Source organism: Haemaphysalis longicornis, unplaced genomic scaffold, assembly GCF_048455015.1.
Source record: "Haemaphysalis longicornis isolate Haplotype H1 unplaced genomic scaffold, Haemaphysalis longicornis Haplotype H1 scaffold_1, whole genome shotgun sequence".
Lineage (NCBI taxonomy): Eukaryota > Metazoa > Arthropoda > Arachnida > Ixodida > Ixodidae > Haemaphysalis > Haemaphysalis longicornis.
The window spans coordinates 373,756,971-373,829,059 of record NW_027526203.1 but is presented as its reverse complement, the minus strand read 5'-3'; the positions used below and the strand labels follow the sequence as shown (position 1 = coordinate 373,829,059).

At 49.3% G+C, this 72,089-nt stretch overlaps 1 protein-coding gene across 1 annotated transcript; it reads right to left on the bottom strand.

Moving 5' to 3' along the window:
- Nucleotides 1-43,198: 43,198 nt before the first annotated feature.
- Nucleotides 43,199-46,034, bottom strand: LOC144160600 (uncharacterized). Its single transcript, XM_077691844.1, has 2 exons — nt 46,010-46,034; nt 43,199-45,435 (listed from the first exon to the last, which is right to left on the bottom strand). Exons 1-2 carry the CDS (start codon nt 46,032-46,034, stop codon nt 43,199-43,201), a joined length of 2,262 nt encoding a protein of 753 aa, XP_077547970.1.
- Nucleotides 46,035-72,089: the final 26,055 nt, after the last annotated feature.

The window sequence follows — 72,089 nt, the reverse complement described above, 5'->3', positions numbered from 1 at the left end:
TTCGACGTTATCGTTGGCTGGGCATTCACGGTATTTATTTATTTATTTATTTATTTATTTATTTATTTATTTATTTATTTATTTATTTATTTATTTATTTATTTATTTATTTATTTATTTATTTTACCTCAAAGGCCCCAGTCGGGGTATCACATGAGGTATCCCACACATTTGGAGCTTGCCTGTCTCGTGCCTGTATTGTAAGAGGCGTGTTCGCACCAGGCCAAGGGTCAGCCGATTCGGGACTGTGCCCGAAAGCAGTCAGTGCTTATGGCAACACCACGCCAACGAGAACTCGCCAGCCCGTCAGTGTCAGTCTGGACGCGTTCTGCGAACTCACTCGTAGAGCAGTGAACGTTACAGCACAAAAATGGCGAATTCAGTATAAAAACATTGCCAAAAAACAAATGAACCAACTTTTAAAAAATGTGCACTGTCGGGGATTCGAAATTCGATTTGCAAAACAATTGACCTAGAGCTCCAGACTACTCGGCCACGAGCCATCACTGCCGGGAGCGGAAATATAAAGATCGCGCTGTTTACCTTTTTATTTAGTTTTAGCGTTCCAAGCAGCTTCGATAACTATTTCTTGAATAACGCTCATTCAGTGAGCGCCCCCCAAATTCCCGCGAATATCTCACCTCTAGCGACTGCATTCCTCAGGCAGAAAAGCAATTCGCAAATGTGTGTTCGTTATGCTGGCCGGTGTGTTAGTTCACAGACAGTCAGACAAAGAACTTTTTTCAGGCCCTGAGGAACTGCCTTGGATCGCCCCTTTCAGGGGGAGTCCGTGACAGTCGCGGGCCGCTCCCACGCAGCGACCGGAAGGCCGTGACCCTCCGCCCTCTCGCAGGCCCTCTGGACAGCCCGAAGCTGAACCGAAAGGTCGCTGTTATTTAGGGCTTCCTCCCAGTTCTCTTTTTTGGTGAACTCTGCATCGCGTAACGCAGCACATTGCCAGAGCATATGTGCTAGTGAGCAGTGCGCCTCCCCGCAGTCCGGACAATGCGGTTCTATGTTGGGCGAGAAGTGGCTAATCCTTCCCCTCGAAGGGAAAGATCCCGTTCGGAGCATCCTGAATTCCGACGATTGCGGTCGAGTGAGGTTAGGGTGAGGAAGCGGAAAAGTCCTCCGAGAGAGTTGATAATGAGTCGTGACCTCGTGGAAGGTGAGGAGCGAGTGCCTGTACCTCCCGGCGACCCTGCCTGCGAATTCGCCGGTACCGTCGCGGTGAGCGAAACCTCGCGCACGGTCATGGGCAAACTCATTAGCATTGGGAACATCGGGATGTACGTTGGCCCCCATGTGGGCTGGGAACCATTTTATGGTGTGAAATCCGGCAGCGCCCACGCTGCCGAGGATGGCCGCTGCCTCTCGCGAGATCGAGCCCGAGGTGAAAGCCGCAGCTGCGGACCGCGAATCTGTGAAGATATTTGGACGCAATGGGTCTTTCATTGCTATGGCAATGACGATTTGCTCAGCCACCATTGCCGATACCTTTCTAACTGAGGCCGAACATAGGAGTTTGCCACTATGGTCGACCGAGGCCACTGCAAAGCATTCAGAGCGCTCGTACTGGGCTGCATCGACAAAGGTCGTGAGTTCCGGACTCTCTGCAACCGAGGTCTATAAGGAGCGGGCCCGAGCTAAGCGGCGCCCTTCATTGTATTGCGGATGGACATTTTTTGGAAGCGGATGTACTGTATTCACGCCGCGCAAAAAGTGCTTTCCGCACTATGGTTGTAGGCTGCACGATAAAAGTGTCGGTTAATTTTAATTCCTTAGTACCTATATTAACTTCGCTGACTCTTCTCCCGTTTTCAATTTACCTTAGATTGTTTTACTAGCGTGCCAGTTAGCGACGCGTCGCATTTTTGCGCTTGTGTCGAGCGACCTGAACTTAGAGCTCGATACAGTCTACAAACTAAACCCCTGAAGGCACATCCTTTCAGGCACAAACGTGTCGTGGCTTCGTTTCAACTGAGCGAACGAATTGCGACGACCCGCCGGCGGCCGGCCGACTAAACGCTGGGCCGACTGATTCTCTCGGAGGGTCGGCGAGCAGTGCAGTAGCGCTGTCAAGCCAGCCATCTTGTTTTGACGTCATATGAAACGTCATAGGTAGTCGGCAAGGAGGATGCAGAGAGCAGGAAAGTATTTTATAATAGATTTTTCTTCCGGATAAAGTCGCGTAAACGCAGCAAGAGTGGTCGAAACATGGCCTAGAGGCTCCAGAGTACAATTTGCGCTAGTAATCCCGCAATGTTTAGAAAACACTTCGGTGTCCCTTTAAGGTAGCTTACACTCATTCAATCACTATTTTTAATACATATTTACTCAAAGACCATGAGACATAGACCTAGCGCTCTTTGGTCTCAGTAGCCCTTGCACGTCTAAAACACATGTACTACTGGAGTGACGGCATTACGATGGTTAGTGCGACGATAGCGTACTACGCAGGGGGTCTCTGCAGAACATCACAGCTAAGGCTGTAGATTCGCGTTATATAGTTAAATGATTGGTAACAAGGGGGGAACTGTGCAATACCGACAGAAAACATATTTGGATTAATTCACTGAAGTGCTTCATTAAAAGCGCCACATCGTTTTCCCTCTGCAGCGTTCCCAGTTATTGTTGCGATTCGCCTGGCCAATAAACGTATGAAATTTACAAAACGCAAGCAAAGCCTTCCGTAGGGAAAAAGTCTAACATAAAAAATTCATAATTGCTAAGGAATAAGGGGCGTGCCTAGAGCTCTTGTCATGACGTAAGTACAAGAGACTAGGTACCCCTTTGTCTACTACAGACAGTCAATCATCGAATTTACGTAAACGTGTTCATATCACTTAACATCGACCGTGTTCCTTGGCAACTGAGTGGGCGAAAAAAACCGCCTGCTCATGTCTCTCTGTAGAGAAGGGTAAGGTGACCGCTCCTTCTTTAACATTGTACACGATTCGTTACTTCTTTTTCCCCGTCAGGCTTCATTTGGGAATCGGTAAAGTTTTCATCTTTCTGTAGCCTCACACAATGACATCGCCGCTCGAGGTCCGGGAAAGCGCGAGGACAAAGTGGCACTAAATTTTCCCTCTCAACAGAGGCAGTTACCGAACGTAGGCAGGGCGAGATTAGTTCCAAGAAATAACGAACGCCTGTTCGAACGTTATGCTACGGCTCATTTGACAACTAAATCTGTTCCATACGATCGGAAAGAAGAATAGAGGCTGCGACTTATGGGTGTGTTCCGAACAAACGGAATAAGAGCCTTCAAACTGACTTCAAACGTCCTTCGAGGCTACATGACCAACGAGTAGCCTACTTCACTGTACAGGCATGCCTAAGCAGACAAGTTTAGATTTATTTTCCCTTGCGTACGTAATAGAGGCGCTGTGAGTATAACAGCGATCACTGGTTGCTGGATTCAGCAAAAGGAAAAAAATACATACTTAAATGGTGATGCAGCTTTCCAGACAGAGGACAATGAACGGGCGGAGATATATGCTAAAGAAAACGAATTGCTATCCTTGGCAGCTACGCTGTTTCGATGGGAGAGAGAAAGAAAAGACAGGAAACGTAGAAAATATTCAGAACTGGTAGTCGCGGCAGTCCGGATGCCGGAAGGAGAGCCTCTGAGTAAACAGGCGGCATGCGTGCCTCACGAGCGGATTGTTTGTCGTGGGAAGGACGTACGCCAGAAAGAAAGGCGACGCCAGCGCGGAGCTTTGCGCACGTCTTAATTTTTACTTCAAGTTATGACACCGGGATGTACGGTCCTCGGAGAATCGACCGAGGCGTGCAGACGCGTACCACTTACGAGACGGCCACGCCGCCTTTTCTCGCGCGAAAATGAAAACCGGCTCGTGGGACGAAAAAGCGTCTTTGGGGAAAACTGGTTTCGTGACCCCCATACTACGCTACATGTGTTCGGTAACGTATTTATGACGGGTCGCTGGGCACGCGCGTGCGTGGATACCCACCGCCAGCATTCTGTATGCAGATGGAACTAAGATAAGGATGGCCGGTGTGAAACACGCGCCGGGCGAATTTCGCCGTTCCTCGTTCAAAGTGCGGCCAGTGAAAGCTGACCGCCGAGCTATATTCGTCTGGTAACGCATTCACGAGCAACCCACGCGGTCTGAAGATAACCGCTTTTCGAATGTTCAATGCATGAGGGCACGCAGTAAAAGGCCGAGGCGAAAGACAGTGAGTAGGGAGATGCAGTAGTCGCGGTAAAATCGACTTAAACTTCCAGTCAAAGACACTATTTGCGTACAATAACTTGTGGGGATAAAGCGCGGGTTCAAATTGAGCCGCCAAGGTGCAAGGCTGGGCTGGTTACTGTATAGCCTGCTGTTTAAAATCTAGCACAAGAGTGAAGGAGCATGAAACACGGTCCTTGCGGCTATTCTCCACTTCGGGCATTTTCCGCGAAATTGCCGGATGTGTAACGCCGTAAAACAGACACTTGTGCGGGGCTTTCACGCCCGCTACGAGCCGTTTAGGGAAGACATGTTGAAATACGGTGAATTCCAAACAAGCCTACCATCGCCCCCCGTGGTAATACTGTGAGTGAGTGAGTGAGTGAGTGAGTGAGTGAGTGAGTGAGTGAGTGAGTGAGTGAGTGAGTGAGTGAGTGAGTGAGTGAGTGAGTGAGTGAGTGAGTGAGTGAGTGAGTGAGTGAGTGAGTGATCGAGTGAGTTAGTGGGTGAGTGAGTGAGTGACGGATTGAGTCCGTGAGTAAGTGATTTATTGAAATATAAAGGGAAAAAGAAGTGGACTGGGCATATTTTGAACTCATTTGGGAGTTCACCAGCATACAACCCAGTCCGGGGGAAGGGCAGAGGGGGAATGAAAGGGGATAGGTGAGAACAAATGGGGACAGAGAAAGGGGGAGAAAGAGTGCTAATCCTTACACTTCAGTTGTATTGTTGAACTGGTGAATGATCCACTAACTACATGCTGCTTCCGGAAAGTTTCCTGACCCCTTTGATAGCGTGCCGATATTTTATAAACCACTAATTCTTATGATCTCCTAAAACAATACCTACAGTAAATAACAGAGGGAGACGTATAATTAGAAGTTTCTGTGTCTCGACAAAACAACTAAAAAAAGACAAAGACTGAGGGACACACAACAATGACTGCGCTGAACTATCAACAGGTTTTATTTCGAAAGAGATACAAGTGCGTTAACGATAGGCTGCTGGAGCACGTGAACAATGTAAAAAATGCGCGAGGAGGGGAAAGATGCGGAAGGCTTCCTGGCAAGCCATTGTTTCAATTGCAAGGACTGCTCGCCAGAATTACAATACACTTTCCTCATTAGAAAGTGGAAATCAAAGCTCTCACGTGAAATTGCAGAATCAGAACGAATTTTAGCGCTTGGTGAGGCATGCGTCAGCATGGCCTCTATCCCCTTGTCAGAGAAAGAACTTAATTTTATACGCACCGGCAGAGAAACCTTAGGTTGGACGGGTTCATATATTGTGTATCTTTCGAAATAAAACCATTTGATAGTGCAGTGCAGTCCTTGTCGTGTGTCTTTCTGTCTTTGTCTTTTTTTTTTTTGCGCTGTTTTGCCTGGATTGTGCACCAACACGCCCAGTGTAGCACGTTAATAAAGTTTCTGTGTGGTTCGTAAAACTGGGTTTCCACCTCTGGTTGGGCTATGACTGCGCACTGATCCGCACAATCGGGGAGTCATTCACTTGTGGATTATCAGCTCCGCCTCGTACACGGGGGCACAAAAGGAAGAATTTGACATAGTTAGCCCAGTACTGCAAGCGCACACGATGGCGGGGAAAGTTTCAACTATTTTAAGGCACGGGACGATCGGAACGTCCTCCTGACAAAGACCGCTGAAAATAGAACGCAAGCGTTGAGTATGAAGGGAGGTCGTTTGTCATGTTGATATTGCTGGACTGCTCGGCGTCTACATTTATCGGCAAGTGGAATCTAAATAAGAGCGAACTCCAGCCCTCTCGGCAGGAGCAACTAAAGGAAGACAGAAGACCTTTAACTACATCTACTGCAGAAGAAACCCATGCCATGAACGAGAAGCACGAAAGTCAGCCTTTCGCAGAGTAGGGCCGTGAGCGCACAGCAGTATCCAACCGAAAACGGATAGAGATCACGCCATAGAACCTCAGCCGAGCTCTGCCCTAGCAGCGCAAAATGAACTGGTCGAGCGCTTGGAAACGCGACTGACACGATGTCCGGCAGTGCACCGAGCGCTTTCTTTTTAATTTTTTACAGCAACAAACAGAGTAACTTAGCGGGCCATGTGAGAATTTCCTGATGGATTACATCGGCTGTGTTTGTTTTTGCCCTAACGGGGCTAAGCAACTACAGCAAGAGAGTAAAATATGTTCCAAAACAATAACAACATAGGGGAACCACCGTGCCCATAGCACGCATATTTTCACAGAACAGCTGTTATTTCACGGCTGCAAACTACTAGGCGAAGTGCCCATGCCTGACCTCAAAACAACCGAAATATGTGCGAGTTGCTATAAAGCTGGCATATTCCGGGTACCGAAACGGTGACGGACAAGGAAAGGCAGGCGACGGAAGCAATGCTGCACTCCGATCTCATTTTCATTGAGGCATGCCGGCTTTTTAAGCAAACATGTAGGAGGGTGCACACGCCCCTCAACTTGCGATGGAGAAACAGGCCCACGACAGAGCTCAAAAAAGTGTCTGCAAAAGGAAACAAAACAAAATTAACGTTTCCCGGGGAAGAGAAATCCACACCAACGCACCACCAAAAGCTGGCTGGCTGACCCTCCCATAGTTACTCATGCAGAAAGCTTCCGCACATTCTGTTGCGCACCTTCGTTTGCGACGGAACAAAATGACGGGCTGGCCGAACTTGGGTTATAGCCGTACTCGTGACAATGTCCGGAAATAGTGCTCTTGTCGACGTGCTATCGGGCTCTCTAAGCCACGTATTAACAGGCATGTTTCCCGCTGTCCAATATGTTTTCACAGTTGCCACAAGAGAACCGCGTCCGTTACACAACTTCTCGCTTACAATCAACGCATTGATTCACAGGTGTCACCAGGCGAGATCTTGCACCCTTTATTCTTTTATTCTCACATACCGTAACGGTATACCAGCCCTTCTTATTCGCCTTCAAACACGGAAGCAGGGCAACTTTTCATTTTAACGCGAGAGCATTGCTAGGCTCATTGAGCAATTTTCCTCCGCGGAAAAGGTGCCATCAACGGAAACGGAAACAATCACAGCGGCAGCGAGCACCTGCCTGCAGCTGGAATCAGGCACGGCGACAACTGCAGCGTGGAAAATAGGAGTCATGTCCGTGCGCTCGCCGACAATGGTAGCACAGCGAAGATGAAATAGGGGAAGCGCGGATTGATTAATTGTCGGGTTTAACGCGCCGAAGCTACTACACCTGGGCTATGAGACGCACCGTACTGGAGGACTCAGGATTACTTCAGACCACCTAGGGATCTTTAACGTGCGTCGAAACATTAGCACACTGGCGTTTTTCGCTTTCCGCCTCCATCGGCGAAGCAGCCGCCACAGCGGGTGTCGAATCCGCGACCTCGCGCTCAGCAGCACAACGCCTTATCCTTGAGACGCGGGGCGGGTAAAAAGCGGCAACGTTATACGAGCAAGCGCTCCGTCTGTGAACTGGGGTTCGTTCTCCCGGTTTCTGCGCTCGCGGCGATGAGTCATTGTTTTCGGGTGGCCGTGTATATAGAAGAATTGCTGCTAGTCTCGCTTTCTTAGTTGACTTTTAGCGTTTCGAGAATATGGATGGCGAACGTAGCATCTCCGTTCTAAAGCGTCCCCTCGACGACGAAGTAACGCTTTCGCGTCTCGCATCTTCAAACCTAGTCGTAGATGTCCTCTGTTTCTTTTTGACTCCCTAAAATAAGAGCCTACGGGCAGACCGCTTCCCCTTCACCTGCACTAATGCACACTCTCGTTAAGTCATCCGCTATTTCTTTTTAAAGCGAAAGCTTTCTTAGTGCGACCGATGGCGTCCTGTAAAGCAAAACAAAAAAAAAACTAATGCATTTCCCCATGGAGGGGTCGGTAGACCGAAAAGCTCTGATAAGATCTCTGGACACAAGCGCGTGCGGGAAAACAGGCTTCTATTGTGTCAAAACAGTTACTTGAAAATTGCGAAAAAGGAACGGTTCTAGGCAAGAGAATACACGCATCGGTCATAAAGAAGTAGTACAAGAGTATACCTTCATTTCATAAACCACGTATCGGTATACATTTCGATGGTTCGTGAGGCATTTACTTAGTGTGCAAAAAAAATTACGCCCACCTCCCCTCGCGGGAACCCTGGTGTGATGCGACGCTGAGGGGGTTCAAGCGCAAGCGGAGAGCAACCGTCCACCGAAAGGCCGCCGGAGAGCGGCACACCGGTTATATTCTAGGCACTATATATGCGCAGCGCGCCTGAAGGAGAGGAAACCGCGGAGAGAGAGAGTACTGCACATGCGCAGCACCGCGCGCAGCACCGCCCACCGGCGGAGTGAGAGCGCGCTGGGCCGCACACGCTCTCACCTGGGCACGCGCCGGCGCCAGTGCGTCTGCCGCGGCTATGACGCAACACAATCCAACACAATCCCCTTTAATCCAATCCAATCCGATCCAAATTCAATCCAATCCAATCCAAACCAAGCCAAGCCAAGCCGAGCCAAGCCAATCGAATCCAATCGAATCCAATCCAATGCCCCTCGCGAGAGAGTGTTCGCTATCGGAGAGGAGAGCGGGAGAGTGGGTGCGGACAACGGACGCACGCGGACAACATCGGACGCACGCAGGAAGGACAGGGCCGCCGACAAGAGATGCTCTCAGCGTCGCATCTAAAAAATCGTCGCGTGGGTTCGTTCTTCGTTTGCGATTTGGGTCTTTGAAGGTTTGACGATTGATTGCACGCACTTTCAGCGAAGGTTGGACGCACATTTAGCGAAGGTTTTGTCGCACTTTTGACGCAGTTTTGACGCCAGAAAGCTTTCGCGCTTCTCTTAACTTTCTTTAGGGTGGGATGGTAATTTTTTTCGGAATGTTAACTGGATGTATCCGGAACTTTAGCAATTGCTCAATGTCACGGGAAAGATATGATCAAAAGTTACAGGTGACATCTAGGTTTAGGTCTGAAGATGTAGTACGGGCTAGCTTTACTTCTGCGTAGAGGGAGCGTTTTGGAGCGGAATTGCTCAATTTACCATTTATGCATTGCAAGCACTGAAGTTCAGAGATGGGAGCTAAACTATCCGTAACGGCTTTCAGTCACCACGGCGCAGGAAAGGAAGAGGTCATCTTCGCTTGTGTGGCTGAAGATGTGGGTATGAAAAGTTCCGGCTGCGGGTTGTTGATGTCTTTGAGCGAGAAGGAGAGAGTGCAGTGTTTAAAAGGGTTTAATCTCTAATGTCTTGGCCTTACTGCATGCTTTGGCCTTTTACAAGACAGTGAGAAAGACCTTCATTGCGCCAGATTAGGGAAAGTTCGGGAAAGTTGGGTAAAGAGATGGTAGACACCAAGGGCTGAACCCGAACTCCATCGCCCCAGGATCAGCTAACGCTGATGTTAGGTGACAAACTGTTCAGGGCAGCCTGCCATGTGGCGGGATAAGTTGCATATGAAATGTTTCAGTTCTTAATCCTTAGCAGATCCTCGGATTTGAGCATTTCGGGGGAAGAAAATGGGTGTTTCTGCGTATTGAGTAGTTTTAAATTCGTGTAGAACGCTTTATACCAAACATCTTTGCTAATCTATAATAGGAGGACATATGTGTTGGTTTGTATCCTGCGCAGAGTTTGCTGTCCTTCGGTGTTGAGATGCCCCAGTAGCACGTGGAGCGATGGTGTTCCTAGGCGGAGGATGAGGACACATTCTGCTATTTTCGAGGAGGGGAGTGGGGTAGTAATGATCAACGGGGATCATGGCATGCAAGATCGCGTGGATCCCGGTCGCCTGCGTCCTTCCCTTCGAGACCCTTGCCATTGGGCACGGGTGTTATTGTGATGGCAACTTTCATCGTTGGGGATTGGAGAATCTTTCTCAGGCGTTTAGGTACACGGCTAGCAGCCAAGGTAATTTTTAGCGTACTTTTGAGCATGTGTAGTGATGCTTAGGCATCTATTACAAAGTTCCGCTATGCGGATCGCCAAGGGGATGGCTCCGATTTCCGCTATTTCGTTCCTAAGTGTAGGAGGGTATTGAAGTCGCAGCGATTTCCAAGGCAGTCTACTAGGGTAATTGTTGCACCCTGAAGTTGGCGTATGCAAAGTTTTTATTGTTTTGAACTTTCCTCGAAAGACTTCGATCCTGGCTTGTGACATGTCCTTGCCTACGTTTGGATCTATGTTTTTTATTGTCTACCAGCCAAAGGCTCTTTCGTGGCGTGCGGGACAAGAAACTCTCAACGCCGCTGCGGAGGAAAGGGCGGTTTTGACTCACGGAGCACAGTGTAGATGGCGCAGCGAATTTACCCAGCGTTCCCCACGCGCTCACCCCGGCGGACGCATCGGCGCAACCCGGCTTTATCGTCTGCTTTGGCGATGGTTGTTTTGGTCCTGTTTAGGTGCATCTTCGCGTCCATTGCGCGCTTCCTTCGCACGGCTTGATTAAATTGTTCGACAGCACCTTCTGGGTAACCCGGACACGACGGAATTAAGTGGTCGTACGGCAAAGATACGTTAAAGATTGGTTTGCAGGGCACGGAAACAGAATGTAGAGACCACATACAGAAAGGTGGCCGCTAAACAAACGCTACCTTTTGTGCACTGCTTGCCACGAATGGGAGTCCGTTTTCTAAATTCGTGAATACCAACTCGGTTATGTTTTCACAGGTATTACAAAAGGTGAAAGGAGCAACTGGTTCTGATAAATAGCGATTATAAGAGTTCCTTCAGCTTTCTCCTAATTCTCAAACTTACTAAACCGGATTGCTTAAATAGGTATAAATGGCCGCTCTAGCCCGGCCCTGGCCGCTCTAGCCCGGCCCTGGCCGACGCTTTGCGTTCGGGACGCCGCCCCTGCGAATTCCAAGTAACGGCAGGAAGAATCTCTGGTTTGATTCTTTGTAGAGCCACGTGCGTGAATTCAAGTGGCATCGCATGGACAATTCTTGTAGGTGTCGTTTACAGCTTTTCTTTCCAGCTTCTTGACAGCGTGGATTGGAGCCAATTTTTTTTGGTACGGGGAAGGCTTTTATGAAACTTTGCTGGATCGGTAATATATCCATCATGACGTCCAGCCGTTTGTTGTATGCAGGTGTGCCTATATTTCATAAGATGACCTGTCCCAATTTTTTTTTTTTTTGAGACGCTCCTTTTGCGCTAGGAGAGTGGCCTCTGATTTCTTCGAAGGTGTTTCTAATGCGCAATTTAAACGTCCTCGCATTGTTCGTAAAAATGGGGAGGTTGAGGGCTGCTTTATATGCTTCACTGATAATGGTGTTTATTTGGCCTTCTTCAGAGCGGGAAAGCTGCCGGTACGGCAGGCTGTACGATATTCGGGTCATGATGAGTGCCTGCACAGGTTTTGCTGTTTCTGCTTCTTTCGTTCCTGCTCTAATCCTGTACAGGCGTTTTACAATGCTGGCCAAATGGTCAAACACTTTCAGTATTTTGGCGATAGGACGATCGGCTATGCGCCTTCTCTGTAAAGCCGTGCCGAGGCTTTTTCCGTGGCTTATCTCTGCGATCACATGTTGACCTATACTTAGGTTTTTTTTTTAGGCCATTCATAGTTTGCCGGACAGAGCTTGCGGCGGTGACAGGCCAAGGAAAATTGGAAAAGTTATTTTAAAATTCGTGTAATGAGATACCATGTACTCCGTTTTACTTCTAATTCGGACACATTTTAGTTCGTCTGTGGTTATAATCTAGACTGTCCTTGGTTTTTAAATGCAGAGCATTTCAGTAACTCACGATGTCACCCGCGTTGTCCCGTCGTAGTCCGCACAGTCGTTGTCCGCACCCCTCCCCCTACACTATATAAAAGAAAATACTATCCGGCGCCCGGTTTCGATCCCTCGACCCTGCGGGCGGAACGCAATGTACATGGTGCTCTACCCACTGCGCCACAAAGCCGACACAGAATGGGACGCTACGAACGCGCCTTATATCGTTGACTCATTCAAATTACTGCTGACGACCGCTCTCTCGTCAGCAGTTGCTACAAGTGCAACAACATTAACGTAACGCAAACTACTTAACGTCGTGCGCCCCCGCAAATGCTCTGCATTTGATCGTGCCCCTCGCGAGGGGGATGTTTCATTGCGTCGCCATGCGAACAGTTTGCCACGCTTTAGTTTCAGTTCTTTCTTTGCTGGGGTGCCGACGAGCGGCGCCACCTCCTCGCACTTCTTTTTTGAGAGATTGGCGTAATGTTTTCCCAATTTTTTAGCTCGGTGACACAATGCTGGCGCCGGAATCACAGCCGCTTTGGTGGTGTCATTAGTTGCGGGCATGGCGGGCGACCGTGTCTGCCGAGTATGCGACTGCTGATGGCGCGAAAGAACTTCATTACGCATGCGCGGCGCCTGCTTAAATCACGTACTTTTTCTTTTTCTCGGTCGTGATGTCATTGTCCTCTTTTCCACAATCTAATTGCCGCTGTTCCTTACTCCCTATTCCGGCGAGCCCTCGTATCTAGCTGCCTCAATTGTAGTTTCCTGTTAGCACCGATGACGTATTTCCGCAGGCACTTGATGAGCACGACTGATAGCGAACGGCTAGAAGCCACGGCAAAATCGAAAAGCCTAATAACGCTATCGCGTTAAAGACACGTTCGCGACGGTACTATGTGCGTGTGAGCGTGCGTTCGTGTTAGGTACCACCAATGTAAAGGGCGTCACACACTGTCGGCAGTAACTAAAGACCCGTAGTAGCCTGCAATCATGCCATCACACGACAACATGCCCACTACCTCCAGCGTGCAATTATAAGTTCATAAAAAAATTAGAATGCTTTGGTTAAACGTGCTTGCGACGAAAAGTTGTCCGCACTTCAGTGACAAGGAAGCGCCAAGCATGTCTAATAAGGTCTCGGCGTGAAACCTGCAAAGGAGTCTTATTAATTTTTTCCTGATCAGAACTTAATTTTTATGTTACCACAGGGTTTTACGCCGGAGCGCGCTACGATCACTAATGAATTTCCTTTTCCTTCGAGGTTGTCAAAGCCACCTTAAAGGAAGGAAATGTTTTCTAACGTATACAAGCATACACACAGTGCCTAAAACGCATAAAAAGCTGGCGTATTCTTACTCCTGCCAATCAAACTTTTTTACAAGGTTTCGTCGCAGAGGTGCTGGTTATTAGCCTCGATAATTTCGCGAGTTAGGGCACACCATCAACCCCATTTTACTTTTCCTGACAGCGCCTTCTTTTCCATGCTCTTGTTGGTTCCTACGCACAAGTTTATGCAGACCTCCTGTTCGGCCCTCACGAAAATATTCCTGACCTATTTTCGGATCAACCAAACAGCGTGCTGTTTCGTTCTTGTTTAAATAAACAAGACAGCCATAAGAAAATTGGGCGTTCTACGTATAGGTATCCCGGCAGGCAGATTAGTTGTAATTTAGACGACACTTTGCATACTTGGTCATGCTCCGAAACAAGGACTTAAGAACTTAGAAAATATGGCTTAGTGGAATCTACAAACAAAAAAATTTAATGCCCTTCCATTCTGTGAAAACGGATGACCTGCGAAGCTGCATGCCCTCCACGGAGTGCACGAACAAAACACGTTTGTTTTTTTGTATTTTACCACTGAGCATACTTCCTAGCCAATTATGTGAATGAAATTCGGAAAGACCGGAGCTTTATCCTAGCGGACAAGCATAGAGCTGTCTCTTTCCCTCCCGCGTCGTAGGCATCTTACTGTTCGTGTAACATGCCAACCCAATCCACTCTAGCGCAGAGGACACCGTACCGGTCGCATTGGACTGTTTGACGGCTACGTTTAAACCTCACGCCAACACAATGGACATGTCATCAGTGTGGGCATGGAGCCTATAGCTGTGCGTTCCCGTTCCCCCTCCGTCAACTCCCAACCCCTGCACGCATAAAAGGGCAACCGGGAATGAGCGGGTGCTTAGAAGTGAAAGACACTGTCGAACATGTCGCTCTGAAAGCTTTTTAGTTGAACAAGTGATATTGGCCCACGCCGGCGTTCCAAGCGGGACAGTTGCTGTTCATTCGGGAGGGATTAGTGGCTACACGACCAGCTAGAACTTGAGGCGGCGACGATGGCGGCCGCGGCTTTCCGTTGTTTTCGCGCCCATTCATGCTCTTCTCGGGCTGATGCTTCTTCCTTTTTCGGTCTTCTTAATCCAAGCGAGCAACATGCGGCAGTCCCATAGCGAGTTAACCCCTCGAAGTCCTCGACCAATATTCTAGCGGACACACACGTGGGTGTTCCTTTCGCTGCCCAGTCGTAGGCACCTTATTGTCTGTGCAACCCACCAACCCAGACCCAAACCATTCGACTGCGGAGGTGACAGCTGGCTAGGCGCATTGAGCCATGGGACTCCCACGTTTAAATCTCCCACCACCAAAACGGGGATGTCATCGGTAGCGACATTAAGCCCTGCTGTGCGTGCATGCCTTCTCCCTCCACCCCCAACCCGTGCACACCTAAACCGGCATCCGGGGATGGGCGCATAATTAGGCGTGAAATACACAGGCAAAGGGAGAGAGAAATGCTTTATATGCGGCCAGACTAAGATATATGATTATTCGTCCGCCAGGAGAACATGACCACCTCGTCAACGAGGGCCGCCGACGCGACAATGTTACTCGGAATGGCTCGAACGGAGCAAGTTGCTTTCAAGCAGCGGGGACCCGCAGCCGGGGGGGGTGGGGGGCGAGGCGGAATTTCAGCCGGCAACGGGCAACGGCCGCGACTACAATTTCGGCGGTGGCGGTGGCAGCGGCTTTCTGGCGTTTTCACAGCGATTCGCACTGCTGTTTATTTTCCGCAATCATCCGATAACGGCGCTACGGCCGCTGTCAGCCGGCTGCGCAACGGTGGTGGCATCGGTGGTGGCGAAGGGAATAACCGCTGTGATAATCGTTGTGAAAGGGGAGTCGGCGGTGGCGAGGAGGAGCCCCGGAGTGGCGCCGAGTAAACCGGCTTCACCGGAACGAAAACTGTGGGAATAAGACGTATACCACTTCCCAATAAAGATGTGCCCATGCACTCCGTAGAGACGGTTAACGAGCGAGGATGTAACGTGCGGCCGGTGTTTTCAATTGCCACACTGACGCTGCTCTGCCCTCACCTTTGTCGCCCTTGCCCGTCGGTGTCGCTTGAGCTGTGCTTCACGAAGTAGCTCGCTGCGAGCGCGCTCTTCTGCAAGAGATACTCGTTCTCGCTCCCTCCTATGCACCCTTTTCACTTGCCAGTGTCGGCAGATGCGAGGGTGTAGTTACGTCATCTATAAAGTCAGCCAATATCATCATCACCACTATCATCATCAGCCTATCTACGCCCACTGCAGGGCAAATGCCTCTCCCATGGATCTCCTTTTGTCCCGGTCCCGTGCTAACAGCGTTTAATTTATCCCAGCAAACTTCTTGATCTCATCTGCCCATGTAACGTTTTGCAGCCCCATGCCACGCTTGCCTTCTCTAGGCATCCACTAACGATTATCTTGCCTACGTATCGCATACCCTGCACACACCCATTTCTTCTTCTTAATTTCTACTAACATGTTCTTAACACGCGTTTGTTCCCTGACCCACTCCACTCTCTATATTGTCCCTTAATGTTACACCTATCATCGTCCGTTCCACTTCTCACTGAGTCGTCCTCAATTTAAGCTGAACCCTCTTAATGAGCCTCCAAGTTTCTGCCCCGTAGGTGAGTACCGGTAAGATGCATTTATCATACACTTTCTCCTTCAGGGATAATGGTAGGCTGCCATTCGTTATCTGAGAGTGCTGGCCAAATGCACTCCACCCCATTCTTATCCTTACAATTATCTCTGCCTCATGGTTTGGATCCGGGGTAACAACTGGGCCTAAGTAGATATATTCGCTTACCACTTTCACTGTCTCGCCACCTATCTCAAACTGGTGTGCTCTCCCCAGGTTATCGAGCATTACTTTAGTTTTCTGCATATTAATTTTCAGGCCCACGATTCTACTCTGCTTGTCCAGCGCGGTAATCATGCTTTGCAATTAGTCCCCCGAGTTGCTTAGCAAGGCAACGTCATCAGCAAATCTGAGGTTACTGAGGTATCCTCCTTTAACCCTTACTCCCACCTGATCCCAATCTAACATTCTGAACACCTCTTGTAAACATGCTGTGAATAACATTGGAGAGATTGTGTCTCCTTGTCTGACGCCCTTCCTTGTAGGTATTTTACTGCTCTCCTTATGTAGGACGATGCTAGCAGTGGACCCATTGTAGATACACTCTAGTATTCTTACGTAATGCTCGTCTACACCCTGATTCCGCAATTCCTCAATGGCTGCTGAGGTTTCCACGGAGTCAAATGCTTTCTCGTAATCTATGAAGGCTATATATAGGGGTTGAGTATACTTCGCGCATTTCTCTATCACCTGATTGATCGTGTGAATATGGGCCATTGTTGAATAACCTTTACGAAACCCTGCTTGTTCATGAAGTTGACTAAAATGTAAGGGGGAAGAAATTCTGTTAGCTATTACCTGGTAAATACCTTGTAGACGACTGACATTAAGCTCATTCGCCTGTAATTTTTAAGTCCTTCATGTCACCTTTAAGGGGAGCCAATATGTCTCCCCTTAAATCTAACTCCTCTCCAACTGGTTATTTCGCGCATGCGCGTGGGGTTGCGCTGGAGGAATTTTTTTATTTGATTTTGATTGTAGGGTTTAACGCGCCGACGCAACGCAGGCGATGAGGCGCGTCGTAGTGGAGGGCTACGGATTAACTTTGACCACCTGGGGATCTTTAACATGCGTCGAAATCTCGTACACACGAGCATTTTTGGTTTTCGCCTCCGTCAGAAAAGCGGCCGCCGTGGCCGGGAATCGAACCCGGGAGGAATTTTTTTTTGCGTACATGGGCCGCCTGATTTTCCTTTCGCCTGATAGTATAAAGTTCCACGTTAAAAAATCGCACAGGACGTCTACGGTGGGTCTTAAGCTGTGACACGTACGCGAAAGCGCTGCTCTGTTGTCGAAACAGACCTCTGGAATGTAGCTGCCGCATTCACCATCTATGCCCTTCGATCAAAGAAAGTGAAATAAAATGGCGTGACTATAGCAGCGATGATTTTATATGAAGCGGTACGCAGCAACAGTGGCTAGTAGGCGCGAGCGACGCACGCAAGCGAACGAACGCCAATGCGCAGGCGCAGCACTTGCTGAAATACTATGCCCTCTCTTTCTTCTTCGCTATGCTACCATTGCTGGCGAGCCTACTTGCACGTCACCTGCTTTCTATAACCCCAGTTTTTACTGCGCCCGATTCAGGTGCAGGTGGGCGCCCCCTTTTCGCTGCCGCCGCTGTCGTTTCTGGTCGGCAGTGATGATGCCATTCTCGCTGACACCCGAGGTGCCCGGGTAAAAGCACAGCAAGGTCTGCACCTAGTGCAGACGAAAAATCGCTCAATACAACTAGTACTACTATCATATAACTCCATCCGTGTACAGCAGTGAAATTGGGAAGCTCACGCAATAGAATATGGTGCGCCATAATTGAAAGCGTAATTAGTTACACCTAGAAGTCTAATTCAGAGAATGTTCCTGTACTAATCTTCTACCCTCATTTTATAAACCTCGGCCTTATTTGTAGCCCTCCAAACAACAAAAAATAAAACCAAACACGATTCGACAACTTTCATCAGTGTGGGAACACACGAGCACGCCAGCACGTACGTTCCCCTTCCTTCCGTCTTCTTGACTACTTTCTTTTTATTTTTTACATCCCGACATGCCGGGAGTCACGCCAGTAAGGAGTAGGATTAACCCTTCGCGGTGGCTCAGTGGCTAAGGCATTGTGCTGCTGAGCACGAGGTTGCGGGTTCGATTCCCGGCCGCGGCGACCGCTTTGGAGACGAAAAGCAAGAACGCCCGTGTGTATGAGATTTCGGCGCTTAAAGGGACACTGAAGTGAATTTGTCAAGCTCCCGTTTTTGCTTGCACTGCGTAGACTGGCTCAAATTAGCACACTTTTCATCGTTTATCCGGTTGACGAATCGGTAATTATTTTACAAAGCGTGAAAGAAGAAAAACTACCATGCGCGGTTTGCGGCGGCCGCACCAACTAAGGCTGTGACGTTGGGAGGAGGGGGCACCGTGATTGGACGATGCCCAAGGTTAGCAATCAAACAAGTTTCGGTTTCGGTTTCGGTTCTGTAAATCACAACCAATGGCGTTGTTGGGTGGGCATTCTCAATATCTCAGTAATCATCGTACCGCGCTTCTGCCACGTTGTCGGCTGTAAAATGCGTAAGATAAGCCTCCCAGGACGGCTTGGAATCGTAGCATTCACTAGCCGAGGCCTACGCTGTGCATGAACACCCTCCGCGTCCCCGCAGACGCTCAAATGCCATGCGCTTTTCCCCGATATTTGGAGCTTGCCTCACTCATGCTTGTATCGTAAAAAGCGTGTTCGCACAAGGCCAAGGGTGTGTTGATTCTGGCCTGTGCCCACTGCCCGCAAGCAGTCGGTGCTTATGGCAACAGCACGCCAACGAGAACTTGCTAGCGCGCCAGTGCCAGTCTGCGCGCGTTCTGTGAACTAGTTCGTGGAACAATGAACGTTGCGGCCCAAAAAAAGGTGAACTCAGTATAGAAAACATCGGCGGAAAACGAAAAAGATAACTTATAAAAAAAAGCACGTACCCGCGGGGATTCGAACTTGTGACTTCCAAAACACTTGCACTGACATACTTAGCGCTCCAACCACACGGGCGAGCGCTAGGGACCTTGGAAATATAAGGTATATAATGTATAACCAGTTTACACTTTTAATTTAGTTCCAGCATTCCAAGCAGCTTAGGTGACTATTTGTTGTATTGCGCTCGTGCAGTAAGCATCCCCCCAGTTTCCACAATACCTCACGTCTAGCAATTGCATTTCTTAGACGGAAAAGCATTCGCAGATGCGTAGTCATGCTGCTGGCCGCTGTGATTGTTCGCCCAGCGCAAAAAAGTGCTTTCCGCACCCTAGTTTTACGCTGTAGGGTAAAAATATCAGTTGATTTTATTTCCTTAGTAACTATATTGACTTCGCTGACTCTTCTCCCGCCTTCAAGAGGCCTTATATTTTCCTACTGGCGTACCAGTCAGCGAAGCGTCGCATGTGCGCTTGTGCAGCGCTTGTGTGAAGCGACCTTGACTTGGAGCTAGATACAGTGTACAAACTAACCAAGTAAAGAAAGGCACATTCTTCCATTCACAAACGTGTCCTGGCTTCGTTTCAACTGAGCGAACGAATTGCGACGACCCGTCGGTGGCCGGCGGACGAAACGCTGGGCCGACTGACTCTGTCTGAAGGCCGGGGAGCCTTGCAGTAGCGCAGCCAATTGCGAGCTCGGCTCCTCCCGACGTCACACGAAAACGCCACAGAAAATGGGCGAGCGTAAAGAGAGGAGGACAGCATTTTCGAATTAATTTTTCTACTAAATAAAATCGCGTAAACGCGCCCAGAGTGGTCGAAACGTGGCCTAGGGACTCCGGACTACAATTTGCGCTAGTAATCCCGCAATGTTTACATATCACTTCAGTGTCCCTTCAAAGATCCCCACGTGGTCAAAATTAATCCGTAGCCCTCCACTACGACGCGCCTCATCGTCTGCGTTGCGTCGGCGCGTTAAAACCTACAATCAATCAAGGAGTAGGATTATGTCATAGGTGTTACGCGCTCACTTGCAGGGTGTGTCATAACGTCTATAAAATAGGAAAAGGAAGCATAAGCAAAAATGATACTATATGCAGCCATCTAAATAGAAGTTATGGTTCTTGCACACACCGAAGCTACACCTGGACTATGAGGCGCACCGTAGTGGAGGGCTACGGATTAATTTGGGCCACCTGGGGATCTTTATCGTGCGCCGAAGTCTCGAACACACGGGTGTTTCCGTTTTTCGCCTCCATCAGAGAACGGCCACCACCACCATAGTCGAACCCCGTCGTTGTGCTCAATAGCACGACGCCTTAGCCATTGAGTCACTGCGGTGGGTTATACAACCATGGAAACTTCTCCAGTAAGAAATTGAACAACCATCAGTGCTCCCGCGGAAATTCCAGCACTGGGTCTATTGGCCTGATCCTGATAACCTTCAGACAGCGACCAGCTTTAGAGGCCTACTAGCTAACGTGTTCTGGTATACGCACGAGCTCGCTGGTTGTGTTCCAGGTGGCGGAGGCCCTACTTCTGAAGGAGCCGAAATAAACACCCGTGTGACCCCGTGAACGAGATTACGGCGCACAAAGATGTCCCGGTGCGTGGTATAAATCATAGAGGTTCATACGAAAAACTAGAGGGGACACTGGCGCCGCAATCGTTCAACCACCATGGAGCTGATTGTGTGACGTAGACTCGTGATTTTCGAACTTGGCTTAACTTAAGGCTTGACGGTTGTTATGTGCACTTGGCTTCGTATGTTTCTGCGCCACTAGTTTCGGTATCGGCGTCGAAAGCATCGATGGCTCGTTCCGAGGCAGAATTGCTGTTGGCGCCCGATTCCAGTGGCTGCAAGTGTCAAATACTGCTTGGCACCCGCCGCGGTGGCTCAGTGTCTAAGGCGTTGTGCTGCTGAGCACGAGGTCGCGGGTTCGATTCCCGGCCGCGGCGGCCGCTTTTCTGGTGGAGGCGAAAAGCAAAAACGCCCGTGTGTACGAGATTTCGGCGCGCGTTAAAGACCCCCAGGTGGTCAAAATTAATCCGGAGCCCTCCACTACGGCGCGCCTCATCGCCTGCGTTGCGTCGGCGCGTTAAACCCTACATTCAATCACAATCAATCAATCAAATACTGCTTGGCTGGAATGAAGTGGATGCGGAAAGCAGTAGCGTCGCCGTGTAGCCCCTACACTAGAAGTAGTCATGTTCTACGGCATTTCTGAAACGGACGCGAACTCGAGATTCCGCACAAGGTAGACGGTACGAGCACGCTGTTCTATCCTAGTCCCGGTCATGACGACGCCTGCGAGGATAACATGAGCCCGGTAGCGGCTATGCCAAATATATATAAAAAACTTTAGCAGCAGTAAGTATATGTGTACAGCCGTACAATTTTTCCTCACGTAGCAATATCGCGGGATCTGTGTCTGGCGTGTGGATCATCATCAAGTTGATCGTGGTCAGCCCTTTATCACAGTATCAAGCGGCGAAACAAGCGAGGGTCAACGCAACCGTTATGCAATGATTTCGCCAATGCAACCGTCATCTGCTAGGCTGCCCTTTCGCCCGTAATCAGCTGCCTGTAATTATTGGCGTGCACAAGGCGCACGCACTATCGCTGTGACCACCCGTCACCATGCAAACTTCTGGAATCAGTACAGCCGCGCGGCTTCAGCCGCACGCCATCGCCGACTTACTCAACAAACAAAGAAAGAAAAAAACGCTTCGCCGCCTAATCGGCCTAATCATCGGCTCCGTTAAGCTCAGCCGTGCATACATTTTACAAATATCTTCCCGTCTGATAGAAGAATTCTTCGAAACCTCAATATAAAATTAACAGGAAGTGAAATTTTTTTTACAAGATTGATAATTTATACACTAATGAACATTAGTTATAGCTTTTGTATTAAAAAAAAGTACTTTGAGTCAAATAAAATAACGGCTGTGTCAAGTTAAATTCGAAAATATCCCATCCTCCAGGCATGGCCGCCTCCTGGGGGTTTGAAGCCGCCATTCGGCGGTTCGCATAGACACTAGCGCCAGTGTCCTCTAGCGTATATTAGTATGAAACTCCGCGGTATAAAGGAATCCGCAGCCCTGCAACACAGCCTACCACATTGATTGGGGACGTTAAGCTCCGATTTGAACTTTTTCATTACTGACAGAGAGCATCGATCTCTGGGTTCACAACAACTCGTGCCATATATTTAACTGCGTTAAAGGAGTGCAAAAGATGCGGTCGAATACGGAACAAGAATGAGGGTGTGCTTGGGACCAGAAGAGTGCATTCTTAACATATGAATAGGACGATCTGCGCCCGTTTTGTTAACGCGCTTTCTCCTGTTTTGTATTCGTCCCCGCGCCCTGCAACCGCATTGTATACGTGCAGTAAAGAGAACGCGCAGTAGCCCTGCCGGTTCCATTGCATATTTTCTTTCAGTTCTCAAGCATGCAAATGTCTTTCCAAAAGTGGCTCACCGAATCCAGCAGTTTTTAAGCACGTGCACGTTTCCCCGTTGCTGACGTATACGTTCATAAACACAACATCAGTTCTTCGGGTCTGGTTCATTGTCTGCCACTGTGTAAAAGCCCATTCGTCATCAAAGTCATCAATGGGCCTCGATCTAACTTTATGAGTCGCTTTTCGCTTAGCAGCGCGGTAGCTAAAGCACCTCGTATACACTGGGAAAAGGAAAAAAAGAGATTGCAACCGTTGGGGGCGCTCGGCGAGTGTCACAAAGCATACGCATGGCGATCTGTTTCCTTGAACTCAATTACTATTCCTAACATGCGCGGTTTTGAGATCGCTTCGCTTCCTTTACCGTGTCTCTTCAGCACTCTGGTATAGTTACCGTTGAAAGGGATAGGAGCCTCCCGCATAGGCGGCTGCGTTTCGTGGCGTTCAGATCAGAAGAATGCAAATACAAAAGGCTTCTCTTCAGCTCTTCCGGTGCTATCTATTGCGGGTATACGTGGGGAGCGAACAGAGTGCTTGCATGAAAGACGCTCTCAGATAGCATCTTCGAGAGCTAATGGTAATTACCAGCATGGCCGCCGAATGTAGGGGTCCACAGTGCGTTGCCTCGCACGGAGCGCGAGAGAACGAGACAAATACAGGCGAGCAGGACAGTTGGTCTTGCTCGTTTTCGGCGACTCCCACCCTCTTTCTCAACGAGCTTTTGTCACTCTGTTTTTGGTGGTCAGTTACACGGCACTCGAACCGGTGCATCGATTTAGAATAAATACCAGCATGTCCCAAGCATTGTTCTGCCTAAGCCTTTTATCGCAGTTTAATCTATAATCAGTGTTTCGGGTAACGGAATTTGTGCTTGAGGTTAACTAATTACGTAATACTATCAGGCAGGTTGGCAAGGCACATGGTGCCGTACCAGCTTTAAATATTTGCTGTTACCCTAGTGCAGCCGCCATCGAGGATCGAGCAGCGCCCAAAGCAGCGACCCCGTGTGAAAAACAAGATAAAGTGGTGGGAGGAATAGAAAGGAACTGGTGAGAAGCCTGCGGTCATTTTGATCTCCGTTTTCTCAGAGGTCCTCAGGTCAGCTTGCACTACATTTTCGGCACCGGGAAGGGAACAATATTAAACATGACCAATGCGCACAAGGACGAATTTGGAGTATATTTCACAAATTGGTAGAAAGTACTGTCGTAACAAAGTAACATTCAAGCACACCAGCGTCAGAATATTTCATGTGCTGGGCCATTCAAAAAAGTTCAAGTTGAGATTTTATGCGTCTAAGCTACGCCGTGGTTCCGCCTAAGCTAGGCCCACGGAATAATGTGTATCAGGATGGAATTTCTAACGCACCGATATCTTGACCCACAGGCGTTTTCGTTATTTCTCGTTCTTTGGGTACAAAATCGAGCAAGTCTGCAAATGCCTATATGTTGGACTGTTCAAGAGCCGTTGTAAACAGGATTAGCATTGCTTTTACGAATTCTTGATATCAGCGCCAAGGTGGCAGTGAACAAATGTCGTCTGGTAGGGTAGAATATCCATGATTAAACACGTGGCATCGCTGACCAAAGGTTTACTAAAAAAGACGTTCCGGCAGAGATCCGATGTTTTAAGTACGAATGTACTTTATAAGCGACCCCGAACCTTCCGCCGTCCGCAGTGCGCCTCCTCCTCTCCCCTAGCAACGGCGCGAGGCTCCGCATTCGACGGCTCCGCATTCCGACGCTCGAGGGCGCTTTCCCAAGCATTTCCCAAGTGAGAGGTACGTAACGTGCGAATGCCAAAGACTTTAACATAGCGCCCCTCCGGATCAAATCGGGTAACTTCGGGTAACTTCGGGCAAACTCGGGCATTCGTACTTTGCCATCTTCCCTCTTACTTGGGAAATGCTTGACTTTTTTTAATTATACAGTTGCTGCATTCCCTTGAATGCTCTCCAAGCGCCGAACGTAAACAGACAGACAGACAGACAGACAGACAGACAGACAGACAGACAGACAGACAGACAGACAGACAGACAGACAGACAGACAGACAGACGGACAGACAGACAGACAGACAGACAGACAGACGGTTGGATGGACGGACGGTTGGATGGACGGACGGATGGACGGACGCATTGATTGGCCCACGGGCGGAACAAAGTTTTCGGGTTTAGTAGGAAAAGAACGACAGATTTCTTGAAGAATTCCACAGCATTTAACCACAGCGTTTAAAGTTAACGAGCTTCGAATTAAATAAAATAAATCAATCATTTACAAGTCAATATGTGTGCGTGTGCATGCGTGCGTGTGCGTGTGCGTGTGCGTGCGTGCGTGCGTGCGTGTGCGTGCGCGTGTGCGTGTGCGTGTGCGTGCGCGTGCGCGTGCAGGTGTGTGTGCGTGTGTGTGTGTGTGTCTGTGTGTGTGTGTGTGTGTGTGAGAGAGAGAGAGAGAGAGATACAGCGCTTTCAAAACATTATCTGTTTCAATACTAATTCATCTGCCACATTTCCCCCCTTTGCTTTTTTGGCTTCCTTGACTGCCTACCCTTATTTCTGCTGCTGATTATATATATATATATATATATATATATATATATATATATATATATATATATATATTTATATATATATATATATATATATATATATATATATTTATATATATATATATATATATATATATATATATATATATATATATATATATATATATATATATATATATATATATATATATATATATATATATATATATAACCGAAAAAAATACCGGTTCGGTTACGGTTCTGGTTCAGGCTAAATCATTTCGTTCCGGTTCAGTTCCGGTTCGACAAAATCACATACCGAACCGGTTCGCGAACCGGTTCGCGAACCGGTTCGATGAGTTGAATTATCACTGAAATTAGAAAGAAACGTTTATAGCTTAAAACGACAGTCAAATCAAAATGCAAACAAAAATTCAAAATGCTGCTGTTCCCCAAGGGCAGTGGCGCAATTTCAAAGCAAATAAACAATTACGAGATATTAGAAACACAGATGAAGTGGCGACGATTTACCACCTACTTTCTCGCCCAGACTTTGTTGTCCTAGCGACTATTCATAAAGCCACCGCCAAGAGATATGACGGTGGGATATATTTTCTGCCCTTTCCTTTTTTGTCGAAATCGCAATCGTCGCTATGGAATCACCCATCACGCTAACCTTGAAGCCTTAAATTTAGGCCTGCGTACTGGCGCGTTCAAATACCAACGTTTAATACTAATGGCGCACATTTTTTATATTTGTAGCAAAACAGAAAAATTCTACAACAGGCACATAAATGCTACCAATGAATTAGATTATTTGGTCACCCTGAATAATTTGTTAGCTGTCTTCTTATCGAATGTGTTAGCCACCCTTTTGTCAAAAGTCAGCTTTAGTTAACGCTCAGTCACTGCATTATTGCTCTGAACACGGCAATAATGCACGGTGTGCATTACAATCAGTATGTCATCATACCACCTGACCCCCGGCCATCGTTCCATGTGCTACATTGCGGAATCTTATAACAGATTATGCTGTTATAAGATGAAAGGGAAATTTGACGCGCGGAGCATGAGATGGGACTTTTTTAGGCAGACGCTTTTTAACTCGTCCAGAGCAGTCCTCCCCTACGGAACGAGTGCCAGTAGAAGTAATGTAGCGAGTTGGTCAGTCAGTACAAGTGCACCTTCGAAAAAAAAGCAGATCTGAAAGAGACAAAACTTCAGAACAAGCAGAAAAGATGATCGCTGGGCGAATGGGACAGTGCGAGGTACAGGCCTGCCTTTCTGCACGTGTCATCTGCTTTATTAATGTTTCTGCTTCCAAGACAATGCCGAGGGCTGCAGTTTTTTGCCAAGGGATTAAGTGCGGACCTTAACAGTTTTCAATGACATATCTGCTGTTCTTTGTATATGTAAAAAACGGAACTTGCCCACTGCACTGTCCTCAAAACCTGACCACGGAACTCACTTCCTTCGCATTGATGACACGTTTGGTTGTGAAAGGCAGGGCAGAGAAAAGTATAGAGCAATATATCCACATTTGGGTGCTTTTTTTACTTATTCGGTTTTACTTACTTTTAGCGTAATATTTTAAAACAACGTAATTCGCCTTTTCTTTTTTGTTGTTTTCCGTGTAAACACATTTAAAAGAAAACTTGCGGATTTGATGCCCCGTGCTATATCTCAGCTCCGAGGCGCAGCTTATGTTGCAGGCCGGCAGACTTATTTTAACCAGCTGGTGATATTAAAAGTGGATCAAAATCTCGCTAGACGGACGTTCTCGATTTCCATCTACTTCAGAAAAACGGTTGTGGGGAAGGGAGATCGAGGCCACTTGTGGTCAGCAGCAAACGGCTTCGCCACTGAGCAGCTCCTTTGGTCACACTTGGCAAGTATTATCAATTTGCAGGTTTCGAACCTTTTAAACAAGTAATGAAATGCAACCATTTTTCACACATCGGGTGTGGGCCTTCGCTGTTGCGCAGTGGAGCACTCCTGCAGCCGGATTGCTCTAATAAAGTCGCAGATAGGGAAGGGCAAAGTCGTTTTATATCCTTTGCAAGCTGCCGATAATGACATTTCGTTTGGTCAGCTTGCACTACGCTCGCGCATCCAGCAGCAACAGACCATTGCTACATTGGTGCTCGTTCATGTGCCCTGTTGTTACGTAGAGCGTGATAATGTTCAATTGTCTGGAGGGGAAAGTGCGCGAGCGGGTACGAAGTTGATGGTACGTGAAAGAAAAAAGGCCTCAATTGCATTGACTCTACTATATCAACAACGGAGGATCGAACCGTTTCGGCATGAACGGGTAACCGTTATTTCTTTTTTCGGTTCAGTTCCGGTTCGGGTTCAGCGTGCTCTATAAATAATGGTTCGGGTTCGGGTTCAGTGCCAGCAAAAATACCGGTTCAGTTCCGGTTCGACACCCTGATATATATATATATATATATATATATATATATATATATATATATATATATATATATATACTTAATGGAGCCTGGTGACAACCATACTATCGCTTTTAAACGAACACCCTGCGTGAGGCAGCCGAAGTGTAGTACGCCTACGCCTTTTTGGCAAGATGCAGCCCCGGGGCCTGGATTTAAACAGTTGTTGTGAAGGCTGCTCTTATGTGGAACAAGGGCGCTCTCCGAAATCCCTTTCATCATGAGTTGCTAGAAGGAAGCCTTCCCAAAGCCACCAAAGCCGTTTCTTTCGTTCGAAAGGAGAGCTGTCCGTCATCTGACGCCACTGCTTCGACCCGTTGCCTAGAAGCCCTCCACAATATGACCCTCGGGCAGTCTCCTTCGGAAACGTTTCGTGCACTCTTTTAACGACGTGCGTACACCAAGGCACAGCTCTCTGCCCCTCAGTCTCTTTTTACCTTTAAATGCCCCATGCATCACCCCTAAACCCGTTTCGTTATACATTGCCTGTTTCGGTGAGCCGTACAATGGCATAAAATGGAAACAAGGCAGCGGCAGTAAGCCGTTTCCGCGTGCTCCCATTATAGCGCAAAGTGCGTGCGGTCATGCCTGGCAGGGAGTGAACGCGGCAGCGAGAAAGACGCCAGCCCTCGAGATCATTTACACAGCGCGGACGTCTTCGCCACACGTCCTACCTGTAATTATTGGCCTCCTATCAATCATTTTCTCTGGATAATTATACGGCCCTTGCATCCCAGCCGATCGTCCTGCGGGCGTGTGACAGGAGTGGCGGTTTGCGTATAACCCCTGCTGCTTCACGCAGAGGTGTGCTTTCATTCCGCCGGGCGTGTTTGCATCCATTTACTGTTGAAGACAGTTAATCAGACGTAGCTACGGTGCTTACATAGAAGGAGCGGAATGAGTTTCACGGTTTTGCGCTGCTACTAGCGCTCACGGCATACACACCAAAGGGGGCAGGATCTCTTGAAGCGTGCAGTCGGTTCTAGAAGGCGGAAAGGGCTTTCTGTGCTCCCTCGCGTTCCGTCACTTCATCGGAGACACCCAAATATCAGCGAAGTTGCACTGATCCGCGTGAACTGTACTTAATTAAGTGAACATTTCTGCATTGCCCCATTGTTGTTGCAGAGTAGTGCCAAAAGATGACGGCGGTTGAAGCCCAACGATGGAATGCCGTATTGGGCCGCTTCGTTTGTCGTCCAGAAATGTGTGCGCTATATCTTTTGAGATCGACATGACAGCTTGCCCGTTACCTCTGCGGTATACTTTTGTAATTACTGACGCGGCAGCTAAACAAAGGAAGAAGTACCATGAAATACGCGTCCGTGCTTCTAACGTGAGGAGCTTTTGAGGCGGAAGTTATAAACATTATAGGTATTAGGGGTGCGCTTTCCGGATATTCATGTGCCCACGCGATACCTCCATTATAGTATGCAGTGTTGTCACTCGGAGTACGCTTCCCGGCTCCTTCTACGCAATATTCCGTTCCAAGGTATACGTACAAGCCCAACACTTCCGGTGCGATGCAAAACATTAGTTAAACGCGTGGATATGCTCCGTCCCACCTCTAAACCGACATAAAAATATCAAACCACTTTTATTTACGAAAATATTGCGCATAATTGACCTAAGAGAACATTGTACAATAGAAAAATCACGGGTCTCGGAAACGAAATTGGCGCCGGTTGCATTAGTGTTGCAAAGCTGGAGAAACAGCAGAACCTGGCGGCCCCTCTCCCTTCGTCGGAGACCCGGCTGTTGCACCTCACATATATTTCCGAACTTGCCGCTGAAAGTTCTCCATGACTGCCAGGCCCGGATCGTTTTGTCCGCAGCCTTTCACATCCCTCCCAAAGCGGAGCGCGTTAGCACGCGCTAGAACCCACGGCAACCGGCTTCGCGAACTCGGCGTCTGTAGCGCGGACTCGGCGTCTGTGCTCCCCACTCCAGGCGCGAACGCACGAGAACTGGCGAGGAGAACAGCCCGTGAGAGACCACGCTACCAACGCTGGGCAAAGTGAAGGTCGAGCTGGCCGACACCGGGCGCTCCTCGGTATTTTTTCTTGGTATTTTTTTGCGAGATCCTCACGTGGGGCAAGCCCACGCACAGGGCTGTACGACGCCGGGTGTTCCTCACGAGACGCGGTCACGTGCGTTCCGCTGGGCTGAGTTTTCTGGTAACGCTCGATGGCGGAGGTAAACGCTTAAACAGCTCTACTATAGTGAACTAGGACACCCAAGTATTGTAGTTCACTGTAGTTCTGCCGTTAAAAATTGACATTGGTTTTGCTGGAACCTGGGACGTTCGTTCCTACCCCTAGGCTACGAGGCAGAACAGCGGCCGCATAAAAGAACAGGAGTGTTACAAGCGAAGCAGTAGGTGGCGCTGGGTGCACACAGGAAGTGCGGGTGTGTACCCACAAGGGAACGGAATTTCGTCCCTTCTACTCGGGTCCTGATCGCCATTATCATTTATGCATGCATACTCATCCCCCTCTTGGGGCTGCCCTCCTCGAGATGTTCAGACTGGGCAGTTTATTGAACTCGGACTCCGAGTAGTCACGTCTGTCAATATTAAATGGAGCAAAATAATGGCAATGGAACCTATCGCATTGTGCTTTGTCCCTACATGTCTGTCTACTTTGGGCCACCAAAGGAAAAACGTACTGCATGCATATATATCGCTGCCTAAGAAGCAAAGACAAGAGTGGAATTTTACATCTTTAAAGTAAATTTGACGTTTCTTCGTTTGCTTTTGTTTCCCTCCGGTGGAAAAGAAAAGGGAAGTGCATATTATGCAAGCAGACCTTTGAAAAATATATTGCACGCGGAAGTTGTATGCACAACGCCAGTGTGAATCGTGCGTGTAAGGTTCCTTGGTGCCGAATGAGGAGAGCAAAGAAGTCAGTGGCAAGGTGGGACTGAGGCTATATGTGGACAGTGTAATGCGGCTGCGTGCAAGTTACCTGATCCCTTAGTCAGTAGAGGTCGTATTACAGCCCCGGGCGTTCCCTTTCTGAAATTCAGTGATGCTTAAATCCCTACGGCTGCTCTGAAAAAAAAAAAAAAAAAAAAACGGAGTGAAAGTGGGGATTGAACAGGTCCTCGCTGGCGTTGATTCATTTCCATTGCAGAGAGCCGCGCCGTTAAACCCCGGCTTCCAATGGTGCCCGCTGAACGAATTGCTATTTCGGGCGGCGAACTGAGTTGATAGGACGCCGAGGACAGGCTGGCCGGCCTGCCGGCCACGCTTTTTAGTATTAATACTTTCCTCTCAGCTATGTTTGTTGCTGCCGTGGCTTAGAGACGATGCTTCCGTGTTATCAGTTGCCTCCGCGGGATTCCTTTACCCCGTTTTTCCGCTCTGGGTAGCAGAAATAACTACATTCAGTAATGTCAGTGTGGCACGTGTTATTCAATGGGAGTGAGAGACGGATCGGGCTCCAATATGTATGCCCGTTAGAAAAAAAAAATGAACGGGCGGCAGTGATTTACGCTAACGGCGTGACTACCACATGAGGTCGACGGCGTGCTGACCCTCTATTAGTAAAAGCAGTGAGAGGGGCAGCGTACCTCACCGGCGCAGGCGTTCGTTGAGCGCGATCGGCACAGAATAAATTGTCGGCGACCGTTAATCGCCTGACCGGTTGCACGTGGCTTCCACGCGCGTGCGAGCACTGCATGCAGTGGCGGCTCACTCGTTATTCATCTCCAAATCCCCACGCGCGTAATCGCATGGCTTCCAAGAGGCTGGCTGGATGGGCGCGGGCTAAACGTATCTAGCGCACTTCGCTGAGTGGGAGTAAGAGCGGGAAAAAAAGGGAAATATCTTTCACGCTTTTAGGGAAGCCATTACTGCACGCAAAGCATAATCGGATTTGCAGTTTGGCACGCCGAAGCCTAGCCTCTTAGCTGCGCACCTATTCTTGAGTTCTTCGGGAAAATATTTTAAGCAACCGGATGTACTTTGAGGTGCACGAAATGTGGTCTACATGGGCCTTTTTCCGTTTTTCCTCCACGAGAGAAACAGCGAAGGCGGTCGGGAATGGAACTTGCGACCTCACACTCAACAGCTTTACGGCTTAGCTACTGCGCAATGTGCAGGAAATAGTACGGGGATGTGCTCAACAGGTTTTTTGCCAATATTCAGCGCACTCATAATTGATACTCAGTTTTTAGTTAAGGCCCTAAACTCTCGCACACCCTAGGAATAATCCATCCGCTGTTCTCTCCCACACGCAATTATCCCAAACACTTTGCTCTTCGCTTCGAATTCGCTTCGAACCAGCCAACCAACCACTATTCGCACAAGCGAAATCCCAACTAGAGTCAGTAATCCGTCGCGCTATTTCTCTTACATTTCTTCTTCTGTTGAAATCCAAATACCCCCTGTAGCAGCGCGCATCACGCCGGGCATTAAACCACTATAGTTGCGCCTTCGCACTGGCGCATCTTCTCCGTACGTTAGAAGGCGGCATGTTTAAATACCAGCGTTATTTTAAGTGCGAATGCACTTCTTAAGCGAGCCTGAATCGTCCGCCGACGTAGTCCGCATAGCAACAGCTGCGGGTGCGCGCGCTCCTCGTCTTCCTTAGCAACGGGGGGAGATGGGCGCGCGCTCCCTGGTCGCTGACATGGCACATACTACCCACGTGGGGGATTGGCCAGGAATCGGGCGTGAGAAGGGCTAATGCACCCGCTTAAAGGAGTACTGACACGAAATTTCAAAGCTGAGATCCGCTCTAGCAATCAAGTACAACGACAACACAAATAGGTGTCAGTGAATAAATGCATCTTTCTTTATTTGTAGTTGTGTGTGTGTGTGTGTGATCTCTCTTTCGCGAACATCACCGAACCGCGCAAATTCAACTCGTGCATTCGCACTTTCACATTCTTCCCCTCGGGGAAATGCGGGGAATTTTTTTTAATTAGATGTAAAGTAGGAAAAATGCCAATGTCAACTATAAAAAGGCTATCCGTTCTGCTGTTTGATAGTAAACCAAAGGATAATTTGGCCGGGATCACTGCTTACAAGGTGTAAACCCGTATTTTTGCATCAAGGCTGATCGCCGCCGTGTATTTTGAGTTGACAATCGCTGATGTCTGTGCGCCTGTGAATTTTTCTCCGCCCCCCTTGCACCTGCCAACGAGCATTCCTCTATAATGCGGAATACAACGAAAAACTAGGTGATTACCCAATAATATGGCTACATTATCGCGAGAAGCAGGAAAACGAGATCGGTTGGGAGTAGTCTTTAATTCGAGAACAGCGTAGTCACTCCGGAACGAAACGCGATGCTTAATGCCGAACTTACGACTGTAAATGTCGGAGAAAGTGAACGACCAAGATTTGTATCAAAACCAGTTTAAAAAACTACGTGGTGTTTCCGAGCTTCCAGGAAATCCTTGCAGTGAACCAACAAATTTCACCTCTGTGATTTATACTCAGCCTTAATTTATTTAACACATAAAAAAAGAGAAATTTATCAAAGCTCCTAAACACCGCCTCCATTGAAGAAATTCTATAAATCTACAAAAGAGCTTTCTCCTGGCAGGGGTGATGGTCAATTTCGGGACAGCAGGTCAACAGATGATGCTAAAATAGAAGACCTGAGGCGGTATCTGACCGAGGGTGTATAATTGCGAAGCGTATACAAACCGAACTAGCTCAGTTGGCAAAGCGGGCGGCTCGCATGGTTAATGTTTTCGATATTGCGGCTTCAAGTTTCTCCAAGAAACGTTTCTCAAAACAGTATAGTGTATCTGCCTCGGTAGGGCTATTTTAAATTAATGACGGATGTACAGGAAATATTAGCCAGATGTAGTTGCGGCGAGATTGCGATTAAGATAGGGCACTCAACATCTGAAATATTTATAAAATCAGTTACGAAATTGCCGCATATAACAAATTTTTTTGGTGGCCTTAATACGTCCTCTGGGAGATGATGCGCGGAATGTCAGGGAAAAAATAAAGTATGCTCGTTTTACTGCGTTCGTTATGGCTGCGCCGACATGACTGCGCGAGCTCAATGGCTTTTGGTTTTGTACTGAGCGTGCACAGCTGTTTCGGTGCAGCAGTAATAAAAGTCGGTGTAAAATGGTCCCGCGTAGCCAGAGAAGGTCGATGCCACTATACCGTTTGCGGCCTATGTTCCTTGTAGTGGGATTATCAGCGAGCAGCATGGTCAGCAGCCTACAGGGCGCAAGAAATAGCGCAAGTGAAAGTTTTCGCTCATAAAGCAGAAAGAAAACCAGCTTTAAAAAAACATAACAAGGAAAGAATTGGGGAACAGGTTTAAGAAGAACAAAAGAGACACCCACTTATACACAGGTGTCTCTAGGTGACCGCATGTTATCGAAGGGCGGCGAGTTCGATTGGCGCTGTTAGAAGAATATGGCTGGCGGGACACATTGCGCGTCTTGCGAGACCGGAGCTATGCATTAAACTTGGCCACCGATTAGGACTGTGGGAAGCGGAAGCAACGCTTCTCTTCAGAGCCTGCTGTCTCGTACAATCTCCTTCTTCCTCGTGATGGGATTCGCGTAGTATTAATTAACCCGGTTTGTGCAGGCTGCTATCACCCATAGTGCCGGCTTTGTGCTTTGTCCTACTTAAACAACCATCAATGGGACTCTGCGGTCTCATTGCGCCCGACAGAGGTTTCGCACTGCAGCATTTTGTCATAATGGGCCCGAATCGCAAACATTGATTGGGTCAGCTTATCACTTCACTGGACCCGTGGTAGGACCTCCCCCATGCGAGCAACCGGAATACCTCCCAAATAACGTTTAAAGTATTCATTCATTCCGGGAAAACTATATCATTGTAATAGGTAACATATTATGCGCATCGGAAGCGCCAAACGCTTTCATAGTTGTTCACCTGAAAGGCGCTTCCGGGAACAGGAAATCGAAGCCACCGTCTTTATTTGCTGAATAGCTATCATACACCCCCTTTTAAAGCCCCGTTTAAGATGTTTCCACGCTTTTAGCCAGTGATACTCGTTAATGCTGCCTCGACTGTATACACGATGCCTCAGCACGGCCTACTAGCTTCTGCTAGTGTACCCATTCAGTGCATTCTGTCGCATGGAGCGCAGTGGATGGCCCCAAGACTCGGCGGCCACACGCGCTTCACCTCAGGATCTATTCGTAGTCAGTTTGCTCAAGAAATGGCTGAGGTGTGGTTTACGAAGTGCGGCCCAGCTAGTTTCGTCGGCTTATCAAATCTTCCCCCGAGGAAGGTTCCAGTCCCAGTCAAGACGACATCGACGGTGAACAGGCATCATTCAGTATGGCTGAGTTCCTTGCGGGTGTCGTCAAGGCGACAATGCGAAAGTGACAGACCCGGGTGGTGTAACATGCTAATACGGACCAAGTTAGCTCGTCTGACGTTATCTGCGCCTCTGAGGACATCCCACTTACCTTGAAGCACACCGAATTGGTGCCTATCCAGAAGACTTGGAAGCCCCCCGAATCATGACCAGTTGACTAATCTCAGCCATTTCCCACTGATCTCGATACTGTACGGATACATGGGCCTTTCCTGGTGACTGTAACGACACGGAATGTACCATACGTCTTCAATACGATTTTGTCCACAGCTGCGCACAGAAGACACTTATTTGCTTGTAATGGTAAACTCCACTATATCCGCACGCTCCTGGACACGGACATCCAAAGGGCCTATGATAACGTGAGCCAATCCGCAATCATCAGCAGTATGCACTGCCACAGCCTTCCACGAGCGGTTTGCCGTTCTCGGGGTCATTTCTCCGCAGCCGCTAGTTGCCCATCCGTATGGGTGAGGAACGTGTGAGACGCATTCTTTCAGAGCGAAGAGTGCCTCAGGGTTGCGCATGGTCTCTTGTGCTTATAAAACGCGGCCATGTTACTCTTGGCCCGACAGTTGGCTGACATGTGGGATACATTTTTCCTTATGTATGCCAGCGATATGGCTGTCTGGTCGGCACACGACGAGAGGCAGTGTGTCGGTCGGTACACGACCGCCAAAGCATCAGAGGTGTGTTGCGATTCCAGCGCAGCAGCCGACCATTTGTCTTGCGTTAAAATTGGCTGCCAAACATTGCTGGCAATTTCTAATCCAGTGCCTAGTGACGTTTCCACCAGCTGGAGCCCAATGTATACCTTCTATTGACCCTTCCCTCACATGAACACGTTCATTTCTCCTCCCCGCCGGCTCTGTGAAGCGACACACTTCTGCCCCTACCAAAAAAGCAATTGTACAGCTAGGGGGAGGAATAAACTTTATTTCTATATTAGTTCTGGAGTAGGGGCAAAGGGGGTTTTTCTCAGTCCAAAAGTCCCTCGGCGGTCGCTGCCAGGCGGGCCCTTTCAACCAGCCGAAGATGATGCCGGAGTCCGGGCTGGCACGTCATCGCATTCATCTGGCGTAGCAAGCCAGGCATCTTAGCTGGGCTGACATCGCCAGTTTTCATTAAAGATTGTTCTCTCTCTCTCTCACACTGCTCATGGTTGGGGGAGGAAATAGGGGGAGGGATGGTGTGTGGGAGCACTCCGATATCATATGGTAGAGTGTGCAGGGTTGTGGACAGTACTTGCAGGTGGCGGAGTACGAGGTGGGGTGGATGGGGTGAAGGAGGGGGGCCGTGCGGGTAGGTGTTGGTTTGAAGGCGGCAGTAGGTGGTGGCTTCTTCCTTAGTCAACTTGTCGTGGGGCGGGAGAAAGATGCGGCGTTCGAGGCGGAAGTGTTCGAGGATGTTTTTGATTTTTCATGTTCAGAATGGTACGCTTCCGACGGTGACGCTGGAGTGTTCGAGAGGAACGCCCGGTAGATATGCGCGCGGGCGGCAGCATGAGCCGCCTCATTCCCCTCCAGAGACTCATGTCCCGGGGTCCAAAGAATGTAGAGGTAAGGAGGGTTAGGAATGGACTGTAGGATGCGGAGTGCTAAGGGAGCAATGTGACCGGCGGCGTCATGGCGATAGGCAGCTTGCGAATCTGCGACTATGGTGATAATATCTTTAGATGTAGTGGCTGCAAGGGCTATTGCGGTTTCTTCTGCAGTTGTGGAGTCGTTGCCAATTACTGTTGCGGAAGTCAATTCAATTCCTCGGTGATCTACTGTTGATATTGCGAAGGCTGGTTTATCGGCATATTTGGCGGCGTCAACGTAGCGGATGTCTCGTGGCTTCACTTGAAGCATCTTGCGAAGCATTCGAATGCGGGCTTGTCAGCGACCCTGGTTATGAACGGGGTGCATATTCTTGGGATTTGGGGTGACGGAGATGCAATCGCGTAATTCCAGGGGGATGCGTTGGCGGGGGTGATGGATGGCAGGTAGTTGGTAGCCGAGGTGACGGAGGAGGAGACAGCCAGTGTGTGAGAGCTTGAGCCGTTCGATCTGGTTGACATGATGGGTCTCTCGAAGTTCGTCCCAGGTGTTATGAAGTCCCATCTGTAGTAATTTGGCAGTGGAAGTTGTCAGCGGTAGCCCTAGTGCTAATTTATAGAGTTCCCGGATGATTATACCGAGTTTTTGGATTTTACTATTTTTGAGAGCCAAACATGGAGTTCCGTATGTGATGCGGCTAATTAGTAGGGCTTGAATGAGGCGCACGAGGTCGTTTTTTTCAGTCCTTGTCGACGAATAGCAATGCGTTTTATGAGGTGTGTGATTTGTAATAGCGTTCCTTGTAATTTATGGATAGTAGAAATGCCTGCGCCGTCTGATTGGATAGTAGGTCCCAGAACACGAATTGTAGGGGCGGTTAGGATGGGAGTGCCATGTACGCTTAATTGTGGGTCTGGGAGGGGTTGTCGTTTACGACTTGCCTGCGTTTTTGGAGAAAAAGAAGGGCAGATTTTTCTGGTGCACAATTGAGGCCGCAGGCTGTAGGTAGTTGTCGGTGGTGTCAATGGCTTCTTGGAGGGCGTCTTGTTGTTCCCCAATCAAACCCCCTGCGGTCCAAATAGTGAGATCGTCTGCGTAAAGTGCGTCTTGTATGTGTGGAATTTGTTGTAGAAACGACGGAAGTTGTAGCAGGGCAAGATTAGAGAGGAGTGGGGAAATGACTGACCCCTGGGGTGTACCACGCGTCGGGCACAAAAGAAGATGGATTGGATCTGGCCGAGGTTGAGGTTGGCTGTGCCATCGGTAAGAAAGTTTTGTACGTAGTTGTATATACGTGTGCGACAGTTAGTTAATTGGAGTCACCGAGTAGAGCCTGATGTGATACATTGTCAAAGGCTCCTTTACTGTCCAGGGTTAGGATAGCGCGTTTCGTTTGTGAGCTCAGCGGAGTAAGGACTTCGTCTTTTAGCTGTAACAGGACGTCTTGCGAGGATAGGTGTGCGCGGAAGCCAAACATGGTATGAGGTAGTAAGCTGTGTTCTTCGAGGTACGCTGTGAGCCGATTATCAACTAGGTGTTCATATAACTTGCCTACACATGATGTTAAAGATATGGGACGAAGATTTTCTAGGGTGACTGGCTTCCCGGGCTTCGGAATAAGCGTGATTTTGGCATGTTTCCATTGAAGGGGCAATTAGTTGGTTGTCCAGCAATGATTAAAATAGTCAAGCAGTGCGGCTGTGCATTCGGGGTTGAGGTTATGGAGTAGTTTGTTGTGTATTCGGTCTTTGCCTGGTGTGGTGTTACGAGTGAGGTTGCTGATGGGGAAGGTGAGTTCAATGAGAGTGAAGGGGGCGTCAAGGTAGGGATTTTCTTTTCCTTGGTAGTTGCGAGGTGGGATGTTTGGTGGTTGTGTCGCGTGGTCTGCGTACTGTGTGAGGAGTTGTGCGGGGAGGTGAGTTTCATTGAGGTGGTGATTGTGGATTATGCGACGGATGGTGCTGCCGGTGTCTGCTTTGCTGGGCTTTTACCCAGCATAGAGCGGAGGATGTTCCATGTGGACTTAATGCTGAGAGTTCCTTGAGGGCGGTTACAAAATTGTGTCCCATTTTCTTTGTGAAAGGTGCGAGCATAGTTGGCTCCCTGTTGTGTGATGTGGGTGATGCGTGTTTTTAGTTTTTTGTTGTGTTTTTTGTTTTTTCCAGCGGCGGATAAGCCCTCGGTGGGCATCCCACAGATTTAGTAGATGCATGTCCACCGAAGGGTAATATTCTGTTATAGCTAGGGTGTGGGTGTGGGCTTCGACAGCTTTCAGGATATCTTGTGTCCATGCTTCAATGTCTTCAATTGTGGTGGGGAGAGGGGAGTCACGAAAGGATTTCCAGTCTGTGAGTTTAGCATGGCCGATTTTTTTAGAAATGAGGGTGTGATTGATGGTGAATTCAATGATATAATTATCACTGCCTAATGTTTAGTCGAGGCGTGTCCAAGTGGCTCGTGGTATGTTGTGAGTGTATATAAGGCCGGGGGTGGAATATCGTGCCACGCTGTTGCCGATGCTGGTGGGGTATGCGGGGTCGGTCCAGAGCGTGAGGTGAGCTTGTTGGGCAGCGTCGTGCATGTGCGCTCCTTTTTTACTGGTTTTGGGATAACCCCATGCAGTATTAGGGGCGTTAAAGTCGCCGATAATGACTAGGCGATGATGTTTCGTCATAGCTTTAACTTTCTGAAGGATGGAATTTATAAAGCTAGGAAATGCTGCGGTGGACTGTAGAAATTAAAAACAAAGAGACTGGTGAGAATTTTATTAGGTGGGAGGAGTTCAATGAACGTATATTACCAATTAATGGTAAGGGTGTGTGCTTGTGGAGTGTGTGATTTATGTACGAGTATGGCGGTGCGAGGCTGATGTGAATGTGTGTACGTGATGTAATACGAAGTGATACGTGAGATGTTTCCGTTTCTTGTAAACAATCACATCGGGAGAGTGAAGTTGACTTAGATGGGTCAGGGAGGGCTGGTTGTTTTTATACGTATGACAATTTCACTGCCAAATAGTCAGTGTAGAAAATAAAGGTGGAATGGGTGGTTGAGACAAGCGAAGGCAGGGGGCGTGGCAGGATCAGAAGATGAAGATCGGCCGCGCTCGCGTGCTCGAGCTTGAGTGTTCCGTGACCACCACGAGAACCGGACGTCTGGGTCCTGCTTTCCTTGCTTGATCCGCCACACGCTGGTGTGAAACCCGGGAATCGAGGCACGAGTGGACCTGACTTTGGAAGCGCAGCGGCTGCGAGGCTCGTGAGGCCTGGAACCTTCGCGCCACTTGTTCCGGGAGGCCTTGCCCTCGGCCGCTGCCCATCATCAGCGTATGGAGGATCCAAGAGCGAAGGCCGACCCAGACACCCGTTCTCGTAAGGCGATGGAACATACTCTGAGCGAGGCAGTGGGCGCAGCTTCGTCGTCTTCTTTACCCCAGCTATCGCCCTCTGCCTGCGCCCATCTCATTTATTTACAACACACTCCCCCCCGGTCAGAAAGGCAAGGAGTGGCTTTCAAGCTGAGCCTTCTAATGTGGCGCCTGAATATTGTCCCAGTGATCAGGCGAAAATAAAGGATGTAGGACTGTTCGCACGGGCGGCACTTTGAGCGATGATTCTCATCTGATGTTGCGTGCTCCAGATGCTGTGATGTTCCCTGTGCATCAGGATCACGCGCTTCGCACCGTTGGTCTTGGGGTAGCCGCCGGGGTCATAAGGGAACCCGATTAGTTGGGGTGGCTCGATGTGCGTCTTGATGACAAGCAAGTTCCTGAAGCTGCACTGCTTGTTCGGTGGGCAAATGGCTGTGGCTGTGGCTGTTACAAACAAAGGGCGCCATGGAGAATTCTTGGTGTCGGACTGGCTGCCATTCCTCTGTCTTCCGTTGCGATTCTCTATTGGCGGCGCTTTCAGGGAGTGCGCTATTCGGTATTTCACCGGGAAGTACCAGATTCTGGACCGGATTCCCTGACGGAACTTCAAAACTAATGGCGGAATCTGTTCAGGTTGGCTTCTGCAGACCTGGCGCCTGCTCTCAGGGATAGGGTCGCTGGCAACCCCGTCATGATTCTGCCGGTTTTGCACTAACGTTCTTCGGTGTGGCTTCAGTTGGCGGATTTTCTGGTACTTCGAATTGCCGTTGCAGTACTCTAGCAGGGTCGTCTCTGCCGGTTAGAATCCGTGGTTGTGCAAGAAGAGTCTTCCCTGGTTTCTCCATTTCGACGTCAGGGGGCTTCTTCACTTCTTTCCTGCTTGGAGGCCCCTCGCGAGCTTGTTGGAGCGGACCGCCAGGCAGGGCCGCTTCAGCAGGATTGTCACAGTGCGGAATTTCAGGGAATTCACTCTATGGCACAGTGCTGTGGTCGGCAGTGAGGACGCCCATGCAAGTAAGATCATTCTGGACGGACACCCGAACGCCTAGAGGATCCTCTGCTTTGTCGTTTACTGGTTCCATGGGCTGAGGGTCGTCGCGGGCAGCGTTGCGAACCTCAATCAGCGTAATCATTGCCAAACGAGCATCCGGTGCATTTTTATCGCGGATGGGGCCCTCACGCGGCTCTGGGAGTGACTCGGCTGGAACCGTCGGGAGAGTTACAAAGTGGGGGCTTTGCGGCACGGGAACACCCGTGAGCTTTCGATTGTAACTCACCCAGGTGGTTTGGGCGTAGCCACCGGCGGCGGCGGTATTCATAGCGGCTTTGCCAACCGGGTGGAGCAGTACGCGCGTTTGACAGGAGCGCATTTTGTCGTCAAAATGATGGGATACGGCAATGTCTTCCTTCAGCTTGTCGCCGGTCAGGTTTCCTTGAATTGCAGCGTCGAGGTCCCGTATCTCGCTCGGCGTGTCGTGGAAGTGGTAAATGTTGGCGGTCAGATCGATCACATGCGGAGCCGGGTCCTTGAGAAGGGCGTCGATTGCCGTAATGAGCCCTGTGATTTTCTCTCGCAGGAAACTTCGGCGTAGTTTCAGGCGTTCCAATGGAAGGGGTGGCGTAGAAAAACGAGGGTCGGCTTGAGCACGAGCCATGATGGGCAGCGGCCCAGGGCAAGGCCTCCCGGAACAAGTGGCGCGAAGGTTCCAGGCCTCGCGAGCCTCGCTCCCGCTGCGCCTCCAAAGTCAGGTTCACTCGTGCCTCGAATCCCGGGTTTCACGGCACCAGCGTATGGAGGATCCAAGCGTGTGGCGGATCAAGCAAGGAAAGCAGGACCCAGACGTCCGGTTCTCGTGGTGGTCACGGAACACTCAAGCTCGAGCACGCGAGCGCGGCCGATCTTCATCTTCTGATCCTGCCACGCCCCCTGCCTTCGCTTGTCTCAACCGCCCATTCCACCTTTATTTTCTACACACTCCCCGGCCCGCCAAGAAGTCTAAGGGTTGGCTTCAAGGAAGTAGAGCCGTTGAATGGGCCGCCTGATTTCTTGACCAGTTGACAGGCGGAGTACACAGGAGCGGGCGATTCCGTCGCGTCCGGGTAGCAACTTGGCCACACGGCCCAGTCTCCAAAACGTTGGGGTGTATCCTTCATCCTGCACCACAACCACGTCTCCGACTGCGAGTTGATGTAACGGATGTGAGGGCGCTTCGTGAGCGGACCGCAGAAGCAGGAGGTATTCATTCCGCCATCTTTGCCATAGGCGCTTCGTGACGTTCTGTCGGTGCCTCCAGCGGCGTGTCAACTCGGAGCTTGTCGACGATGGTTCGAATGGCCCGAGGTTCTGGGGGAGGCACGTGTTCGGCTTGCCGAGCCAGAAGTGAGCCGGTGTTATGGGATGAGGTCCGTCGGCATCCGTGGTCAGGTACGTCTAGGGCCGGCTGTTGATAACCGCCTCCACTTCACACAACGTGGTGACCAGTTCCTCAGCTGTCAGAGAGTTGCGCCCAAGGGTACGTCTCAGCGTCTCTTTCGTTATCCGAATCACTCGTTCCCACCAACCGCCCCACCACGGTGCCTTCTCTACGTTGAATTTCCAAACAATGCGCTTTCCGCTGCAGAAATCTTGGAGTGTGGCGTCGGTGAGGGAATGGAAGGACTTCGCACAGTGTTTAAAAGCGAGGGCGTTATCGGAGTATACCGTGGCAGGTATTCCGCGGCGAGCAATGAAGCGCCTGAAGGCGAGCAAGAAACTTGACGCTGTCATCCCCGTCGTCAATTCCAGGGGTAGAGCCCGCGTGACGCCGCACGAGAATACGGCGACGTATGCTTTAACTTTGGAAGGGTCGTTGGTACGGCAGTACAGAGGACCGCAGAAGTCGACGCCCACAATAGAGAACGGGCTTGTTTCCGTTATGCGGTCACGTGGTAATGGTGCCGTCGGTGCTGTCTCCGGTGTCAGCCTGCGCCTTCGGCACGGCAAGCACTGGTGGAGGGCTTTCTTCACTGTCTGGCGCCCTCGAATGATCCAATAGCGCTGGCGGATCTCTGCGAGCGTGGCTTCTATTCCAGCGTGCAATAGGCGCTCGTGGGTTGCCAGAATAAGCAGCCGTGTTAAATCGTTCTTTCCGGGCAGAATGATCGGATGTCGCACTTCGAAAGGAGATTGTAAGCAGTGTAGTCGTCCCCCCACGCGGATAACGCCAGCGGAGTCCAAAAAGGGCTGTAGACGAAGCAGTCGGGAAGTCCCCACACCAAGCTGGCTGTTCGATAGAGCTTCCCGGTCTTGGGGGAATGCTTCCTGCTGTACCTGGAGAATCCAGTACAGTTCAGCTTCTTGGACTTCGTTAGCAACCAGTGGCCCGGTCATCGATGGACGTTGCGGTAAAGCGTTGTTTACGAAGCGTCGAACCCAGGCCGTCACTCTAAGTAGCCGTGAGTAGCGGCTGTAATCTGAAATTTGGCATAGTGGTTCCGGTGGCGAAGACCCCACCGGGCAAGATGACGCCAAGGCTGGTGACAGGTCGACGAAGTCAGCGACTTCCTGGGGCTGGTTCAATGGCCACAGGTTTTCTGTGTGGGCGATCCATGATGGTCCATGCCACCAAAGCTCTGAGGTTCTGAGGACTGTTGCACTTATTCCGCGTGTGATGAGGTCGGCAGGATTGTCCTTGCTGCTGCAATGCCCCTATCTGCATCCCTTGGTCAGGCGCTGGATCTCTTCGACGCGATTTCGGACGAAGGGTGGCCACCGGCTACGTTCCCCGCATATCCAGTGCAGGGCAATCTGCGCGTCCGACCAGAAGAACGCACGTGTGGCTGATAGGCCAGGAACTCGCATTAGGTAGTTGTAAAGGCGCGCTGCGATGAGGCAGGCAAGGAGCTCGAGGCGAGGCAACGTCGTCGCCTTGATAGGGGCCACACGACCTTTGCTGATCAGCAGATTTGCCTCAAACGGGTCACCATGCGCGGAGCGTCGGCGGACGTAGACAGCTGTGCCATATGCTCGCGGGCTAGCGTCCGCGAAGTGGATTTCTATGGACTGCTCCGGGTAACCTTGGTCGTCTGATACGTTTCGTGGCAAACAAAGGTGTTGCAGCTCGGTTAATTCGGAGCACCATGCGTTCCAGGCGGTGAGTTGCTCACGTCGTAGAGGACTGTCCCATGGGTGCCGCATCTTCCATAAATCTTGAAATATAACCTTTGCCCGGACCGTGAATGGTGCCAAGAAGCCTAAGGGATCGTAGATTCTTGCAAATGTTTGTAGCATGGTTCGCTTGGTGGTGGGCTTTGTGTTGATGAACGCGGTCACGTTTCCTGTGCTGATGAGCAGCGTGTCGTCAATGCGGTTCCAGCTCACCCCGAGAACTTTCATTGTGGTGGCGTCACCACCTTCATCCTCCAATGCGAGCTTATCTCTTATGAACAAGTCCCGCAGGGAAGAGATGTTGGAAGCCCATTTTCGGAGCTCCATTCCGGCTTCGGCCATTACAGCCCTTGCTTCCGAATATATCTGATGAGCTCGGTCGACGTCGTCCATGCCAATGATGAGGTCGTCGACATAGAAAGACTCTCGCAAGATGGCGGCGGTGTCCGGAAACTTTTGTGAGACTCGCAGATGATGGTGCAAAGTGGCGGCGAGCAAAAAGGGACTCGATCTCGCACCAAAAGGAACCCGTGTCATTCGCCACTTCACTACTGGAGGAAAGGGCTCATTTGGTGTAGGAAGGCGCTCGACCCACAAAAAACGTAGCGCGTCCCTGTCCTGTTCCCGAACAATCATCTGGAGGTAGGCCTTCTTTATATCTGCGACCATGACCACGGGATAGCACCTGAATTTAAGAATGAGCCTTAACAGGTCCGCATCCAACTTGGGCCCCTTACAGAGAATGCTGTTCAGCGAAGGTTGCCCCGAAACATGTGACGAGGCATCGAAGACCACCCTTAGCTTGGTTATGACGGCGTCCCGACGAACCACACCGTGATGCGGCATGTAGTACCTGGTTGTCGAGCATTGGTCACCGTCATGCTCGGGAACTCGTTCGGCATGGCCGTCGTTGAAATACGTCCGGATTGCATTGTCGTACTGGGACAGCAGCTCAGGCTGACCACGAAAGCGCCGCATCTGCACACGCAACCGCTGTTCTGCGAGCCTATAGTTGTCAGCGCTGGCGTCCAGCCCTGGCTCCTGGATCATGAGTGGAACCTCGTACCGCGCGCCATTCTTCCTCACGTCACTCTCGAATTGCTCTACGGCCGCGCGGTCCAGCACTGACGCATCAGGTCTTTCTTTGATCCCGATAGCATCCAGTCGCCACAGTGACGATAACTCGTTATCTGCCGCTGCGTCATCCAGCGAGGGCTCCATGAGGGCCAGGAATAAAGCACTAGATGATCCCGAAGTCCAGCCAGTTTCGTCGGAGTGTGCACCCTGGAGAGTCCAGCCGAACATTGTTTCGACGGCGGTCAGGTGCGGAGTCAGCCGTGAAATGTTCCCCGAGGTAACTTTCCAGTAGAAATCTGACCCAATTAGGATGCTGATGTGGTCATCCATGTAAGCCGACGCGGGCGAAGTGTCAGCGGCGAAAAGACCATGGTCGTGCATCAGTCTAAGCGTGTCATCGGTGATTGGGGGACTCGTAACGACGCAGATACTTGGGACCTCAAGGGCGTCGATGACCACCTGCTTGCCGTTGTTCTGGCTGGCCACCGTGACTGACACACGAGGATACTTCTCAGCTGCTGCATGGTGGCTCTTGCCGAATGTGACCAGCTTGAGGTCCTCAACGCCTTCAACGGAGTAGCCCAGAGCGCGCGAAACGTCACGCCGAATGAACGTCCGCTGGCTGCCCGTGTCTAGCAGAACCCTCACCAGAAGCTGACCGTTGGGACCCGTCGCCCATGCGCGGCAAGTCTGCAGGTAGACTGCAGTGGGCCGTGTGGTTCTAGTTGACGCTGTAACCACCGACGATGCCGCATGGGACGGTTTGGGCACGGTTAGTTCAGCTGCTGTCCCAGTACGACAACGCAATCCGGACGTATTTCAACGACGGCCATGCCGAACGAGTTCCCGAGCATGACGGTGACCAATGCTCGACAACCAGGTACTACATGCCGCATCACGGTGTGGTTCGTCGGGACGCCGTCACAACCAAGCTAAGGGTGGTCTTCGATGCCTCGTCACATGTTTCGGGGCAACCTTCGCTGAACAGCATTCTCTGTAAGGGGCCCAAGTTGGATGCGGACCTGTTAAGGCTCATTCTTAAATTCAGGTGCTATCCCGTGGTCATGGTCGCAGATATAAAGAAGGCCTACCTCCAGATGATTGTTCGGGAACAGGACAGGGACGCGCTACGTTTTTTGTGGGTGGAGCGCCTTCCTACACCGAATGAGCCCTTTCCTCCAGTAGTGAAGTGGCGAATGACACGGGTTCCTTTTGGTGCGAGATCGAGTCCCTTTTTGCTCGCCGCCACTTTGCACCACCATCTGCGAGTATCACAAAAGTTTCCGGACACCGCCGCCATCTTGCGAGAGTCTTTCTATGTCGACGACCTCATCATTGGCATGGACGACGTCGACCGAGCTCATCAGATATATGCGGAAGCAAAGGCTGTAATGGCCGAAGCCGGAATGGAGCTCCGAAAATGGGCTTCCAACATCTCTTCCCTGCGGGACTTGTTCATAAGAGATAAGCTCGCATTGGAGGATGAAGGTGGCGACGCCACCACAATGAAAGTTCTCGGGGTGAGCTGGAACCGCATTGACGACACGCTGCTCATCAGCACAGGAAACGTGGCCGCGTTTATCAACACCAAGCCCACAACCAAACGAACCCTGCTACAAACATTTGCAAGAATCTACGATCCGCTAGGCTTCTTGGCACCATTCACGGTCCGGGCAAAGGTTATATTTCAAGATTTATGGAAGCTGCGGCACCCATGGGACAGTCCTCTACAACGTGAGCAACTCACCGCCTGGAACGCATGGTGCTCCGAACTAACCGAGCTGCAACACCTTTGTTTGCCACGAAACGTATCAGACAACCAAGGTTACCCGGAGCAGTCCATCGAAATCCACTTCTTCGCGGACGCTAGCCCGCGAGCATATGGCACAGCTGTCTACGTCCGCCGACGCTCCGCGCATGGTAACCCGTTTGAGGCAAATCTGCTGATCAGCAAAGGTCGTGTGGCCCCTATCAAGGCGACGACGTTGCCTCGCCTCGAGCTCCTTGCCTGCCTCATCGCAGCGCGCCTTTACAACTACCTAATGCGAGTTCCTGGCCTATCAGCCACACGTGCGTTCTTCTGGTCGGACGCGCAGATTGCCCTGCACTGGATATGCGGGGAACCTAGCCGGTGGCCACCCTTCGTCCGAAATCGCGTCGAAGAGATCCAGCGCCTGACCAAGGGATGCAGATGGGGGCATTGCAGCAGCAAGGACAATCCTGCCGACCTCATCACACGCGGAATAAGTGCAACAGTCCTCAGAACTTCAGAGCTTTGGTGGCATGGACCATCATGGATCACCCACACAGAAAACCTGTGGCCATTGAACCAGCCCCAGGAAGCCGCTGACTTCGTCGACCCGTCACCAGCATTGGCGTCATCTTGCCCGGTGGGGTCTTCGGCACCGGAACCGCTATGCCAAATTTCAGATTACAGCCGCTACTCACGGCTACTTAGAGTGACGGCCTGGGTTCGACGCTTCGTAAACAACGCTTTACCGCAACGTCCATCGATGACTGGGCCACTGGTTGCTAACGAAGTCCAAGAAGCTGAACTGTACTGGATTCTCCAGTACAGCAGGAAGCATTCCCCCAAGACCGGGAAGCTCTATCGAACAGCCAGCTTGGTGTGGGGACTTCCCGACTGCTTCGTCTACAGCCCTTTTTGGAATCCGCTGGAGTTATCCGCGTGGGGGGACGACTACACTGCTTACAATCTCCTTTCGAAGTGCGACATCCGATCATTCTGCCCGGAAAGAACGATTTAACACGGCTGCTTATTCTGGCAACCCACGAGCGCCTATTGCACGCTGCAACAGAAGCCACGCTCGCAGAGATCCGCCAGCGCTATTGGATCATTCGAGGGCGCCAGACAGTGAAGAAAGCCCTCCACCACTGCTTGCCGTGCCGAAGGCGCAGGCTGACACCGGAGACAGCACCGACGGCACCATTACCACGTGACCGCATAACGGAAACAAGCCCGTTCTCTACTGTGGGCGTCGACTTCTGCGATCCTCTGTACTGCCGTACCAACGACCCTTCCAAAGTCAAAGCATACGTCGCCGTATTCTCGTGCGGCGTCACGCGGGCTCTACACCTGGAATTGACGACGGGGATGACAGCGTCAAGTTTCTTGCTCGCCTTCAGGCGCTTCATTGCTCGCCGCGGAATACCTGCCACGGTATACTCCGATAACGCCCTCGCTTTTAAACACTGTGCGAAGTCCTTCCATTCCCTCACCGACGCCACACTCCAAGATTTCTGCAGCGGAAAGCGCATTGTTTGGAAATTCAACGTAGAGAAGGTACCGTGGTGGGGCGGTTGGTGGGAACGAGTGATTCGGATAACGAAAGAGACGCTGAGACGTACCCTTGGGCGCAACTCTCTGACAGCTGAGGAACTGGCAACCACGTTGTGTGAAGTGGAGGCGGTTATCAACAGCCGGCCCTTGACGTACCTGACCACGGATGCCGACGGACCTCATCCCATAACGCCGGCTCACTTCTGGCTCGGCAAGCCGAACACGTGCCTCCCCCAGAACCTCGGGCCATTCGAGCCATCGTCGACAAGCTCCGAGTTGACACGCCGCTGGAGGCACCGACAGAACGTCACAAATCGCCTATGGCAAAGATGGCGGAATGAATACCTGCTGCTTCTGCGGTCCGCTCACGAAGCGCCCTCACATACGTTACACCAACTCGCAGTCGGAGACGTGGTTGTAGTGCACGATGAAGGATACGCCCCAACGTTTTGGAGACTCGGCCGTGTGGCCAAGTTGCTACCCGGACGCGACGGAATCGCCCGCTCCTGTGTACTCCGCCTGTCAACTGGTCAAGAAATCAGGCGGCCCATTCAACGGCTCTACTTCCTTGAAGCTAACCCTTAGACTTCTTGGCGGGCCGGGGAGTGTGTAGAAAATAAAGGTGGAATGGGTGGTTGAGACAAGCGAAGGCAGGGGGCGCGGCACGATCAGAAGAGGAAGATCGGCCGCGCTCGCGTGCTCGAGCTTGAGTGTTCCGTGACCACCACGAGAACCGGACGTCTGGGTCCTGCTTTCCTTGCTTGATCCGCCACACATGGTGTTCGTATAGCTGTCACCTCCGGTTCTCAAGCTGTCTAGTTGAAGTGATGGTGATTCCGCGCTGTGCCGTATTCGACACGGTCGGGGGAGGCGCCAGATTCGGAATCGGGATGCCGGCCGGAGCTTCAAAATTTGCGAAGGAGTCGATTTTGGCGGGCATCTGTAGACTGGAGGAAATATTCGGTATCTAGCTGGGATGCGGTCACGGTTATCCACGACGTGACGCAAGGCGAGGCTCCTCAGCTTCGTTCGGGTAGGTGGGTGACTATTCAATTCCTTTTGTCGCGACTTCAAACGGACGGTTTTCTTTCCTTTAGGAGCGTTATCTAGGTGCATACTGTGGGTGGTATCACCAGGCGACAATATCTTGGGCTGGCAAGGAGGCCCGCTGTGCTCGCTCTCGCCATTATCACTGAGCTCCTTGATCTGGTGCGGACGCGGACATGCCTCACGAGAAGGGGTGAAGGCAGGTTCATCAGTTGTAGAAGAGGACGCCATGAACGCGTCTGCCTTATCGTCACCGTGGGCCTCATTCCTGTCACTCGAAAGCAGCATGCTTTCACTGTCAGGGAAGACGGCGAGGCTGGTACTTTGACGGCGGATCGGGACAATCATTTGACGCTGGGTGAGGTCATCTGCTTTCACTGTACATGGTTTCGTTACAGGAGTCTCACCGTGAGTGGCGTTGACAGCAGAGTCACCAGGCGCCATCCAAATGGACAAACTTATGTTGGCTGCGTGTTCGCCGTGCATGGTGTGCTCGGGCTGTTGTTGGCGCGTCTCTGCCTGAACCGTCGGAAAAAAGACAAAGTGGGTGTTTTGCGGTACGTTGGGAACACCCATGCGCTCTCGATTGTCACTCCTCCAGGTGGTTCGGACGTAGCCACCGGCGGCTGAATTCACAGCGGCTTTGCCAAGCGGGTGGAGCAGCACGCGCGTTTGACAGGAGCGCATTTTGTCGTCAAAATGATGGGATACGGCAATGTCTTCCTTCAGCTTGTCGCCGGTCAGGTTTCCTTGAATTGCAGCGTCGAGGGCCCGTATCTCGCTCGGCGTGTCGTGGAAGTGGTAAATGTTGGCGGTCAGATCGATCACATGCGGAGCCGGGTCCTTGAGAAGGGCGTCGATTGCCGTAATGAGCCCTGTGATTTTCTCTCGCAGGAAACTTCGGCGTAGTTTCAGGCGTTCCAATGGAAGGGGTGGCGTAGAAAAACGACGGTCGGCGTGGGCACGAGCCATGATGGGCAGCGGCCGAGGGCAAGGCCTCCCGGAACAAGTGGCGCGAAGGTTCCAGGCCTCACGAGCCTCGCAGCCGCTGCGCTTCCAAAGTCAGGTCCACTCGTGCCTCGATTCCCGGGTTTCGGCACCAGCGTGTGGCGGATCAAGCAAGGAAAGCAGGACCCAGACGTCCGGTTCTCGTGGTGGTCACGGAACACTCAAGCTCGAGCACGCGAGCGCGGCCGATCTTCCTCTTCTGATCGTGCCGCGCCCCCTGCCTTCGCTTGTCTCAACCACCCATTCCACCTTTATTTTCTACATGGGTCAGGGAGGGCTGGTTGTTTTTATACGTATGACAATTTCACTGCCAAATAGTCAGTCCTGATGGAGATGGGTGGGATGCTGGAGGCCTGGTAGACATGTTAGATAAGGGGCTCAGGCTGGCCGGAAGGTGGGGTGACCTGAGAAGTAGTCGCCTTGGCTTTTTTATGGGGAGCGGGCATGGTTTTTGCCAAGTGTACGATACGTTCGGCCTGTTCCTGGGTGACTGGGGTTAGTTCAGCAATGATGTGCTCGAGGTTGGTAAGGCGGGCAGCCAGGGGTTCAAGGAGGCGGGCGACGGTTTCGGTAACGGTCGTCACGATGGTGTATTGAATGGTGGCCGTAAAGGAGGCTTGTGTTTGAGTCAGTTTTTCTTCGAGCTGGTGGTATTTTTCGTCGCAGTCAGTATGGGAAGGAGTTGACGCTGACGGTAAAGGGTCTGGTCCCGGGAGGGTGGTTGGCGGTGTGGAGGGGTGTAAGAGAGGTGGGAAAGGTTGGGTGTGGACGGTAGCGGCGTCGGGCGCGGGGGGTTGGTGGATAGCATGGAGGACGGGTGAAGCGGTTGAGTAAAGGGCGTGGGACGGCGCACATTTTGTTCTAGCAGTTTGTGGACGGTTTTTTCAAAGGACAGGATGCGTTTTTTAATACTGCGTTTTCCTTGAGAAGGGAAAGTTCAGCGGGGGATGGGGAGTTGGTGGGTAGGGGGGAAAACGTCTTGATCAATGGTGTTTGTACGGGAAAGCGGTCATGAGCAGTGGGAAATTGTTTGGTAATGCTAGCCTCGCTCATCCTGGAATTGAATGCTGTAGTGGCGACGTTGGCCCGTGACATTTGTACATTCGTAGGTGGCGGTGGAGGCAGTAGGTACGTCTGGTTGGTTCGAGCGTGAACTGGCGGTAGTGGCGGGTGGAGTCCGCGACGGCAGTCCTTGCTGGCCGTAAGGTGGGGATGCCCACATAGTTGGCATTGCGGCCGGGTTGCAGATGTGGTTGACGGGGGGATTTTTAACATGGCAAATGGAACAGATGCGCGTGCCAGGGTTTGGGCATAAGTCGCGGCGATGACCCAGGTCACCGCAAAGCGTGCATAGTTGGGCGGTGTGACGGAAAGGGCGGCCGCGGGTGAAATTGCCGTACGCGCGTATGTAGAAGGGCACTCGTTGACCGCCAAAGGTAATGACAGCCGACGTGGTGGAGCCTAGGAGTCGTGCATGTAGGATTGGTGCGTCGTCCGAGGCGAGAGCATTGGGCAGGTCGGTGTTCGTTGTTGTCGGTTCCAATCCATGCATGACACTCGTCGGCTGTGGTGGCAATCACGATGTTTTGCCGGGTCTGCACTTGTACGATGACAAATTGCTGGAACATGGTGGGTTCAATGCCGCTAGCGGCTTGTAGGCCGTTCGTGATGACTCGATCGGTCCAGGCAGAGAGGTTCAGGCTGGTGCGTGGGCGGTAGACGATTGTATAGTCATTTTCTGGCAGTCGAGGTAGCCCGGGTGGTTTTGCGCTGTGGTGTTGTGGATCTTGGACCAGCTGAGCCTTTTTAGCTTTTCGATCAGAGAGAATTTGTTGCCAGGGGCCTGGCGGGAAGATTGTACGGGCGCTGTTTGTGTTGAATTCCATGTCATCATGATGCTCAGAAATCTCAGGGGTGTGATCTCTGACATCGTTACTCAGCTCTGCTGGAAATGCATCTACGCCGGCACTCACGATGGCCGGTGTGGTCTGTGGCGCGGGACTCGCCGTGTGGGATGTCATTACTTATGCGGTCGTCGGAGCCTTAGCAGTTGATGGTGGTGGAGGAACGCAGGGCGGTGGAGCAGAAGTGTTCTCGGCGCTAGATGTTGCTTGCAGTGAGTCAGCCATGACAATGTCTTGGTCGTCGCTTTCCTCGTCGGTAGTCGGTTCCCCTGGTTATGTCCAGTATCGGACCGTTTCGGGTGACTTAACCTGTTTGATGGGGCACTTTCCGTGCAAATCGGAGGCGTACTTGCGGAGAAATGAGTCTCCAAAGCGAGAGCCCATGCGACGTACGTGTTGCTGGCGCGGCTCTTCGAGTGTACAGCTAGACCGTGAAAATTGGCCACGTATCCGCTTGTTGCGGCGGGAATGTGGTCGACAGACTATAGTATACTGCAGCCCATCTCCCGCAACACTTTCTCCTCTCTTCCCCTTCTACCCAGCACGCTAAACCCCCGCCGCCGTTTCCTCCTCCATTGCTGAATGAAACAGAGGTTTGCTCAGTTCCATTCAATTTTCTCGCTTTCGCGCTGATTGCGCGCTATCTGTTCAGACCTTTTGTTTCACGTTGTCCAAGGTCAAGAATCTTGAGCTGACGTATTTTTTTTCTTCCTGCTCTTACCTCGCCTCTCTTCAAATCAGCTTTAACGCGTTTTTTCTCACTTCCTATCGTAAGGACCAATCTAGCGTGTGTTCAGTTGGATTCTTGAGCCATTGCTTTGCTATTGACGCACCAAGCAGTAGTCCCCAGAAGACTATGTAGCTGTAGCTACAAACAGGGACAAACTGCGCAACGAGCAGGAGATTGGAGGGGTCAACGGCACCCTCCAATCTCTCTCTCTCTCTCTCTCTCTCTCTCCAAACAGGATCCTGAGGCACAGAACTGTAATTGTCCTCATCAAGAGCCTTTGTGACTGTTTATATCATCTGTCTGACACCTTTTCTGTGTTTTTCTCCCTTCGGTGAAAGTACTCTCCCTGTCTTTCTCTCTCTTCGCTACTGATACACCAGGAATGACATGACAACGGCGCGGCTCGGACATATTTCGGAAGTGCTATCCCCACAATTCGATACTAAGACTGCGCCAAGTGATAATTTGACTTCATCGGAGATAAATCACGCAATTGTACATTTTGGTGCACGTTTTCGGGTTCCCGATGATAGCATTCTCGACGATTGTGTACGCCGAAGTATTATTCTTCACTTATTACAGGAAAAAGGAGCAGGTGCGCGTAACTTGGGATATCTGTCTGAGCAGAGCGCAAACCAACTACTGAAAAAAGAAAAATAGGCAGCTCGCAAGAAAAAAAAAACGAAAGGACAAACGAGGAAAAACTTACACGAACATCGTAATTAAACAAAGTAACGGATATCAGCGACGGATAATTCATTGTAAAAAAGTAACAATAAGGGAACGTTTTCCACAGGTAATATCAATATCTAGAAAAGTGAGCACCCCACAGAAGGACACGGGTCATGTATACACACCCGAAAGAAATGAAGCCCACAGAATCTTCGACTCAAATATTTTAGTGCTTGACATGTGCAAAAATTCACTCATGCACAGTTAACATAAACTGAAACGCGACCATCAGGTTATTAAACTGCGAACGTAAAACGTTTGTATTTCGTTTCATCTGGAGAAAAATAATGATGCCGTTCGTAAATATTATCCCTATGTCATGACCGCGGTTAATGTTGCAACAGAACGCTGAAATTATTTACCTCTATAGAAAAAAGGGTGGAATGTTTTGTGCCCAGGTTTACATTCTCGTAATGGTGTTTCCTTCCTCTTTATGCTTCACCAAATTTGCCTTTATTCATGGCATGGCGTTGCGACGCTTGAATTATTCCTCGAAAAAAACATTCTTTTCGGCCACGGGTGACACAAATTTGTTTCTTCGTGAGCGACAGATACGACATGTTACATGTTTTTTTCCGTTAAGCATGGCGTGTGGAAACCGTTATAAATCCCAGCGAACATCGAATAAATGTATACGCCCTCGAGACTGATGTTCTCCCCTCGCAGGAGAGTTTGCATGTCCCCGGCCTTTGAACATCACGCGTGCACTGTTTCGCAGCGCCCTGATAGCCTAGTCATACGCGATCCAAGCAGCTCTTCTCTCAAAGCCGGCGACATGAGCGTTCCAGATGAAGCAGATCAACCCAAACAGAAAAAAATTGTGATCGGTGGCCCATTCCGATGCAGCGTTAGGTATGTAATTCCTGTAGGTCCTTTTCTAAGACGGAAGCTGGGTGGAGGCTACACGAACACCCCCTTTCCTTATCCTCTTAGTCCTCCTTCGGCCCACGGAGTAGACAGTTTTACGGAAAATGATAGCTAGCAGTGCGTGCTTCGTGCAATCAACCCCAACGCTAGGTGTGGTTACACGAACTGCTTCCAGGTGGGCAGAAGTATGCTAAGCGTGAATGCATAAAGAAAAAAAAACGCGACACGCGAAGAGCACTTCTGTGATGACCTAAAAAACACCAACTGAGACACTGACGAACCAGAGAACTATCGTACGAATAAAGAAAAAAAAACATTCCAGGACGAGTATACCGAACGACCAATCGTCTGTTTTGTGCAAATAGAAAATTTTCTCCGCGGACATCGTACCAGCGCTTTCCGCCTCTTCGCCGCCATTAGGGTGGCAAACCAGCATTTGTTACGTAAGGTCGGTCGTAAACGCCAGCGCAGTGACAGAGAGCACGCAACCACGGCATGACCACTCGAGTTGAAGTCATCAGCGGCTGCAATCGGGTATAGTTAACAATTTCCTGCCACCAACAGGCGCGCATAAGGGCTGAATAGTTACCTCACAAGTCATTGCGACGTCGCGTAGCCCCAAAAACGTTCTCGAAGAAAGGCAAAGTATACGCACACTCACACAGACACGCTGAGGCTCTGCAACGATTCTTTGCTCAAGGGTGCACAGGCTTCCTTCATTCCACGCTGTCTGGAGTCCCCAGACAGCGCATCCAAGGCGAAGCGAGTGGGAATGACGTGCCCCGCGGTCACGGCATTCACAGTGGGTCATTCAAAACAACTTAGTGTGCGCAAAGAAGACCGCAGCATTAGCTAGACGTGTCGAACGTGTGCATGATTGCGGAAGAAGGCTTTCCTTGTCGCTAGAGTGCTACCATTTCGTGACATCCGCGTTTTCTTCGTTTTTTTTTTCAGCCTAATACCGTAACGTAAACACTGCAACTTAAATAAAATTCACCGTTATTGCTGCGTGAGTTCCTGTGGGCGTCTTTCTCTCCTTCTAAAACAGCGAATATAAGAAGGACGTAGCTTGGTATGAAAACCCAATTTTATGTAGCATTACGTTACAGACCGTACCGCTATCCCTCTAGGTTCTTTTTTTCTTATTTTGGTAGTGTCTCTCGCTCGCCTTAGTATTGTGATAGTCGTAAAATAGTGGTTGGGTTACCGAATATAAAAGTACGCTGAACAAAGCACTAATTGTGTTATGTACCATGGTGACAAGTTTATGTTTCTTTCCGGATACAAACATAGGACATCAATCCTTTATTGAAATAACTTTTGCGCGCATATTACGTATTGTGATAATTTAACGCACATAGAAACGTACTCTGGCTCAATAGGAACCAAGCATTCCGCTCCGAGCTATACAATCTTTGGGACACACTGGCACCGAACGTGTAAGCTCGGCGCTTTTGTGATATTCTGTATTTCCAATTGTGGAAAGCTTCAGGGCCTTACCCGCAGCGACGAAACTGAGAGGTCACCCACGGCTTTTACAAATGGGGAGAATCGGTCGACAAAACGGCTATTTCTTATAGAGGTATATGACTCGTCTTTGTGTAAAACATAGTTAGGACGGAACGTCCTGGCATACGTTTTTGAGGTCACTGAACCAATAGGCAGCTATAGCTTTTCTTGCTCAGAGAACTCTTGCTGACGACGAAGATTACTGGCTCGCGTGTCACCCCATCCCCATATGGCGCCTGTATGAGGATGGGGTGACACGCGCATGCACGTGCGCATGCACGTGCACGTCTAGTTCTGTGCATGCACGTGCGCGCATGCGCAGAACTAGAAAAAAGAAGCGGCCTCATAAAAACGCTTGCAAATTGAGCGCAGAACTACACTTCATTTCGTCAGAACGCTGTCGATACATCCACGATCGCCTGTGCATCGTCTGCGCTTTAAAAAGAGAAAAAAATTCACGGTACATTCATGGAGTCGTGAAAGGGGCACCGGATCTAAGGAAAACCTTACGGCCTCCGCTCTTGGGAACGCTGCAGGCTTGCATGTGAAGACACGGAAGCATTCAGACCCCCCAGTGTTGGGCGCACTAAACTTGCTTCTGGCCACGCACATAAATTGCGTGCCCTTTCTCCATCGCTGGAGAATAGAGTAAACAAAAAACCGTTAGCGCACGGGATATTTTTCGGTGACCAGAGAAGTCGGGTTTAGGCAGCTCCGCTATTGCAGAATCACCAACTCGAAATAACTTTTCCTATAAGTCGTGCCTTTATTTTGCCGTTTTTTTCTTTCCTGTGTCGTTTCCAGCGTTCGAACATACACCGTACGGACAGAAAGAAGCCCAGTGGTTTTCTATAAGGAACGGCTGGCTATTTTTATCCCGTGAATAAAAATTGCTTCAAGCCCAAACCTGAAAACACATCATCAGGAAACGAAATAGATACATGGTTGTCAATCATGGGGTTCACGAAACTGAGCGGGCCTTGCGTAACCTCACTGAAGATAGGTCTTCTTTTCCATTTTGTTCGATGGTTGTAATTAAGTCCCACACAGGAATACTACGCACTATCGACGCGAAGCTATTGAAACAAAAAAGGCGAAATATCGATTTTACATTAACACGTTTCACTTGGCTCATTGTATAATAATAAAGATAACAAACCAGAATTAACAATAGGCACAAATTAAAAGTGTTGACTCAACACTCCACTGGCAATGAACTTCGCCTTTTCATAACTGCATAAATGCAGCGGAGAGGATCAAAAAGCAGTAGCAACACAGAAATGCACAGTGGCGGGATATGATAGCGTCATGTAAATCATCATTTGGCGAAGTGAATTGATGGTCAAGAAGTGGAATTCTTATCAAGTAGCAGGATTGACACCATGTTCATGCGAGAATCTCTGTGTCTATTTTGCTGGCTTTAGCGACGCGTCCAGCGTGTTCGTCGGAATTCTTTGCCTACACTTTTCTAGAGAAAAGACTAGGAACACAGGCGCATATCCGACAATGTCAGTCCAAATGGCCAGTAGTCGATATTCCGGCGCTGAAATCGCGTTCTCTGAACCTTTCGCTGAGACATCTACCAGTAGGCTTGTACCGTTCCTTACTTACGTCTGTCGTATTTCTACTATACGTTTGTCAAATTAGTGATTGATTGATTGATTGATTGATTGATTGATTGATTGATTGATTGATTGATTGATTGATTGATTGATTGATTGATTGATTGATTGATTGATTGATTGATTGATTGATTGATTGATTGATTGATTGATTGATTGATTGATTGATTGTAGGGAAACGCACCGACGCAACGCAGGTGATGAGGCGCACCGTAGTGGAGGGCTCCGGGTTAATTTTGACCCCCTCAGGATCTTCAACGTGCGCCGAAATGTCGATACACGGGCGTTTTCGTTTTCTGCAATCATCAGAAAACAGCCGTCACTGCCAAAATTTAACCCGCGTCCTTGGTCCTTGGCCTCAGCAGCCTTACCTACCGAGCCACCGCGGCGTGTTTTCACCGGAATTGATGCCGGTACCACCATTGGGCCACTTAACTAAAGTAGGCGACAAAAGATTAGCGCGAGTCTCTCAAAAATTAATGGCATAGATTAGGAGCGGGAACGAACTAAAATGAAACTAAGTACAGTAATCCTTTGTTAACTCGAAGTCGTAAAACCCGCTGAAAATTTTGAGGTAAGTGGAGTCTCTAATTAAGCGAAAGCCAGAAAATTTGTGGCAAGGTCTCTGAAATAACAGCTAATGCTGGTAACAAAAGCTCCACTGCACAGGGGCGCTTTCGTAATAAATGCAAAAAAGTTAGCAGGACAAACAACTTTTTTTATTATCGCGAAAGGAAGAATCGCGTGATGCTCGCCTGTTTCACGTTCGCATCTGGACCCAGAAAAGCGTTCCCGAACTGCTCAATGCATTGCATGAACTGTTGGTCGCCACGGCTACTCTCTACCTTAATGAGAAGTAGGCGCAGTGCCTTTGTTCTTTCTGTCGTTGTAGGCACTTCTCGGGGCTCCTTTTCATCCTCATGATCAGCTGCATCGTCCACATCACTCTCAACGATGTAGCCGCCGGACAGCATTCCGGTAACAGGAACATCGGCCTCGTACAGCGTAAATTTGCCGTTCACGATCGCGTTTGGCGCGTAGTGGGAGCTAAGTTTTCGAACGGAGACCTTATTAGCTGCCTGTAGCGGACTTTGCCTTATGCCCTCTCTGTAAGCGTTTCAAGATACGCGCAGTCCCTCGAAAAAACGTTGCGAGATGAAGGGGGGGGGGGGGGGGGCAAATACATGGCGCCTATAGAAAGTGAATGCACGGCGAAAAAAAGTTTCGAATTAACCGACATTTCGACATTTCGAGTTCGAGTTAACGAGGGATTACTGTATATACGCCTCGAGCTTCACCATCGCTGCGCCACAACGTTTACGGGATGAGCGCTGCGTAGCTGATAGGGGATTATGCAGGGTTTCAGTTCTTTTTCGCTTCTGTGCTTTAGAGCACCTTAAACAACTTGTTCTGGTGACGTCTGTAAGCATACAGTACGTTTAGGGCACTTCAAAAACAGCTGCGCCGTGGTAGAGTGCTCGAACGCCTACAAGAGCCACCCGGGGAGGCGGTTCTGCGCGCTTCTTGGCCGCTCTTACGGATGTCGGCGACGCCAGCAGCATATAACCCCTTGTCCCCTCCGAACACGTCAGTCAGAAGTGAATTCTATTGTCGCCTCGTTTAGACTTGATGTTAGCACAGTGAGAGGCCGGTTTCGTTTTGCAGCGCGGACAACAAATGCGCATTTGTTTCGAACATGTACGCCGTAGAAAAATATGCTTCGGGGATGTGATTATCCAATACCTGACAAAAACGTGTGCCTTTTATGGGAATACAAGCCACGCGAAAATGTTAAGTATATTCAAAGGCTGTGCATCGTTAGATATTGCCGCGAACCATGCATTTGGTTTGTTTATTTATGGTTTGTTTTTACTGCCCGGCTGCTCCCGGCTGTGTTCTTTGTGTCCCAAGCGAAGCGCATGTTCCATTCTTTATGTTTATGCCGCACGGCTTATCTCATTCGCATAAGGAGAGCATTTCGCCCTAATGTCAATGGCCTGGAATAATCTTCTTTGATCTACAATGTTCTGGATGTAAATCGATGGTTCGAGAAACACTCGCGCCGAACGATAAAAGCCTGCAGAGCAGACGCCGCGGCATTCGATTCACCGACACTAGCCTGCGCACGTCACTTTTTTGACTGCTGTTTCGCCGCCTGTGTATTCTTTGAGTTGTTAGGGGAGCACAAGTTCGCTCCAATTAACTATTTTTATTTGAAGACAACTGCGTCATCTTTGTCTTCGTGACAATATGCACCCACTCACGTCTTATATCAATAGCTAAGGTGGTTTAATGAAACCACAGAAAAATAAATTGTCGGCAAGTCCGGAAGAAACAGAATAGCACGCACGGGAATAAAAAAACCCAGCGTAGCTTCGGAAATGCTAAAGACGTTTTTCTAAAATTAAGCCAGGTAGGGCTCACCAGACCAACTAAATGCGAAATGCACTGCTATATCGCACTGGTAATCACACAAACAAGCTGCGTGTTCACTTTGTACCACACTAAGACCTCTCACCACAAAATGTACCACCCTAAGACCGCGTCAAAAACATTTACTCTGGTAAATACACCACATTTCCGAATAGAGTGACCGCTCCACATAAATATGTATTTCCATTGCATACAAACGGTAAATCTTAGTCGTGAACGTGCCGGAAAAGCAGCGGCGACAATGGGGAGCGGGCAACAGGCAGTTGTCATAGCAACAGGCTCGCGGGATGGCGAGCGCAGACGCCTCCGACGGCAGAGTTTTCAAACTGGCCTAATTTAAAAACGTTTGTCGTAGCGACTGCGTTGGTTTGCAAGCGTAGCGAGGCAGCGACATACCAAGCGCCTTAAAAATTTGTCCGTTCTATTTGCCCAAATTTGGCCGCCGCAGTTGTAAACAAGTAAGCAACATTGTCCATGGGCTCAAGAAAAATGACGTAACTTCCTCCACACTTTTCGCAATGCATTGGGATGCTAGGGGCCTCTCCTGAGTATTCTTTCCTCCATGGTGCCTGCCCGGTACATGACGGAACGCTCGCCGAAGCGCGGCTCCCGTAGACAGTGGCGCCAGATTTCCCTCTAGTGTATAATTGTATGAAACTCTATGGGCGCAATCGAGCTTGTTTTGTAAATTGTGTTTGAACCTCCCGCGGAAATTTCCCGAGGTTCGGATGAGCCACGCAACGAGAACGACGACGAAGGACCCGAAGAACCGATGAACATGCAGCACTCATAACTTAAAAGAACAAGACGCTTGCTTTCATAGATGCCTCGTTTTGCGTTTCCTTTCTTGTGCGCCGAGGGCGGTTTTCACACACGTGTCCGGCACGGGCTCGGCAACTGCTTTCCCCCACACACTTTCTGAGGATCGTCTCGTGGCGCCTCGGCAAACGGCCGCTCCCCTAACAATTTCGCGCCACTCTCCCCCTTCGTTTTCTTTCAGTCGTCGGTCTTCTCATCATTCGCTCGGTTACAACGCCTCGTCCATTACCCGCTGCGGAACCACAGTAGCGGCGGCCAAATTGCTGCGCACTCCAAGTACGGATGTCGTCCCAGAGAACAGTCACGTAAGAATGCTCAGCATTGCTCTGGAGTAAAGCGGCAGAGCGGATCTCACACTCGCCAAAATAAAGGAAATCTTTAACCAATTTCCCGCATTATACAGCGTCTAACGAAGCGAAGAGCAAGAATGACAGAAGAAGAAACGATAAGACTCATTCATTCGCTGCTCCCGAACCGGAAATCGCCGAGCCTACCGTAGCACAAACTTACCCATGCCTAAAAAATTAAAAAAAAATACCATCATAAGGACAGCATACAAGGCAGCCCTCAACCTCACAATTTTTACCATGAGACGGACTGACAACTGGTGGACCACCAGGGTAACAGAATGGATACCCAGAGATGAGTCTAGAAGACTGGGAAAGGCATTAACTCAATGGATGGGCGAAAGAAGAAAATTAGGACGCAAAGAACGGACTCGGGCAGCGCAGAACACGACCAAGTGAAGGTCAATAGGAGAGGATTTCATCCTGCAGTGGCCATAAATAGTTTTTGACGGCGATGATGACGAAAAGGCCTCCAAATTGTGTCTTTGTAACACCTTAAAAATCAGATAAACCACTCTCGTAGTACCAAGGGAGCGGTTGAAAAAACAAAATCGGGACGGGCCACCATTTAAAAAAAAACCCCCACCCCTCCCTGGAAAAGAAAATATTGTGCGCCATGATGGAAATGTCACCGATCCAGTGAATCCACATAAAAACTATCCTCTACTATAAACAAAGATCGAAACCTTCACGAAGGCAGGCGATATACAGGATCGGGTTCATTCGATGAAAGTGTCAAAATTATAAAAACACTGTATACACCGACTCCGGGATGTACGGAAGTACGATGCAGCAATTGCCGTAATTGACTGCTCTGGCCATCTTTGTGAGTGAATTACCCTCCTACATACAGAACCGAAGCGGAAGTTGGAGTTGGAAGTTGGAATCTGCCTAACGAAAGTATCGATGAAGCGTAAACATATGATTACGGACTATCAAAAGCCAGTAGAGTGTAGGCTGCCGGGAGAATACCTGAAGGCTTCAGTAATATGATCCCATCCCCAATGAAGAAAGTCAACATCACCTGGCCACGCGGATACAAGGGTCTGGAAGAGAACGAAGCACCGTGCAAGAGGCGCACGAACTCATATACCGTGCCCCTTGAGACCATGGAGTATGCCGCACTCCCTTCACCGATTCACCAAAAAACGTTTGGAACGTCTCCTCATTACACGCTTAAGAACAAGATCATTCCCCATGCCACAAGGAGCTCTAAATTCTGAAAAATCTCAAACTTTGCGGAGGATAAACGAACACAATTATCTACGAATCTATCTGAAGACGTATGGTGGGAACACCTGAAACTGTGCTACATTCGGGGAAACATTTATTATCTTCCACACAACCTCGCTATATTCAAGGGCATGATCAGGAAAGAATTCAAACATTACGTATTACACTTCTATCGATACATGGGAGCCAGCTTTGACAGCTGCAGGTTACCACAAGGTCAGCGCGAGCTGATTTAGAGGGCAAGGGAATTAGCTGCTGCACCTGAGGCCCACATCTTCAGGTTTCCTTGGGCTTCCTACCTTCTGTTTACCCCTTTTCCTAAACACCAACCATTTCTACCTGAACAAAGATCTTCCCTCTCTCTTTCTCTTAGGAAAAAAATTGGCTCTAATTCACACTGTGAAGGTGCTTGGACTGCGAAGCTGTAAATGACGCCCACAACGATTACCCATGCGGCGTCATTTGAATTCACACACGTGGCTCTACGAGGAGTCAAACCAAACACTCTGGCAGCCGTTACCTGTGATTCGCAGTGGCGGCTTCCCGAACGTAGCTGGGTCGGCAATAAAAAAAAAAACAGAGGGGAGCGTGTTTTGAAGAGTGAAGAGGATGGCGGCACGTGTGGCTACGGCGCCATCTCTCTCACTGGCTCCCCCTCACTCTTGTTTCATGTGTCGCCTCCAAAAAGCGCCCTCCGCCTCCCCAGACACTCAATCCAAACCACCGTCTGTCTCCCCGCCTCCACGTGCGGGCGTAGCTTAGTCGGCAAGACGCCGGGCTCTCGCTCTCCTTCTCTTCGGCCCCAGGTTCGACCCCTGGCGGTGTCAGCAGCTTGTTTGTGTAGCCTGAGTGTATCCAGTAGACAGTAGTAGCCTGGGATGTTTCTTTGTGTAGCCAGTAGTAGCCTGGGGGTTTTCTGCTGACGCGGACACGAAAATTTCCTTGGCTTGTTAGAGGTACACTGCTTCGCAGTATAAGCACAAATTTTCAGTCCCGCGGCCCGCCAAGACATTCGGGAGGCTTGGAAACACTGCCATTATCGCCATCTCGCTCAAACTGACCAAAACCCCGCAGCCATAACCTTGCATGCTCACGTCTTAAGCCACAGAAGCACAGAGGGCCTATGTATCTCCTAGCCAAAGTGATTAAAAACCCTAGCTGCTAGTTTTTCTCTCTTCGCTAACCTTCACTGCTCATGACGCATATATCGTAAATGCAGCATTTCCATCCCAAAACGCTCCCTGGGCGTCGAAGTAACGCTATCGCGTCGTACATCTTATGATACAAACGTAGATGTCATCGGCAACTTTTTTAAAACTAATACTGAACTCTATGCTGAATGCCTGATTGCAAAGCAAGATTGCGCTGGGCTTCTCTGGCGGTAAATGCTGGGTCCTGCCTAGCTTAACGCATGCGATCGGTTCGGCACCTTTGGCGAAAACTGCTGGATCCTGCATGGGGTTTTTGCTTGTGACTCGAAATTTCCCGACCAACGAGAGGCTAACAGCTTCGCTGTAAAAAAAAACGGTCCAGAATTTACGCGCCTATGATAAGTCTGCAACAAATTGGCCGAAATGTTTAAATTCGACAGCATAAAATGGCCAGAAAGGCCACCGTCAGGCATCTGTAGCAACGAAGCGGCTCAAATGGAATGAAGGCGCGAATGGAATCAAGATGGCGCAAAGGCAGAGAAGTCGGGCTGAAAAGAAAATTATGGAAATTTCCGATGGCACAGGGATCGAACCCCATGGGCCTGCGGAATGCGAGTCGCGCACGGATACCCAACGCCACTACGGCTCCGTGGCTCTAGCTGGCTAAAGGCGGACCCAGTGAAGGCATAGGGGCCTAGAAAACGTCGAAGACCGGTGCACGCAGCTCCACGTACAAGGCGTTTGACCCTGTTTGTCAAGCCGTTATCTTCAACGTTAATGTAGCCGCACGTTAAAGCTGGAAAAGAATTAGCAGATAAGTTTAATGATTACTTCACACCCTTAGTAACAAGCCATCACAACGAAGAAGCGATTTCGTTTTTAAACACACCCAACGCCCACACGGCCTTTTTTCAACCAATTACTCCCGTAGAAGTTTATACTGCATTTATGTCATTGAAAAACGGTAAGGCACGCTATATAAACGTGATCCAAAAAGACCGATTAAGTTCGTGCTTGATCTTTTATTACCGGTTCTTACCCACATTTTTAATCTTAGTTATCCACAGGTTTATTTCCTGAAAAAATGCAGCATGCAAAAGTAGTAGTTTTATTTAAGTCCGGAAACAAAAACGAGTTCTCAAATTACCGTCTAATTTCGGTGCTCCCTGGTACCTGCTATATCCAAAGGTTTAGAAAAAAATATTTGTAAACGCCTTACCTCGTTTTGTGAAAAACATTTCGTTATTTTGGCGCAACAAATTAGATTCAGGCAAGGAATGTCCACAGAATTAGCCTTGCTGGCGCAAAAAGAATTAATTTTGAATGGCTTTGAGGATAAAAAACTAACATTTCGTATCTTTGTGGATTTCTCGAAAGCATTTGACAGGATCAACCATTGAACTCTATTTGCAACACTACGGATTTCGCGGCATTTCACTCGACCTTTTACGGTCGTATCTAATGCATAGAAAGCAATGCATTTCAATTAAATGTGAACAATCAACGATTCAAGAAGAACGCAAGGTGTTCCGCTGGGAAGCATTCTTGGTCCAATTTTGTTTAATATTTACATAAATGATATTGTAAATATCGCTGAGCATGCTCATTTCATAGTTTATGCAGATGATACAAGTATGTTTCTACAGTCTAGTGATGTTAATTATCTCGAAACTCTACCAAATGATGCCTTGAGTAAATTATTAAAATGGAATAAAATCAATTCCTTGGAAATAAATGCAGTACAAACAAAAGCTCTTCTATTTACGCCACTGCAAAAATGTATTAACCAAGGTATTGCAATGTATCTTGGATCCGAGAACATACAGTTGTCGACAGAAGTTAAAACTTTGGGGGTAATTTTTAAGAAGCATTTAACTTGGGGTGACCATATTGAGAGCACCGCTAGCTTTCTGGCCAGGACGTGTGGTGTATTAGGCAAATTACGACAGGTGTTACCGTCCAAGATTAAGCTGTTAATTTATCATGCATTATTTTCCTCTTACATAAGTTATTGTTCTCTTGTATGGCGAACAACATCACGAACCAACATACACAAGTTATGTGTACTGCAGAAAAGAGCAATCCGAAAAATTGCTAACTTACCATATGATGCGCATATCTACGAAATTTTTTTGCAGCCCTTATGTAGAACCGATTGAGCATTTATATGAAACTAACCTCATGCTCAAATGCAAACAATTTTTCCAATATAACAACAAAGCCTTTATAGGTCTATGTAACCTAAATAAGCCAACTCTAGTACCGTATAGCTTTAGGGAGAGAAATATATGGTCACAACCTTTTTCACTTACGAACTACGGATTTTCAAGATTGCAGCATCATGTACCGTGTTTATTAAACAAATTACACAGAGATGGCCTAGATTTAAGTAGTATCTCAAGGAAACGACTGAAATCGCATATGATTAAAAATGGAGGCCTTGCCTCAAACTAGCAAAAAGTTATCTTTTGTGTGTTTGTCATTGGCTTGTATTTCTGCGTTTCAAGTCTATATACTTGTGACTCGGGCTGCGGCCTATGTAACTTTGTATAATTTCCATAACCCAATTTTCTCTGGCTGATATTTCGTGAAATATTGCTGTGCATTATACAGAATGTACGTGCTTTCAATTCTGCCCTTAGTGTGCAAAACATTGCATCTATGCAACAAGCTACATGCATATTGTAATGATATTATGCTCGTGATACTATTGTGTTTTGTCCCGCTACTGTGTTAGCTATAGTATGAATGAGATACTATTCGTGCGGTAGTATCTGCTACACGTTTGTTGTAGATCTACTGTATTTTGTGTATGCATGCAAGAGTCCATACGCTGTATCCGTTGCCAAGACAACAGGGCAAGGACCTCGTCAGGCTGCTGCACTGCGGCTTTTTGTTCTTGTCTCAGCACTCTTTTATGAAAAGAAGGCTAAATTAAAGGTTGATTGATTTGTTTGATTGAATAAAAGCATAACAACGCGTATACTACGGTTCATTGGCCAATGACGATGACAGCTGCCATCAGAGGCTCACGTGAGGCCTATTCACCAATTCCCATTTGACTGCGGCGTCAAGATACCATTAGAGGGACCACCACTTTCGCATAATGCTTTCGCATTCAAAACTTACAAGTTGTTAGGTGTGCTCGGATTTCTTTACGCGAAAGCATTATTACTGGGCAGTCTGATCGATTTTCCGAGGGCGCTTCGTCCACGGAAGGATACCATCATCGCCAACCGGAAACAACGACGCAGACGCCAAAAGCGACCGCCCGTCTGAAACACTGTAATCGGGAGCAGCGACCACGGGAGTGTGGAAGGGAGGAGGCATGTCGGTACGCTCGCCGACGATGACATAAGCGAACGCTGCGCCTGCGTAGTGAAGTTCGTTCTCCCAACGTTGGTGGTCCCGCAGTCGGCGCTGCTGACGGATGCGGTCCCAATTTCAAACTGGCTGGCATTTGTTGGCCGCTGGCAAAGCGCTCAGTCACCAGACGGCCAATCTCTGGCATTACGAAACGTATCAGAAGAGCGCCCGTTGCGCATAAAGATAATAAGCATCACCTTGAAAACATCACTCGCTCAGTTGACCTTCACTGCGTGGAGAACTTGAATGGCGAATACGCCAGCTTCATTCCAAAACCCTCCCTCGGCGATAAAGTAGCGCTATCACGCCTCACATCTTAATACGTAAATGTAAGTGTTCTCTGCAACCTTTTTTGTTCCTCCTGGTTTCTGTCGCTCGCTGATAACTTTTCAACGCACTGAAGCATCGCATGGCATATGAGGCGCACAGAAAGAACGGCTGCGCATAAATTTATAGCCCTCGGGAGTCGGGCTTATAGTAGGCGTTAAAATTTCGCGCATCGGGTGTTTTTTTTTTTTTTACTTCGTCCGTATCAAAAATAGTCTCCGTGGCCTTTAACTAAACACGCACGCAAACCACTACGCCGGTTATACCTATGCGAAGCACCATGTATAATGAAAGGCTCACGACGTCACCTACAAAAAAAGAACAATGCGGCGTAGCGCAGAATACCGACCAAGCGCACCCCCCCCCAACCCCCCCGTCGACATGGGGTGCTTCAAAGAATTTGGGAGAGGGGGCCCTTGTTCGTAACTGCCCCATAATTCAAAAGGCGGTGCGCAAATGTAACCCAAAAAAATAAAAAATAAAAAATATATAATGCGGTGGTTTTGAAGAGAAACACATTTGTAAAAAAAGATGGAGAAGATCGTGAAGCCCGTCTTGGCACAGCCAGTGTTAGTAATTTGCACGGTATTCTCCCCAACCCCATTGTTGGTCCTGATAGCCAGAGAATCCATTCTAAGCATCGCCTGGTCCATTTTTGAGAGGTTGACCTAGGTGTAATCGTGGCGTGTTTTGAGGGCATTCACGGCGGAGTGAAACCAAGATTCTTCCGAGAAACCCTCCGGTGTGCTCAACAAGGTTGTAACCTCCTGGCTTTCATGAGTGGCACGACGCATTTTAACCCCAAACCGCTGTTTTTATAGCTTCATGTACTGGCTCGACGCAACAAAATTTCTGATTGATTGTAGGGTTTAACGTGCCGGCGCAACGCAGGTGACGAGGCGGGCCGTAGTGGAGGGCTCCGGATTAATTTTGACCACCTGGGGACCTTTAACGTGCGCCGAAATCTTGTACACACGGGCGTTTTTGCTTTTCGCCTCCATCAGAAAAGCGGCCACCGCGGCTGGGAATCGAACCCCCGACCTCGTGCTCAGCAGTGCAACGCCTTAGCCACTGAGCCACTGCGGCGGGTACGACAAAATTTCTGCGGCGCAAGCTGTGCACGCGCTACTTCACTTTAACACATTCTTCAGACAGAAGCCCGTTACCATGGTTCCGAAACACGCTGTTTGAAATTGCACACTGATCATTTAGCCATCCTTGTGTGGCTTGAAAAACGAGGAATATTCATGCCGTCAGTTAAGAGCCACCCCTGTAATGCACTGGAGACCATTTAACACTCTTTCATTGACTGCCGCAGTGTGGCATTCCTCAGGTGCGTATTGCAATTTACCTTTTAAAGAGCACAATTACGTAAACCCCACTCAATTCTACTTTTGAACTTTATTCAGAGTGAGCCTAAACCGCATGATCTTGCACTTCCTATTGCGGTGCAAAATAAGGTGTAAAATTTTCGCAACATCTGATCAAAACAGTAACCAACAAACGCGCCCGTGCGAGATTATTTACGAGATGATGGTTCGTCAGTACGCAACGCCCATCAATAGTTAAGCGATCAGTCTGATTGCTTTTCCACGCTTGAAACACTGATCAACATAAATTTCCCATAATTTGCACAATTGATGGCTCTTGCCCAGTTATCTGGATGGACAAACCCGTGAGCACGTGACCCCACGGGAATGCTTTCCTTGTACTAAAGAAAAAGCCCTCGTGACCGAGTGGTTATGATTCCCGCCTCGGAAGCCGGGGAGGGGGGGTCTTGATCCCTGAAGCTTATGAACAGGCATAAGGATTTAGTTTTTCATATCCGGACTTGGCAGCGCACGCGCCATGACACCAGCGACGGACACACGACCACACTCATACGGTGACAGACACGCGCGGACGAAAAAGTGCTCCCCTATTCAAGTACTCGTGACAACTGCCTGTGTAATCAATAGTTACAGGGGCAATTAAGTTTCCTCTTATGATTTTGGAATGCGTGAGCGTCACTTCTCGTTGAGTTTTGAATGCATACGTGTGCGTTGGCATGTTTATATCGCAGCCGAAATTGTAAGTTGTGAATCTACCGTGAGAGTCTGTCGGCTGCTGTAATCGTTCTGGTCAATCCATCTGAGTGGGTCGCAGCCAATGAAATTTTTTATGGGAGTTTCGGGACAGGCTCTGGCCACAGTTTCTGGCGACGCGGATTCGGGGACGCCGCTTTGTTTGCAAAATTAGCCAATAATTGCATGAGTTACGATCATGCATTGAAATAGGAAGAGTAGTGATTGGCGGAGATGTAACACACCCTCGCGACGTGCTTAAGATTCATTGTTTTTACACACGAAGCTAAATGATTCGTCAGCATAACATGAACTCTGCCAATTAGATATTTGTGAATGTTGTATGTCTCAGCTTGAAATATATCTGCAAAACAGGGCAACTCTTTCCTATTAACAAAAAAAAAAGATAGACATCCGCATAAAAATATTAGTTGGTAAAACATTCAACCGTTCCTCGTAATCTGCACAGTATACCATGAGTCATTTACAGCGTCGAGTTCAGCCCACATTCCACGGCGCGTTGACCGCTATATAGCACACACGATGACAAAGGCAGAAAATGATGTTGAAAAACAGTTTTTGATGTTGAAAAAACAATATAGCTAAGCATTTTCTTGACACCACGGACGTTACGCCGTGAGGTTGAGAAAGTGTATCGTGAGACAGACGTTTAAATAACGTTGCCCAATGAAATGAAGTCTGTGTGTGAAGGGAGTTGTGTGTCTTTTTTCTTTTCCTGCGTCTCGCTTTGACCTAGGCGTCTCGCGCTTATTTCCACGGTTGATGTTTCAGGATCCCGGGAGGGACTTCGCCTGTACTAAGCAAATACTGTTAATGGAACGAGCACAAGCAGTAGTAAGGCCACCATGTCCAACGCGATGTGGCTGTCAACCACCTCTTTTTTTTTTTGTCCTTTTGCTGTTGCGAGTGTGGAGCATACGTGGGCCAGTAAGAAGGGTAATTTCGTTTCATGTTTCTATATGTAACAAAATATTTTGTACTGAGTCACAGTAGTTACAATGTGTTTCAAACATTCCCCAATACAAGAATTAATGCTGAGAAGCTGTCTAAATACTTTCCTCGCCGCGAAGTGAAAATTGAAGCTGCGTGCTTCTTTAGTAGCTCACCCCCCATATTCGCAAATTAGAGCGGTCATGTCTGTTCCCATATTTAATAGAACCGGTGCCTTTGTGTGGCCCATTCCGGTTTAACTTTAGAATTGAGTACTGTTTCCTCCAACGCTCAATATTCATTTATTCAAAATGCCTTACAGGCCAAGAGGTGAAATCAGGTAAGGTGTAGTTGGGAAAGAAATCGCCACGAAATAATATTTAGAAGTAGCAAACTTGTAGCAACGATATTTCCGACGCGACTTGATTGCCGTGCGCTCCCCGTTGTGCTGATGCGCGTGCGGTCGCGGGTTCGGTTCCCTGCCATTTCCGATGCAGGCAAAATACGGGAACGCCCATGCAGAAAACATCATTACCTACGCAAATTGCGCTGACTGGACAAACAGAGGAAGGCAGCCAAACAATGCGCAACTCACAACTGTGAGTTGCGCATTGTTTGTCTGCCTTCCTCTGTATGTCCAGTTTGCGCAATTTGCGTAATTCCTAATGCACCAACTAACTCAACAGCACATTTTAGTGCAGCAAACATCCCCGGGTGGCCTAAATTATTCCGGAGCGCTTCGCGCCCGGCTCACCTCGTAATCCAGATGCATATAGTTTCGGAGCGCTAATCGCCGCGTGTCCTTCGTTTGGGTTGACTTACGATTTTCAGTTCGTTCTACTCACTTCATCCTATGTCTTGTCAGTGTAATACAAAATTCGGCTGGCCCCCTAAAACGTACGGTATAATTTGTGTACTATACAAGGCGCATTGGATCGACACTTCGAGTGCCCTCCAAGCTTTAAAGCCTCGTCACAAAGATGCCCGAAGTGTTAACAGCATATTGCTTGGACACTTTGGGGACGAGTACATTTACGCAGCAAGGTATCACTGCGTGTGAACTCCGCAGGGTGGGAATAGCACTGGAGAGTTCAGTGTGGAGTCACTACGCTTAACACGAAAAATAATATATAAAGGTTTCAGAAGCGGCAAGCGTGTTTGCGTATAGTACTTCTTATTAGAAACAGTCAAGTACGATCTAAAATAGCATAAACAACCAAGTGTAGACCCCAGCCGCAGAGCCCGTGTCAGCTCAATCTATCCCGCAGGGCCCTGAATAGAACAGTCAGTTTGCCAAAGCGAAAGTGAACCGGAGACAATCAAAATAAAGTTTCTCGTGGCGTTTGGAAACTCCTCTTGCGGAGAACTCAAGCACACAGCGAAAGCATCTCGAACATGAGATTGACGTCTGAAGCGTGCTCTTGACCGAGAAAGGATCACTCGACCACAGCTGGAGTGCGGGGCAGTCTCCCGGCCATTGCCACCGTAGCCACTGAGGAAGACCGACTGGAACGCGTTCGAGACCCCGTCACCCATGGAAACTCGCCACTGAAAACGCCAATAACGGTTGCGGTCAATAATTGCATCTTCGAATTTTACGTCTTCAGAAACGACAGGTCGATGGCAGCTCCCACGTAAGTGGTACCAATGTTAATCCGGCGTAAAACCAAGACGGAGTAGTACTATTTGTGAGGGAAAATATAGCTTAGTTGTAGGATATGACGAAAAATACGATATGCAAGGAAACAAAGTTGTGCTCCTAATGGTTCACACATTTCAGTAAAGTTGACCGGCGAAAGCTGAAGTTGAATCCATAAGTGACACGGGAAGGCGTGCTTTAATTATTGCTAATTTTATATTGATCGTACGAATCAAGACCCGCCTATACCTCAGTTACATCTAACGTAGAAAACGAATGACATGGTAAGCGGCTTGTAACAGGGCC

Coding starts and splice junctions, on each gene's coding strand:
- LOC144160600 (XM_077691844.1), bottom strand. CDS start 46,034: ATGGCGGCGGTGTCCGGAAACTTTT. Junction 45,436..46,009: donor GGCGGTGTCCGGAAACTTTT/GTGATACTCGCA, acceptor GGCCCACTGCAG/TCTACCTGCAGACTTGCCGC.